Source organism: Oncorhynchus nerka, linkage group LG15 (assembly GCF_034236695.1).
Source record: "Oncorhynchus nerka isolate Pitt River linkage group LG15, Oner_Uvic_2.0, whole genome shotgun sequence".
Classification (NCBI taxonomy): domain Eukaryota; kingdom Metazoa; phylum Chordata; class Actinopteri; order Salmoniformes; family Salmonidae; genus Oncorhynchus; species Oncorhynchus nerka.
Genome location: NC_088410.1, coordinates 4,480,073 through 4,552,161, shown reverse-complemented (window position 1 = coordinate 4,552,161; position 72,089 = coordinate 4,480,073). Strand labels below are relative to the sequence as shown.

Here is a 72,089-nt window from a genome sequence, read left to right as displayed (position 1 = left end):
TGACATTACTGGGATGGTTCTATACTAGTTCTAATACTAGTTACCTAATGACATTACTGGGATGGTTCTATACTAGTTACCTAATGACATTACTGGGATGGTTCTATACTAGTTCTAATACTAGTTACCTAATGACATTACTGGGATGGTTCTATACTAGTTACCTAATGACATTACTGGGATGGTTCTATACTAGTTCTAATACTAGTTACCTAATGACATTACTGGGATGGTTCTATACTAGTTCTAATACTAGTTACCTAATGACATTACTGGGATGGTTCTATACTAGTTCTAATACTAGTTACCTAATGACATTACTGGGATGGTTCTATACTAGACATTACTGGGATGGTTCTATACTAGTTACCTAATGACATTACTGGGATGGTTCTATACTAGTTCTAATACTAGTTACCTATACTAGTTACCTAATGACATTACTGATGGATACTAGTTCTATTACTGGGATGGTTACCTAATGACATTACTGGGATGGTTCTATACTAGTTACCTAATGACATTACTGGGATGGTTCTACTAGTTACCTAATGACATTACTGGGGGATGGTTCTATACTAGTTACCTAATGACATTACTGGGATGGTTCTATACTAGTTACCTAATGACATTACTGGGATGGTTCTATACTAGTTACCTAATGACATTACTAGTTACCTAATGACATTACTGGGATGGTTCTCTACTAGTTACCTAATGACATTACTGGGATGGTTCTATACTAGTTACCTAATGACATTACTGGGATGGTTCTATACTAGTTACCTAATGACATTACTGGGATGGTTCTATACTAGTTATACTAGTTACCTAATGACATTACTGGGATGGTTCTATACTAGTTACCTAATGACATTACTGGGATGGTTCTTACTAGTTACCTAATGACATTACTGGGATGGTTCTATACTAGTTACCTAATGACATTACTGGGATGGTTCTATACTAGTTACCTAATGACATTACTGGGATGGTTCTATACTAGTTACCTAATGACATTTGGGATGGTTCTATACTAATGACATTACTGGGATGGTTCTATACTAGTTACCTAATGACATTACTGGGATGGTTCTATACTAGTTACCTAATGACATTACTGGGATGGTTCTATAGTTCTAATAGTTACCTAATGACATTACTGGGATGGTTCTATACTAGTTACCTAATGACATTACTGGGATGGTTCTATACTAGTTCTAATACTAGTTTACCTAATGACATTACTGGGATGGTTCTATACTAGTTACCTAATGACATTACTAGTTCTAATACTAGTTACCTAATGACATTACTGGGATGGTTCTATACTAGTTCTAATACTAGTTACCTAATGACATTACTGGGATGGGTCTATACTAGTTCTAATACTAGTTACCTAATGACATTACTGGGATGGTTCTATACTAGTTATATTACTAGTTACCTAATTACATTACTGGGATGGTTCTATACTAGTTACCTAATGACATTACTGGGATGGTTCTATACTAGTTACCTAATGACATTACTGGGATGGTTCTATACTAGTTACCTAATGACATTACTGGGATGGATAACAGTTCTATATACTAGTTACCTAATGACATTACTGGGATGGTTCTATACTAGTTACCTAATGACATTACTGGGATGGTTCTATACTAGTTACCTAATAACATTACTGGGATGGTTCTATACTAGTTACCTAATGACATTACTGGGATGGTTCTATACTAGTTACCTAATAACATTACTGGGATGGTTCTATACTAGTTACCTAATGACATTACTGGGATGGTTCTATACTAGTTACCTAATAACATTACTGGGATGGCCCCTTGGTTCTATGGCTATGAAGATGTTGTGTATGGATTGTAGAAGTGTTATGCTCAACTCTTCTGCATGACAATCATTATTGGTTATACATAAAAGACCATGTAGTGAATATTACAATACAATCCTAGTAACAGCCGTGTGCACTTTTGTTTTCTTCTGTAGGATTTGAGTTTTGAAGAGAGCCGCAGACCCGCCCAGGGGCACAGGATGCAGAGAGAATTGGACAGGAAGACGTATCCAACAAAGCAGGATCAGTGAGTTTGTCTCACCTGGTGCTTCGGTTGTTATTTTATGTTTTTAGAAGCTTTAAAAAAAATTGTCTAATTGACTCAATAACCAAGTTTAGATTTCCTAATGAGCCAGAAATGTCATAGTTATTTCTGGTTCTTTATCAAAGTTAGATGGCTAGCCCTCTGTAATGAATTTCCTCCTCTTCTTCCGAAGAGGAGAGGCGAAACGGATCAGAGGACCAATATGCGGCGTGGTAAGTGTCCATGGTTCTTTTTTAATACGTTAAGATACACATGAACAACTGACTACACATGAACAACTGACTACAACAAACAAGAAATGTGAAACTCAAAACAGTCCTATCTGGTGCAAACACAGAGACAGGAATAATCACCCACAAACACAGTGAAACCCAGGCTACCTAAGTAAGATTCTCAATCAGAGACAACTAATGACACCTGCCTCTGATTGAGAACCATACTAGGCCGAAACATAGAAATACTCAAATCATAGAAAAACAAACATAGACTGCCCACCCAACTCACGCCCTGACCATACTAACTAATACAAAACACAGGAAATAAAGGTCAGAACGTGACAGTACCCCCCCCCCCCAAAGGTGCGGACTCCGGCCGCAAAACCTTGACCTATAGGGGAGGGTCTGGGTGGGCTTCTGTCCGCGGTGGCGGTTCTGGCGCGGGACGCGGACCCCACTTCAACATTGTCTTAGTCCGCCTTATTGTGCGCCTCCGTGGCTTTCTCACCATGGCCACCCCTCTCAATGACCCCACTGGACAGAGGGGCAGCTCGGGACAGAGGGGCAGAAGCTCTGGACAGAGGGGCAGGGGCTCGGGACAGAGGGGCAGGGGCTCGGGACAGAGGGGCAGGGGCTCGGGACAGAGGGGCAGGGGCTCGGGACAGAGGGGCAGGGCTCTGGCGCCTCTGGGCTGAGGGGCTCCGGCAGCGGCGCCGGACAGGCGGGAGGCTCCGGCAGCGGCGCCGGACAGGCGGGAGGCTCCGGCAGCGGCGCCGGACAGGCGGGAGGCTCCGGCAGCGGCGCCGGACAGGCGGGACCACCTGCAGGGAGGAGACAGAGAGACAGCCTGGTGCGTGGGGCTGCCACAGGAACCACCAGGCTGGGGAGACCTTCAGGAGGCTTGGTGTTAGGAGGAGCCTGAAAGACCGGGCTGTGGGGGAGCACTGGAGCTCTGGTGCGCAACCTTGGCACCACTTCCCCAGGCTGGACAACTACTCTAGCCCGGACCCTCCAGAGTGCAGGCACAGGTTGAACCGGGCTGTGGGTAAGCACGGGAGATCTAGTGCTTACTACACGCACCTCTTCCTTTGGCTCCACTCCCACATTTGCCCGGCACGAGCGGAGCACCAAAACTGCGTACCGGCGACCAGACCCGCTGAGCAGGCACCATACGCCCTGGCTCAATGCCCACACTCGCATGGCACTCTCGGGGGGCTGCCCTATAGCGCACCGGGCTATGGGCACGCACTGGCGACACCGTGCGCTTAACCGCATAACACGGTGCCTGACCAGTAATGCGCTGCTTATCATAAGCACGAGGAGTGAGCTCAGGTCTGCTACCTGGCTTAGTACCACACCTCGTGTGCCCCCCCCAAAAAAAATTGGGGCTGCCTCTCGTACCTGTCGCACTGCCGTGCTGGCTCCTCATATTGCCGCTGCTCAGCTTTCGCTGCCTCCAGCTCTGCTTTGGGGCGGCGATTTTCCCCAGCCTGTGCCCAGGGTCCCTCTCTGTTCAGTATCTGCTCCCATGTCCAGGAGTCCTGTGATGCTGGCCGCTGTTGTTGCTGCTGCTGCTGCTGTCGTCGCTGCTGTTTACCACGCCGCTTGGTCCGAGTTGGTTGGTGGGTGATTCTGTAATGAATTTCCTCCTCTTCTTCCGAAGAGGAGAGGCGAAACGGATCAGAGGACCAATATGCGGCGTGGTAAGTGTCCATGGTTCTTTTTTAATACGTTAAGATACACATGAACAACTGACTACAACAAACAAGAAATGTGAAAACTCAAAACAGTCCTATCTGGTGCAAACACAGAGACAGGAATAATCACCCACAAACACACAGTGAAACCCAGGCTACCTAAGTATGATTCTCAATCAGAGACAACTAATGACACCTGCCTCTGATTGAGAACCATACTAGGCCGAAACATAGAAATACTCAAATCATAGAAAAACAAACATAGACTGCCCACCCAACTCACACCCTGACCATACTAACTAATTACAAAACACAGGAAATAAAGGTCAGAACGTGACACCCTCTCAATGTGAATATGTACATTATGAATAAATACTGTTGGAATAGTTTTTTTATTTTTTTTTAAATGTACATGAAGATGTGACCAAATATTCCCTTAAATCCACACTCTGTAAGATACATATGCAACTCAAATGTAAACAATAGATGATTTGTAGTGCTTTGAGGAATGAGGTCCACTCAGTCACACAGACACACACATAGAAAACCCAGAGCCAGAGTTTGTAAAGGACCATTGAATCACAGAGAGAGTACAAATTGAAACTGTCACACAGATAAACCCATAGAAAACCCAGAGCCAGAGTTTGTAAAGGACCATTGAATTAAAACTGCCTATTAAAATGCCATACTTAATTTTTCAATTCATGTCTTTAGATTAAAAGACTTAACACATGTATTGTTGAATAGGCGTTTTTAAAAGGCCCAGTACAGAGTCAGAAACGTGTGTGTTTATAAATATGTCCACACTGAGGTTGGAATAATACTGTGGAAATGATGACCATGTCCTTGCAGTGTAAGAGCTGTTTCAAAAGACCACCTGAAATTTCAGCCTGTTTTGGAAGGATGATGATATCATCATCAGGCAGGTAATTAGTTATCAAATCAATATGAAAAACCTCTCTGTCAAGAAGAGCTAGTTCAGTTGTTCCCTCCCCACTCAGTCCCATCAAAATGTTTGCTTGAGAAATTGCTCTTTGCTAAGAAGTTATTTTGGTTTTTTTGACCATTTGAAATTGAAAAACCTTACAGTAAGTAAGGTACCTAAATATTACAGTAAGGTACCTAAATATTACAGTAAGGTACCTAAATATTACAGTAAGGGACCTAAATATTATAGTAAGGTACCTAAATATTACAGTAAGGTACCTAAACATTACAGTAAGGTACCTAAAAACATAAAAGTATTACAGTAAGGACCTAAATATTACAGTAAGGTACCTAAACATTACAGTAAGGTACCTAAACATTACAGTAAGGTACCCTAAGGGACCTAAATATTACAGTAAGGTACCTAAATATTACAGTAAGGGACCTAAATATTACAGTAAGGTACCTAATTATTACCCAGAAATGATTTGATATCGAGATGTTTTTAAAAACAGGCTGCATTGGACCTTTAAAGCTAGAATCTTTAGTTTGACCGAAAATTATAGTTTAAACTATAATCTGTTTTGAGGCTCATACAATGTGTGTTTACATTGTTTACAAAACATTGGTGCAAATCAAGCGTGTATTTTGGAATCTGAGTATGACAGTTGAACGAAGCTCATGAGGCATTTTATGAGTTATGTTCATCAAGAATCAATGAGTATGTATCATTAATTTAGAGGTTTAAAAAAAGTAGGCAGCAACTAAGGATTCTAGCATCGAACCAAGTTGATTTTACGTGACATGAACAAAAACACAAAATTCTCAGTCAAAAACGTAAGTCAGAACACAGCTTCTTCATTCTCTCATGTGCTTTCAGGCACCATAACCGGGTAAAACTCTTTCCACACCGGGAACAGTGGTATGGCTTCTCTCCCGTGTGTGTCCTCTCGTGCTCTTTTAGGCTCCTAACTGGGTAAAACTCTTTCCACAATGAGAGCACATTGGTTTTTCGCCTGTGTGTATTTTTTCATGCGCTTTCAAATGACAACGCTGAATAAATCTCTTTCCACACTGAGAGCATTTGAAAGGCCTCTCTACAGAGTGGGTTTTCTCATGTTTTTTCAGGTCCCATGGTGATAAAAACACGTTTTCACACTGGGAGCATTGATACGGCTTCTCTACAGCGTGTGATCTTTTATGCCTTTTTAAGTTCCCTAAATGGGTAAAACTCTTTCCACACAGGGAGCAATAGTAAGGCTTCACTCCTGTGTGTGTCCTCTCGTGCTCTTTCAGTTGCCCTGGCCAGCTAAAACTCTTTCCACACTGGGAACAGAGGTATGGCTTCTCCCCTGTGTGTGTTCTCTTATGTGACTTCAGGGCTCCTGATGAAACATATCTATTTTCACACTCTGAGCAGTGGTAGGGCTTCTCCCCTGTATGTGTCATTTCATGCATTTTCAGTTTCCTTAACTGGATAAAACCTTTTCCACATTGGGAGCAGTAATAAGACTTCTCCCCTGTGTGCGTTCTCTTGTGTTCTTTCAGGTGGCTTAACCGGATAAAACTCTTTCCACACTGGGAGCAGTGATGAGGTTTTTCCCCTGTGTGTGTCCTCACATGTTCTTTTAGGTTCCAAAACCTTGTAAAACTCTTTCCACACTGGGAACATTGGTAGGGCTTTTCTCCTGTGTGTGTAATATCATGGTTTTTAAGGCTCCCTAACTTGGTCAAACTCTTTCCACACTGGGAAGAGTGGCGTCGTCTTGCTGATTTGGACGTCTCTGGTTCTTCTGAAAGACGCTTTTCGCTGTCAGAGTGAGAGTCTTGTCTCTCTCCTGCCAAAGACAAATAAATAGAGCATTTAGTTAAATACTAAACTGAAGACCCTAAAACAAACCTGAATGATACCTAGGGTTTAATCCAGACTTTGTCTCTCAAAATTAGTTCAGTTTGAAGAACATTCTAGAACATCCTGGTTGGGTTCTGGAATGCGTGGCTATATTTGAAATGAACGGACTTCTTTTCAAAATAATTGTCAACACATAGCCCAATGTTAAGGTGTGAGAGGTTCACTGTAGCTCCGCGTAATCTGTCCATTCACAATTCACCTGTGGGAAGGAACATGGCTGCTCTCAACACCAGACAACAGAAAGAGTTGGCCACGACTTTTCCAAGAGACTGTGCGTGAGGAAATTACCTCTGCCCTCCACTTGCAATTAAGACCGATAAATTAATCTCTTGCAGTGATCCACTTCTAAAGTGGACACCTACTAAGTCTCGCAATGAACTCAAAATGGCATTGGTCCTCGAGGGCTGATGGATAACATGAATAAAGGCAAATCAGCTGGATCGGACGGTATTCCTACTGAGGTCTATTTAAAAATGTTGGTATCAATATTTAGACTTTGGTACTTTCTTTGCTTTCAGGCCCCTGGGGAAAGGGTGTTATGGGGGGGTCTCTGGTAATTTTTGGGGAGGGTGTAAGGGGCTGATAAGCTGGGGGGCTAGGTGGGGAGGGAAACATGGTTTCTGGCTGTGGAGGGAGGATGAGGGCGGGTGGGGGTGGGGACTGTGGTGGAGGGAGGATGAGGCGGGTGGAGACCGAGGGGGCTGTGGAGGGAGGCTGAGGGCGGGTGGGGACCGAGGGGGCTGTGGAGGGAGGATGAGGGCGGGTGGGGACTGTGGAGGGAGGATGAGGGCGGGTGGGGGCTGTGGAGGGAGGATGAGGGCGGGTGGGGGCTGTGGAGGGAGGATGAGGGCGGGTGGGGGCTGTGGGAGGGAGGATGAGGGGCGGGTGGGGGCTGTGGAGGGAGGATGAGGGCGGGTGGGGGGCTGTGGAGGGAGGATGAGGCGGGGTGGGGACTGAGGGGGTAATGGGTTGGTGGGGAAGGAAACATGGTTTCTGGCTGTGGAGGGAGGATGAGGGCGGGTGGGGGGGTAATGGGTTGGTCTTTTTATGCAACTCTTTAATTGTTCTTTTGTTTTCTGTAAAAACTCAGTCAGATTGTCTGTTTGTAACAAAATAAAAAGTTTGGTCGCAAAAAAATAAAATAAACATAATCATAATAATATTAATAATGTGGAGTTTCAACTCTAATCTTCTCATGGAATGTCATGATGTCATAATCAGAGCTCTCTAATAATAGATAGTGTCATGATGTCATAATCAGAGCTCTCTAATACTAGATAGTGTCATGATGTCATAATCAGAGCTCTATAATAATAGATAGTGTCATGATGTCATAATCAGAGCTCTGTAATAATAGATAGTGTCATGATGTCATAATCAGAGCTCTGTAATAATAGATAATGTCATGATGTCATAATCAGAGCTCTCTAATACTAGATAGTGTCATGATGTCATAATCAGAGCTCTGTAATAATAGATAGTGTCATGATGTCATAATCAGAGCTCTGTAATAATAGATAGTGTCATGATGTCATAATCAGAGCTCTGTAATAATAATAATAGATAATGTTAGATGATGTCATGAATAATCAGAGCTCTCTAATAATAGATAATGTCATGATGTCATAATCAGAGCTCTCTAATAATAGATAATGTCATGATGTCATAATCAGAGCTCTCTAATAATAGATAATGTCATGATGTCATAATCAGAGCTCTCTAATAATAGATAATGTCATGATGTCATAATCAGAGCTCTCTAATAATAGATAGTGTCATGATGTCATAATCAGAGCTCTAATAATAGATAATGTCATGATGTCATAATCAGAGCTCTCTAATAATAGATAATGTCATGATGTCATAATCAGAGCTCTCTAATAATAGATAGTGTCATGATGTCATAATCAGAGCTCTCTAATAATAGATAGTGTCATGATGTCATAATCAGAGCTGTATAATAATAGATAATGTCATGATGTCATAATCAGAGCTCTCTAATAATAGATAATGTCATGATGTCATAATCAGAGCTCTCTAATAATAGATAGTGTCATGATGTCATAATCAGAGCTCTCTAATAATAGATAATGTCATGATGTCATAATCAGAGCTCTCTAATAATAGATAATGTCATGATGTCATAATCAGAGCTCTCTAATAATAGATAATGTCATGATGTCATAATCAGAGCTCTCTAATAATAGATAATGTCATGATGTCATAATCAGAGCTCTCTAATAATAGATAATGTCATGATGTCATAATCAGAGCTCTCTAATAATAGATAATGTCATGATGTCATAATCAGAGCTCTCTAATAATAGATAATGTCATGTCTCCAGGCTGAGCAGAGCTCTCTAATAATAGATAATGTCATGATGTCATAATCAGAGCTCTCTAATAATAGATAATGTCATGATGTCATAATCAGAGCTCTCTAATAATAGATAATGTCATGATGTCATAATCAGAGCTCTCTAATAATAGATAATGTCATGTTCATAGGCTGAGCAGAGCTCTCTAATAATAGATCATGTCATGATGTCATAATCAGAGCTCTCTAATAATAGATAATGTCATGATGTCATAATCAGAGCTCTCTAATAATAGATAATGTCATGATGTCATAATCAGAGCTCTCTAATAATAGATAATGTCATGATGTCATAATCAGAGCTCTCTAATAATAGATGTCATGATGTCATAATCAGAGCTCTCTAATAATAGATAATGTCATGAGGTCATAATCAGAGCTCTCTAATAATAGATAATGTCATGATGTCATAATCAGAGCTCTCTAATAATAGATAATGTCATGATGTCATAATCAGAGCTCTCTAATAATAGATAATGTCATGATGTCATAATCAGAGCTCTCTAATAATAGATAATGTCATGATGTCATAATCAGAGCTCTCTAATAATAGATCATGTCATGTCTCCAGGCTGAGCAGAGCTCTATAATAATAAATAATGTCATGTTTATAGGCTGAGCAGAGCTCTGTAATAATAGATAATGTCATGTCTCCAGGCTGAGCAGAGCTCTGTAATACTAGATAATGTCATGTTTATAGGCTGAGCAGAGCTCTATAATACTAGATAATGTCATGTCTCCAGGCTGAGCAGAGCTCTCTAATAATAGATAATGTCATGTTTACAGGCTGAGCAGAGCTCTATAATAATAGATAATGTCATGTCTCCAGGCTGAGCAGAGCTCTATAATAATAGATAATGTCATGTTTATAGGCTGAGCAGAGCTCTGTAATAATAGATAATGTCATGTCTCCAGGCTGAGCAGAGCTCTATAATAATAGATAATGTCATGTCTCCAGGCTGAGCAGAGGTCTATAATAATAGATAATGTCATGTCTCCAGGCTGAGCAGAGCTCTATAATAATAAATAATGTCATGTTTATAGGCTGAGCAGAGCTCTGTAATAATAGATAATGTCATGTCTCCAGGCTGAGCAGAGCTCTATAATACTAGATAATGTCATGTCTCCAGGCTGAGCAGAGCTCTGTAATACTAGATAATGTCATGTTTACAGGCTGAGCAGAGCTCTATAATAATAGATAATGTCATGTTTATAGGCTGAGCAGAGCTCTATAATACTAGATAATGTCATGTCTCCAGGGTGAGCAGAGCTCTATAATAATAGATAATGTCATGTCTTTAGGCTGATCTGAGCTCCATGATAATAGATAATGTGGACTAATGTCATTGGATGCATTCGATCCATTGTTTCCGTTTTGTTAGTGGCCCACTGTATAATGGGTTACACGTCTTACATTGTAGCTTTAATAATTCCCACAGTAGAGAACGTATTGAAGTATCGAACTTCAGTGGAATGCCACTTTATAACCACACATTGATTTGCGCCCTGTTGTTAAGATAGTACTCACTGGTGTTAATCAGATCTCCATTCTTCTCTTCTTCCTCCTCTATAACTGTGACAGTAATCTCATCCTCCTCTTTCACTTTTTCAACTGCATCCTCCTCTTCTTTCACTCTGAACGCGCCTTCCTCTTCTTCCACAGTAACATCCACCTCCTCTTTCACTGAAACGTCTTCCTCTTTCACTGAAACAGCCTCACCCTCTACTTCCTTTTTAACCGTGATAGCCTCCTCTTCCTTCTCCTCTTTCACTGGACCTTCTTTCTCCGTCCAGCAGTCCTCCTCTTCTTTAGCAGGTGGGGAGTAGGATAGTGAACTCATGGTCGGGAACGTTAGACTATCCTAGTGCTAACTAAAACAGCTAGCTAGCTGACAACGTAAATATTAAAGTAACTAGTAAACAGTGTGTTTAAAACACCGAGGTTAATATACACACAAATTGTCTAAATATTACCGGTTTTATGTTTGCTAGCGAACAACCGATGTGGTTTAATCAGTAGCTTGTCGTCCTTGTTGAAGAAGTGTCCCGTCCCGTCCACTAGATTATACGTCACGCAACGAGCATCAGCTGAAAGACTCCCATCGCCATCTGTTGACTGGAGTGGGTACCGCAGTTAATAAAGGAAAATATTCACCACATTGTTTATACTGGCTAAAATATCAAACGAACTGATATGTTTTCTCTTACTTCCTACAGGTAATACTTTCCTTCACACGTATATAGAAGCTGAATATAAAATACATATCAACTGAACACAAATATAAACACAAAGTGTAAAGTGTTGGTTCCGTGTTTCATGAGCTGAAAATAAAAGATATCAGAAATGTTCCATAGACACAAAAAGCTGAACATTTCTCCTTTGTTAACAAAACGAAGGAGCTGATTGTGGACTTCAGGAGACAGCAGAGGGAGCACGCCTCCATCCTCATCGACGGGACAGGAGACAGCAGAGGGAGCACGCCTCCATCCACATCGACAGGAGACAGCAGAGGGAGCACGCCTCCATCCACATCGACAGGAGACAGCAGAGGGAGCACGCCTCCATCCTCATCGACAGGAGACAGCAGAGGGAGCACGCCTCCATCCTCATCGACGGGACAGGAGACAGCAGAGGGAACACGCCTCCATCCTCATCGACAGGAGACAGCAGAGGGAGCACGCCTCCATCCTCATCGATGGGACAGGAGACAGCAGAGGGAGCACGCCTCCATCCACATCGACAGGAGACAGCAGAGGGAGCACGCCTCCATCCTCATCGACGGGACAGGAGACAGCAGAGGGAGCACGCCTCCATCCACATCGACAGGACAGGAGACAGCAGAGGGAGCACGCCTCCATCCTCATCGACGGGACAGGAGACAGCAGAGGGAACACGCCTCCATCCTCATCGACAGGAACAGCGCACACCTCCATCCACATCGACAGGACAGGAGACAGCAGAGGGAGCACGCCTCCATCCACATCGACAGGACAGGAGACAGCAGGGAGCACGCCCCATCCACATCGACAGGAGACAGCAGAGGGAGCACGCCTCCATCCACATCGACAGGAGACAGCAGAGGAGCACGCCTCCATCCACATCGACAGGACAGGAGACAACAGAGGGGCACGCCTCCATCCCATCGACAGGACAGGAGACAGCAGAGGAGCACGCCCCATCCACCTCGACAGGACAGGAGACAGCAGAGGGAGCACGCCTCCATCCACATCGACAGGAGACAGCAGGGAGCACGCCTCCATCCACATCGACAGGAGACAGCAGAGGAGCACGCCTCCATCCACATCGACAGGACAGGAGACAGCAGAGGAGCACGCCTCCATCCACATCGACAGGACAGGAGACAGCAGGAGCACGCCTCCATCCCATCGACAGGAGACAGCAGAGGAGCACGCCTCCATCCACATCGACAGGACAGGAGACAGCAGAGGGAGCACGCCTCCATCCACATCAACAGGACAGGAGACAGCAGAGGGAGCACGCCTCCATCCACATCGACAGGACAGGAGACAGCAGAGGGAGCACGCCTCCATCCACATCGACAGGACAGGAGACAGCAGAGGGAGCACGCCTCCATCCACATCGACAGGAGACAGCAGAGGGAGCAGGCCTCCATCCACATCGACAGGACAGGAGACAGCAGAGGGAGCCTCCATCCACATCGACAGGAGACAGCAGAGGGAGCAGGCCTCCATCCACATCGACAGGACAGGGGCCAGCAGGGGGAGCACGCTGTTTGGGGTTTTAGGCTCCATCCACATCGACAGGAGACAGCAGAGGGAGCACGCCTCCATCCACATCGACAGGACAGGAGACAGCAGAGGGAGCACGCCTCCATCCACATCGACAGGACAGGAGACAGCAGAGGGAACACGCCTCCATCCACATCGATAGGACAGGAGACAGCAGAGGGAGCACGCCTCCATCCACATCGACAGGAGACAGCAGAGGGAGCACGCCTCCATCCACATCGACAGGAGACAGCAGAGGGAGCACGCCTCCATCCACATCGACAGGACAGGAGACAGCAGAGGGAGCACGCCTCCATCCACATCGACAGGAGACAGCAGAGGGAGCACGCCTCCATCCTCATCGACAGGAGACAGCAGAGGGAGCACGCCTCCATCCTCATCGACGGGACAGGAGACAGCAGAGGGAACACGCCTCCATCCTCATCGACAGGAGACAGCAGAGGGAGCACGCCTCCATCCTCATCGATGGGACAGGAGACAGCAGAGGGAGCACGCCTCCATCCACATCGACAGGAGACAGCAGAGGGAGCACGCCTCCATCCTCATCGACGGGACAGGAGACAGCAGAGGGAGCACGCCTCCATCCACATCGACAGGACAGGAGACAGCAGAGGGAGCACGCCTCCATCCTCATCGACGGGACAGGAGACAGCAGAGGGAACACGCCTCCATCCTCATCGACAGGATACAGCAGAGGGAGCACACCTCCATCCACATCGACAGGACAGGAGACAGCAGAGGGAGCACGCCTCCATCCACATCGACAGGACAGGAGACAGCAGAGGGAGCACGCCTCCATCCACATCGACAGGAGACAGCAGAGGGAGCACGCCTCCATCCACATCGACAGGAGACAGCAGAGGGAGCACGCCTCCATCCACATCGACAGGACAGGAGACAACAGAGGGAGCACGCCTCCATCCACATCGACAGGACAGGAGACAGCAGAGGGAGCACGCCCCCATCCACATCGACAGGACAGGAGACAGCAGAGGGAGCACGCCTCCATCCACATCGACAGGAGACAGCAGAGGGAGCACGCCTCCATCCACATCGACAGGAGACAGCAGAGGGAGCACGCCTCCATCCACATCGACAGGACAGGAGACAGCAGAGGGAGCACGCCTCCATCCACATCGACAGGACAGGAGACAGCAGAGGGAGCACGCCTCCATCCACATCGACAGGAGACAGCAGAGGGAGCACGCCTCCATCCACATCGACAGGACAGGAGACAGCAGAGGGAGCACGCCTCCATCCACATCAACAGGACAGGAGACAGCAGAGGGAGCACGCCTCCATCCACATCGACAGGACAGGAGACAGCAGAGGGAGCACGCCTCCATCCACATCGACAGGACAGGAGACAGCAGAGGGAGCACGCCTCCATCCACATCTACAGGAGACAGCAGAGGGAGCAGGCCTCCATCCACATCGACAGGACAGGAGACAGCAGAGGGAGCACGCCTCCATCCACATCGACAGGAGACAGCAGAGGGAGCAGGCCTCCATCCACATCGACAGGACAGGAGACAGCAGAGGGAGCACGCCTCCATCCACATCGACAGGAGACAGCAGAGGGAGCACGCCTCCATCCACATCGACAGGACAGGAGACAGCAGAGGGAGCACGCCTCCATCCACATCGACAGGACAGGAGACAGCAGAGGGAACACGCCTCCATCCACATCGATAGGACAGGAGACAGCAGAGGGAGCACGCCTCCATCCACATCGACAGGAGACAGCAGAGGGGCACGCCTCCATCCACATCGACAGGAGACAGCAGAGGGAGCACGCCTCCATCCACATCGACAGGACAGGAGACAGCAGAGGAGCACGCCTCCATCCACATCGACAGGACAGGAGACAGCAGAGGGAGCACGCCTCCATCCACATCGACAGGAGACAGCAGAGGGGCACGCCTCCATCCACATCGACAGGAGACAGCAGAGGAGCACGCCTCCATCCCACATCGACAGGACAGGAGACAGCAGAGGGAACACGCCTCCATCCACATCGACGGGACAGGAGACAGCAGAGGGCACGCCTCCATCCACATCGACAGGAGACAGCAGAGGAGCACGCCTCCATCCACATCGACAGGAGACAGCAGAGGGAGCACGCCTCCATCCACATCGACAGGAGACAGCAGAGGGAGCACGCCTCCATCCACATCGACAGGAGACAGCAGAGGGAGCACGCCTCCATCCACATCGACAGGAGACAGCAGAGGGAGCACGCCTCCATCCACATCGACAGGACAGGAGACAGCAGAGGGAACACGCCTCCATCCACATCGACAGGAGACAGCAGAGGGAGCACGCCTCCATCCACATCGACAGGAGACAGCAGAGGGAACACGCCTCCATCCACATCGACAGGAGACAGCAGAGGGAACACGCCTCCATCCACATCGACAGGAGACAGCAGAGGGAGCACGCCTCCATCCACATCGACAGGACGGGAGACAGCAGAGGGAACACGCCTCCATCCACATCAACAGGACAGGAGACAGCAGAGGGAACACGCCTCCATCCACATCAACAGGACAGGAGACAGCAGAGGGAACACGCCTCCATCCACATCGACAGGAGACAGCAGAGGGAACACGCCTCCATCCACATCGACAGGACAGGAGACAGCAGAGGGAACACGCCCCCATCCACATCGACAGGAGACAGCAGAGGGAGCACGCCTCCATCCACATCGACAGGACAGGAGACAGCAGAGGGAGCACGCCTCCATCCACATCGACAGGAGACAGCAGAGGGAACACGCCTCCATCCACATCGACAGGAGACAGCAGAGGGAACACGCCTCCATCCACATCGACAGGAGACAGCAGAGGGAGCACGCCTCCATCCACATCAACAGGAGACAGCAGAGGGAGCACGCCTCCATCCACATCGACAGGAGACAGCAGAGGGAGCACGCCTCCATCCACATCGACAGGACAGGAGACAGCAGAGGGAACACGCCTCCATCCACATCAACAGGAGACAGCAGAGGGAGCACGCCCCCATCCACATCAACAGGAGACAGCAGAGGGAGCACGCCTCCATCCACATCGACAGGACAGGAGACAGCAGAGGGAGCACGCCTCCATCCACACCGACGGGACAGGAGACAGCAGAGGGAACACGCCTCCATCCACATCGACGGGACAGGAGACAGCAGAGGGAGCACGCCTCCATCCACATCGACGGGACAGGAGACAGCAGAGGGAGCACGCCCCCATCCACATCGACAGGAGACAGCAGAGGGAGCACGCCCCCATCCACATCGACAGGAGACAGCAGAGGGAGCACGCCTCCATCCACATCAACAGGAGACAGCAGAGGCAGCACGCCTCCATCCACATCGACAGGACAGGAGACAGCAGAGGGAGCACGCCTCCATCCACATCAACAGGACAGGAGACAGCAGAGGGAGCACGCCTCCATCCACATCGACAGGACAGGAGACAGCAGAGGGAACACGCCTCCATCCACATCGACAGGAGACAGCAGAGGGAACACGCCTCCATCCACATCGACAGGACAGGAGACAGCAGAGGGAGCACGCCTCCATCCACATCGACAGGACAGGAGACAGCAGAGGGAGCACGCCTCCATCCACATCGACAGGAGACAGCAGAGGGAGCACGCCCCCATCCACATCGACAGGACAGGAGACAGCAGAGGGAACACGCCTCCATCCACATCGACAGGAGACAGCAGAGGGAACACGCCCCCATCCACACCGACGGGACTACAGTGGAGAAGGCGGAAAAGTTCAAGTTCCTCGGCGTACACATCTCTGACAATCTGAAATGGTCCACCCACACAGACAGCGTGGCTGAAAAAGTTTGGCCCCCAAGACCATCACAAACTTCTACAGATGCATCATCTACAGATATCCCTCTAGTTGGGGGACTGTGCTTTGGCAAAGTGGGTGGGGTTATATCCTTCCTGTTTGGCCCTGTCCGGGGGTGTCCTCGGATGGGGCCACAGTGTCTCCTGACCCATCCTGTCTCAGCCTCCAGTATTTATGCTGCAGTAGTTTGTGTCGGGGGGCTAGGGTCAGTTTGTTATATCTGGAGTACTTCTCCTGTCCTATTCGGTGTCCTGTGTGAATCTAAGTGTGCGTTCTCTAATTCTCTCCTTCTCTCTTTCTTTCTCTCTCTCGGAGGACCTGAGCCCTAGGACCATGCCCCAGGACTACCTGACATGATGACTCCTTGCTGTCCCCAGTCCACCTGGCCGTGCTGCTGCTCCAGTTTCAACTGACCTGCCTTATTATTATTCGACCATGCTGGTCATTTATGAACATTTGAACATCTTGGCCATGTTCTGTTATAATCTCCACCCGGCACAGCCAGAAGAGGACTGGCCACCCCACATATGCTCTCTCTAATTCTCTCTTTCTTTCTCTCTCTCGGAGGACCTGAGCCCTAGGACCATGCCCCAGGACTACCTGACATGATGACTCCTTGCTGTCCCCAGTCCACCTGACCGTGCTGCTGCTCCAGTTTCAACTGTTCTGCCTTATTATTATTCGACCATGCTGGTCATTTATGAACATTTCAGCCGCTGAAACAAGGCCCCAACAGCCATCTGTACACGTTCTGCCACCAGCCGCTGAAACAAGGCCCCAACAGCCATCTGTACAGGTTCTGCCACCAGCTGCTGAAACAAGGCCCCAACAGCCATCTGTACACGTTCTGCCACCAGCCGCTGAAACAAGGCACCAACAGCCCCAACACACATACCGGCATTCCTGGAGTGACAGGAAAATACCTACTGCCGAGCCAAAGTGTTTTCCCTGTACCTGGCACAGGGCATTGGAGGGAGCTCCTCTGCCTTTTAATGCGACTGAAAAGGTAGAGATGGATGGTGGAGAAGGAGGAGGAGTGACTCTACAGGTCCACACAAAGAAATAAATAGGAGCTGAAAAATCTATTTCCATTGATAGAAGGTGTTTGGACTGTTGTTTGGTTTGCATTTATTCCCCCAAAGGTACTGTCCATTCTGTTACATGCTTCTCTCCAGTGTGTACTGTCCATTCTGTTACATGCTTCTCTCCAGTGTGTACTGTCCATTCTGTTACATGCTTCTCTCCAGTGTGTACTGTCCATTCTGTTACATGCTTCTCTCCAGTGTGTACTGTCCATTCTGTTACATGCTTCTCTCCAGTGTGTACTGTCCATTCTGTTACATGCTTCTCTCCAGTGTGTACTGTCCATTCTGTTACATGCTTCTCTCCAGTGTGTACTGTCCATTCTGTTACATGCTTCTCTCCAGTGTGTACTGTCCATTCTGTTACATGCTTCTCTCCAGTGTGTACTGTCCATTCTGTTACATGCTTCTCTCCAGTGTGTACTGTCCATTCTGTTACATGCTTCTCTCCAGTGTGTACTGTCCATTCTGTTACATGACTGAAATTGTCATTATTACAAATACATAAAAAAAAAGTTATTTTATTTTTTAATCGGGCGATTAATTGGCATCGGCTATTTTGGTCCTCCAATAATCGGTATCGGTATCGGCGGTGAAAAATCATAATCGGTCGACCTCTAGTTCACGCAACTATTAGCGTCGTAGCTCTCAGGACTTTGACTGTGGGAAATCAACTCAGTTGTGAACATTTCATGGGCCTCTCAGATCCATAGGCTGAACAATGTTCTATTATGGGCCTCTCAGATCCATAGGCTGAACAATGTTCTATCATGGGCCTCTCAGATCCATAGGCTGAACAATGTTCTATCATGGACCTCTCAGATCCATAGGCTGAACAATGTTCTATCATGGGCCTCTCAGATCCATAGGCTGAACAATGTTCTATCATGGGCCTCTCAGATCCATAGGCTGAACAATGTTCTATCATGGGCCTCTCAGATCCATAGGCTGAACAATGTTCTATCATGGGCCTCTCAGATCCATAGGCTGAACAATGTTCTATCATGGGCCCTCTCAGATCCATAGGCTGAACAATGTTCTATCATGGGCCTCTCAGATCCATAGGCTGAACAATGTTCTATCATGGACCTCTCAGATCCATAGGCTGAACAATGTTCTATCATGGGCCTCTCAGATCCATAGGCTGAACAATGTTCTATCATGGGCCTCTCAGATCCATAGGCTGTACAATGTTCTATCATGGGCCTCTCAGATCCATAGGCTGTACAATGTTCTATTATGGGCCTCTCAGATCCATAGGCTGAACAATGTTCTATCATGGACCTCTCAGATCCATAGGCTGAACAATGTTCTATCATGGGCCTCTCAGATCCATAGGCTGAACAATGTTCTCTCATGGGCCTCTCAGATCCATAGGCTGAACAATGTTCTATCATGGGCCTCTCAGATCCATAGGCTGAACAATGTTCTATCATGGGCCTCTCAGATCCATAGGCTGAACAATGTTCTCTCATGGGCCTCTCAGATCCATAGGCTGAACAATGTTCTATCATGGACCTCTCAGATCCATAGGCTGAACAATGTTCTATGAAGTCTAATACATCCACAGTGCGATGTCATCTGATTACATTTTTGGGGAGTAAATTAACAAATTATTGTCTTTTGTTGTATTTATACAACATTCCAAACATAATCTGGTCCAAATCTGGAGTGATTCCACTATGCATTGTTCAGCCTATATGAATCTGTTTGCTTCTGTTTCAAATGCGGGACTTTTATTTTGAAGGCAAACCGCAAATTCTACTATTGAGCAAAGCGCTGTGACATTGATCAACCAATGGTGTGTTAGTTACCACAGACACACAGACATTGGCTTGACACCACCTCATTATCATATTGGTGTGTTAGTTACCACAGACAGACAGACAGACATTGGCTTGACACCACCTCATTACCTCATTATCATATTGGAGGAAGAAACACAGACGTTAATAAATATATCAGATGAATAACATTTATTGGAGATTGAAGAATTAGATAATAGATAATTACGGTGGGTTTTGTCCTCGTGATTCACAATTGATTATTTTGATTCACCAGAATCCTAACTAATACAAATGGCGAAGTGAATCATTTGTTTGCAAAAAAACAAAACAAAAAGAAAACAGTTTAAATGAATTGTCCAAAAAAAGTGAATAAACTTTGCATGGCCTTAACCTGCAAGTGTCGGTGGAAAGTTTTTGGGACATGACGAAAACATGATTAAATGCTAACAGCTAAACAGTTAACTAGCATGAATAAATGCTAACAGCTAAACGGTTAACTAGCATGAATAAATGCTAACAGCTAAACAGTTAACTAGCATGAATAAATGCTAACAGCTAAACAGTTAACTAGCATGAATAAATGCTAACAGCTAAACAGTTAGCATGAATAAATGCTAACAGCTAAACAGTTAACTAGCATGAATAAATGCTAACAGCTAAACAGTTAACTAGCATGAATAAATGCTAACAGCTAAACAACTAGCATGAATAAATGCTAACAGCTAAACAGTTAACTAGCATGAATAAATGCTAACAGCTAAACAACTAGCATGAATAAATGCTAACAGCTAAACAGTTAACTAGCATGAATAAATGCTAACAGCACTTGAGGCCCACTCCACAGTGCTACTGTCTCTCTCCACTTGAGGCCCAATCCACAGTGCTACTGTCTCTCTCCCCTTGAGGTCCACTCCACAGTGCTACTGTCTCTCTCCCCTTGAGGCCCACTCCACAGTGCTACTGTCTCTCTCCACTTGAGGCCCACCCCACAGTGCTACTGTCTCTCTCCCCTTGAGGCCCACTCCACAGTGCTACTGTCTCTCTCCCCTTGAGGCCCACTCCACAGTGCTACTGTCTCTCTCCCCTTGAGGCCCACCCCACAGTGCTACTGTCTCTCTCCCCTTGAGGCCCACTCCACAGTGCTACTGTCTCTCTCCCCTTGAGGCCCACTCCACAGTGCTACTGTCTCTCTCCCCTTGAGGCCCACTCCACAGTGCTACTGTCTCTCTCCCCTTGAGGCCCACTCCACAGTGCTACTGTCTCTCTCCCCTTGAGGCCCACTCCACAGTGCTACTGTCTCTCTCCCCTTGAGGCCCACTCCACAGTGCTACTGTCTCTCTCCCCTTGAGGCCCACTCCACAGTGCTACTGTCTCTCTCCCCTTGAGGCCCACTCCACAGTGCTACTGTCTCTCTCCCCTTGAGGCCCACTCCACAGTGCTACTGTCTCTCTCCCCTTGAGGCCCACTCCACAGTGCTACTGTCACTCTCCCCTTGAGGCCCACTCCACAGTGCTACTGTCTCTCTCCCCTTGAGGCCCACTCCACAGTGCTACTGTCTCTCTCCCCTTGAGGCCCACTCCACAGTGCTACTGTCTCTCTCCCCTTGAGGCCCACTCCACAGTGCTACTGTCTCTCTCCCCTTGAGGCCCACTCCACAGTGCTACTGCAGGTGATGCGGTCACACAACATTAAAACATTCTGATCCTGGTTGATATGGTGATTTGTATGTGATTAATAAAATATTTACAAACTATGCCTAAATAAATGGCTAACAGAAATTTACAAACTATGGCTAAATAAATGGCTAACAGAAGTTCAATTCATTTCCATTGACTTTTTGAAAACACTTTTTTGGAAAACACAACAACAAAAAATTCATGACTTTTCCCAGATTTTCATGACCGATCCAACCCAGGAAAACACATTCTCAGTCCCCCACCCCCAAAAAGTGTGGGAGCACTGTGTTATGAGATGTGAAAAATCTCTTTCCACACTGGGAGCAGTGGTACGGCATCTTCCCTGTGTGTGTTCCGTCGTGGTCTTGCAGGTTCCCTAACTACGTATAAATCTCTTTCCACACTGGGAGCAGTGGTACGGCATCTTCCCGGTGTGTGTTCCGTCGTGGTCTTGCAGGTTCCCTAACTATTGTTAATGGATGCATTTTCTAACCGTTTCTTTTCACACTGGGAGCATTGGAAATGCCGATCTCCTGTGTGTACTCTTGTGTGTTTTTAGTGTGCTTAACCTGGTAAAAACCCTTTCCACACTGAGAGCATTGGAAATGCCGATCTCCTGTGTGTACTCTTGTGTGTTTTTAGTGTGCTTAACCTGGTAAAAACCCTTTCCACACTGAGAGCATTGGAAATGCTGATCTCCTGTGTGTACTCTTGTGTGTTTTTAGTGTGCTTAACCTGGTAAAACCCTTTCCACACTGAGAGCATTGGAACGGTTTTTCTCCTGTGTGTGTTGTCATGTGATCTTTCAGATGTGATGACTGGATGAATCTCTTTCCACACTGAGAGCATTGGAACGGCCTCTGCCTCTCTACTAAGTGGGTTCTTTCATGTGATTTCAGGTCCCTTAATGCGGAAAAGGTATTTTGACACTGGGAGCAGCGATATGGCTTCTCTCCAGTGTGTGTCCTCTCATGCGTTTTCATGGACCCTAACTGGATAAAAGTCTTTCCGCACAGGGAGCAGTGGAAATGATTCTCTCTTGTATGTGTCCTTTCGTGTTTTTTCAGGGCCCCTAACTGGGTAAAACTCTTTCTACACAAGGAGCAGTGGAAAGGCTTCTCTCCAGTGTGTATTTGCTCATGCGTTTTCAGGGACCCTAACCGGGTAAAACTCTTTCCACACAGGGTGCAGTGAAAATGCTTCTCTCCTGTGTGCGTCCTCTCATGTATTTTCAGGGCAGCTAACTGGGTAAAACTCTTTCCACACAGGGAGCAGTGGAAAGGCTTCTCTCCTGTGTGTATTCGCTCATGCATTTTCAGATTCCCTAACTGAGTAAAACTCTTTCCACACTGTGAGCAGTGGTAAGGCTTTTCTCCTGTATGTACTCTTTGATGAACTTTTAGACTCCTTAAATTAATAAAACTCTTTCCACAATGGGAGCAGTGGTGTGGTCTCACTGGTTTGGCCATCTTTGGGTCTGGTTGCCCTGAAGTACTCTTTCCTCTGTCTGAGTGAGAGTCTGGTCTCGCTCCTGCCAAAGACAAAAAAAAGTATTTAGTTGAATACTAAACATGGATGTTTTTTTGACTATACAGTGTTTTTTTTTACCATCACAAGCTTATCTTTGGGGTTCTGAGGGATATACTACGACACTAGAGAGAACTAGTCAGGGTTTTCTAAAGCTAGCCAGCTTCAGTTAGCTTCACATTCCAGCTCAGGCTTCATCCCATATTATAAAGGTGAATATTGATCCTGCAGCTGCACAAAGACCAGAACACAAACAACTTTTAATGAAAGCTGGTTAACATTTGCTGTACTCCTATTGTTGTTAATTAGTTCAACTTGTCTTTCTAAAGCCTAAAGACCGTTTCTAATCTCCCTAATCTTTCTAATCTACTCTTGTATTAGAAAGGTACCGGTGGTGAAACCCCCAAAAAACAGAATCACCTGGATGAAGGAAGGACAACAATATGACACCCCGGCCCGAACTGCCACGAGTATTCGGCCAGTAGTCATCTTCTTGTCCTTCATTTGTTTGCCCAGATCTTCTATCCTTGATATCCTTCAACCCTGATTTTCTTCTTCTCTCTCTCTGCATCAACAACCTGATCTTCTTCTTCTTCTCTCTCTCTCTGCATCAACAACCTGATCTTCTTCTCTCTCTCTCTGCATCAACAACCTGATCTTCTTCTTCTCTCTCTCTGCATCAACAACCTGATCTTCTTCTTCTCTCTCTGCATCAACAACCTGATTTTCTTCTTCTTCTTCTCTCTCTGCATCAACAACCTGATTTTCTTCTTCTTCTTCTCTCTCTGCATCAACAACCTGATCTTCTTCTTCTTCTCTCTCTGCATCAACAACCTGATCTTCTTCTCTCTCTCTGCATCAACAACCTGAACTTCTTCTTCTTCTTCTCTCTCTGCATCAACAACCTGATCTTCTTCTTCTCTCTCTGCATCAACAACCTGATCTTCTTCTTCTTCTTCTCTCTCTGCATCAACAACCTGATCTTCTTCTTCTCTCTCTGCATCAACAACCTGATCTTCTTCTCTCTCTCCGCATCAACCACCTGATCTTCTTCTTCTCTCTCTCTGCATCAACAACCTGATCTTCTTCTTCTCTCTCTGCATCAACAACCTGATCTTCTTCTTCTTCTTCTCTCTCTGCATCAACAACCTGATCTTCTTCTTCTCTCTCTGCATCAACAACCTGATCTTCTTCTTCTCTCTCTGCATCAACAACCTGATCTTCTTCTTCTCTCTCTGCATCAACAACCTGATTTTCTTCTTCTTCTCTCTCTGCATCAACAACCTGATCTTCTTCTTCTTCTCTCTCTCTGCATCAACAACCTGATTTTCTTCTTCTTCTCTCTCTGCATCAACAACCTGATTTTCTTCTTCTTCTTCTCTCTCTGCATCAACAACCTGATTTTCTTCTTCTTCTCTCTCTCTGCATCAACAACCTGATCTTCTTCTTCTTCTTCTCTCTCTGCATCAACAACCTGATCTTCTTCTTCTCTCTCTGCATCAACAACCTGCTTTTCTTCTTCTTCTCTCTCTGCATCAACAACCTGATCTTCTTCTTCTTCTCTCTCTCTGCATCAACAACCTGATCTTCTTCTTCTTCTCTCTCTCTGCATCAACAACCTGATCTTCTTCTTCTTCTCTCTCTCTGCATCAACAACTACCTGTCTACTTCTAACGTGCTGCAGAGAGTACAGAGGTTTCTAGTTGTTCTTAATGATTTAATCTTGGTAAAGGCCACTATGAATAGTATGCATAACTGTACTTTAATCTGAAGTAAAGACATTCATGCTCAGGTTTATATCAACACACAATCTCCATGTGTTTCAATGCAAACTGGGCTTAATAGGAACGGCAATGATTTATTTATTTTCCATTCTGTATAGAGGGGTTTTGTGCTACTGTACCCTTAATAGGAGCATACTGGGCTTAATAGGAGTAACCTGGGCTTAATAGGAGCATACTGGGCTTAATAGGAGCATACTGGGCTTAATAGGAGCATACTGGGCTTAATAGGAGCATACTGGGCTTAATAGGAGCATACTGGGCATAATAGGAGTAACCTGGGCTTAATAGGAGCATACTGGGCTTAATAGGAGCATACTGGGCTTAATAGGAGCATACTGGGCTTAATAGGAGCATTCTGGTCTTAATAGGAGCATACTGGGCTTAATAGGAGTAACCTGGGCTTAATAGGAGCATACTGGGCTTAATAGGAGCATACTGGGCTTAATAGGAGTAACCTGGGCTTAATAGGAGCATACTGGGCTTAATAGGAGCAACCTGGGCTTAATAGGAGCATACTGGGCTTAATAGGAGCAACCTGGGCTTAATAGGAGCATTCTGGTCTTAATAGGAGCATACTGGGCTTAATAGGAGTAACCTGGGCTTAATAGGAGCATACTGGGCTTAATAGGAGCATACTGGGCTTAATAGGAGCAACCTGGGCTTAATAGGAGCATACTGGGCTTAATAGGAGCAACCTGGGCTTAATAGGAGCAACCTGGGCTTAATAGGAGCATACTGGCCTTAATAGGAGCATACTGGGCTTAATAGGAGCATACTGGGCTTAATAGGAGCATACTGGGCTTAATAGGAGCATACTGGGCTTAATAGGAGCATACTGGCCTTAATAGGAGCATACTGGGCTTAATAGGAGCATACTGGGCTTAATTGGAACAGCAAGGATTTATGGTATAAAAAAAATACAGAATAGCAAAAATGTACTTCAAATATTTGGAAACCATTGGTCTGGGGTATAAATATACACGATATATTACAACATTATGTACATTATATACACTATATATTACAACATGTACATTATATACACTATATATTACAACATTATGTACATTATATACACTATATATTACAACATTATGTACATTATATACACTATATATTACAACATTATGCACATTATATACACTATATATTACAACATTATGTACATTATATACACTATATATTACAACATTATGTACATTATATACACTATATATTACAACATTATGTACATTATATAAACTATATATTACAACATGTACATTATATACACTATATATTACAACATTATGTACATTATATACACTATATATTACAACATTATGTACATTATATACACTATATATTACAACATTATGTACATTATATACACTATATATTACAACATTATGTACATTATATACACTATATATTACAACATTATGTACATTATATACACTATATATTACAACATTATGTACATTATATACACTATATATTACAACATTATGTACATTATATACACTATATATTACAACATTATATACACTATATATTACAACATTATGTACATTATATACACTATATATTACAACATTATGCACATTATATACACTATATATTACAACATTATGTACATTATATACACTATATATTACAACATTATGTACATTATATACACTATATATTACAACATTATGTACATTATATACACTATATATTACAACATTATGTACATTATATACACTATATATTACAACATTATGTACATTATATACACTAAATATTACAACATGTACATTATATACACTATATATTACAACATTATGTACATTATATACACTATATATTACAACATGTACATTATATACATTATATATTACAACATTATGTACATTATATACACTATATATTACAACATTATGTACATTATATACACTATATATTACAACATTATGTACATTATATACACTATATATTACAACATTATGTACATTATATACACTATATATTACAACATTATGTACATTATATACACTAAATATTACAACATTATGCACATTATATACACTATATATTACAACATTATGTACATTATATACACTATATATTACAACATTATGTACATTATATACACTATATATTACAACATTATGTACATTATATACACTATATATTACAACATTATGTACATTATATACACTATATATTACAACATTATGTACATTATATACACTATATATTACAACATTATGTACATTATATACACTATATATTACAACATTATGTACATTATATACACTATATATTACAACATTATGTACATTATATACACTATATATTACAACATTATGTACATTATATACATATATTACAACATTATGTACATTATATACACTATATATTACAACATTATGTACATTATATACACTATATATTACAACATTATGTACATTATATACACTATATATTACAACATTATGTACATTATATACACTATATATTACAACATTATGTACATTATATACACTATATATTACAACATTATGTACATTATATACACTATATATTACAACATTATGCAAAGTTAGTATTGATCATATTGAACAATATTGATTTATTTTGATTTCCATTTTGTATAGCTTTGTTGCTACTGGAGGACCAAGTCTCTGAATGTCCTTGACATGTCCCTGCCAGAGCCCAGACTTGAGCCCGATCTAACATCTCTGAAAAGACATGAAAATAACTGTGCAGCAACGCTGCCCCATCCAACCTGACAGAGCTTGTGAGGATCTGCAGAGAAGAGAGAAGAATGGGAGAAACTCTCCAAATAAAAGGTGTGCCAAGCTTGTAGCGTCAAACCCAAGAAGACTCGAGGCTGTAATCGCTGCCAAAAGGTGCTTCAACAAAGTACTGAGTAAAAGATCTGAATCCTTATGTAATGTGATATTTCCTGTTTTATTTATTTATTTATATACATTACCTCAAATTAAAATAAAACAGTTTTTGCTTTGTCATTATTGGGTATTGTGATGTCATTATTGGGTATTGTGATGTCATTATTGGGTATTGTGTGTAGATTAAAGGAAAAAAATCATTTAAGCAATTTTATAACAAGGATGTAAGAGTTAGTTGAACTAAGTTAATTCAGCATGTATCAGTTATATTCTCCAATAAGCAATAGCTAGGCCTATATATTATTAATTAAAAAAGTAAAAAAATGCATGTACCAATGGCAGATTGCCCTTGAACAATTTCTACAGTCCTGAATAACCTATTGAAGTATATAGCACTTCAGTAGAACACCTATTTAAAACAACATGTTACTTCACAAGTGCAACGTTTGTGTCCCTGTTTTTAAGACAATACTCACGGTTGCTAATCCGATCTTCAGTCTCCTCTCCCTCTCCTTCCTCCTCCTCTTTCACCCCCAAAATGTCTTCCTCCTCTTTCCTCCTCTTAACGCTTACAAGCATACCCATAACATGATGCAGCCACCACAATGATTGAAAATATGGAAAGTGGAACTCAGATTTACCTCGAACATAACACTTTGTATTCAGGACAAAAAGTGAATTGCTTTGCCACATGTTTTGCAGTGTTACTTTAGTGGCTTGTTGCAAATAGGATGCGTGTTTTCGAATATTTATAAATATTTAAAATATTTGTATTCTGTACAGACTTCCTAGGAAGGATACCTGTATCTTTGTAGTGACTGGGTGTATTGATACACTGAGTTAGGAAGGACGCCTGTATCTATGTAGTGACTGGGTGTATTGATACACTGAGTCAAGAAGGACCCCTGTATCTTTGTAGTGACTGGGTGTATTGATCCACTGAGTTAGGAAGGAGGCCTGTATCTATGTAGTGACTGGGTGTATTGATACACTGAGTTAGGAAGGACGCCTGTATCTTTGTAATGACTGGGTGTATTGATACACTACCTACTGTGTCAGGAAGGACGCCTGTATCTTTGTAATGACTGGGTGTATTGATACACTATCTACTGAGTCAGGAAGGACGCCTGTATCTTTGTAGTGACTGGGTGTATTGATACACCTGTATCTCTGTAGTGACTGGTTGTATTGATACACTGAGTTAGGAAGGACCCCTGTATCTTTGTAGTGACTGGGTGTATTGATACACTGAGTTAGGAAGGACGCCTGTATCTATGTAGTGACTGGGTGTATTGATACACTGAGTTAGGATGGAAGCCTTTATCTCTGTAGTGACTGGGTGTATTGATACACTGAGTTAGGAAGGACGCCTGTATCTTTGTAGTGACTGGGTGTATTGATACACTATCTACTGAGTTAGGAAGGACGCCTGTATCTTTGTAGTGACTGGGTGTATTGACACACTATCTACTGAGTTAGGAAGGACGCCTGTATCTTTGTAGTGACTGGGTGTATTGATACACTGAGTTAGGAAGGACCCCTGTATCTATGTAGTGACTGGGTGTATTGATCCACTGAGTTAGGAAGGAGGCCTGTATCTATGTAGTGACTGGGTGTATTGATCCACTGAGTTAGGAAGGAGGCCTGTATCTTTGTAGTGACTGGGTGTATTGATCCACTGAGTTAGGAAGGAGGCCTGTATCTTTGTAGTGACTGGGTGTATTGATCCACTGAGTTAGGAAGGACGCCTGTATCTTTGTAGTGACTGGGTGTATTGATACACTGAGTTAGGAAGGACACCTGTATCTTTGTAGTGACTGGGTGTATTGATACACTGAGGTAGGAAGGAAGCCTGTATCCATGTAGTAACTGGGTGTATTGATACACTATCTACTGAGTTAGGAAGGAAGCCTGTATCTATGTAGTGACTGGTTGTATTGATACACTATCTACTGAGTTAGGAAGGACGCCTGTATCTATGTAGTGACTGGTTGTATTGATACACTGAGTCAGGAAGGACCCCTGTATCTATGTAGTGACTGGGTGTATTGATACACTGAGGTAGGAAGGAAGCCTGTATCTATGTAGTGACTGGGTGTATTGATCCACTGAGTTAGGAAGGACGCCTGTATCTCTGTAGTGACTGGGTGTATTGATACACTGAGTCAGGAAGGAAGCCTGTATCTTTGTAGTGACTGGGTGTATTGATACACTGAGTTAGGAAGGACGCCTGTATCTCTGTAGTGACTGGGTGTATTGATACACTATCTACTGAGTTAGGAAGGACGCCTGTATCTTTGTAGTGACTGGGTGTATTGATACACTATCAACTGAGTCAGGAAGGACGCCTGTGTCTTTGTAGTGACTGGGTGTATTGATACACTGAGTTAGGAAGGACCCCTGTATCTATGTAGTGACTGGGTGTATTGATACACTGAGTTAGGAAGGAGGCCTGTATCTATGTAGTGACTGGGTGTATTGATCCACTGAGTTAGGAAGGAGGCCTGTATCTATGTAGTGACTGGGTGTATTGATCCACTGAGTTAGGAAGGACCCCTGTATCTATGTAGTGACTGGGTGTATTGATCCACTGAGTTAGGAAGGACGCCTGTATCTATGTAGTGACTGGGTGTATTGATACACTGAGTTAGGAAGGACGCCTGTATCTATGTAGTGACTGGGTGTATTGATACACTGAGTTAGGAAGGACGCCTGTATCTATGTAGTGACTGGGTGTATTGATACACTGAGTTAGGAAGGACCCCTCATCTTCAGATGTTTTTTTGTTTGCCTCTCTACCAATAGGTGTCCTTCTTTGTTTGCCTCTCTACCAATAGGTGTCCTTCTTTGTTTGCCTCTCTACCAATAGGTGTCCTTCTTTGTTTGCCTCTCTACCAATAGGTGTCCTTCTTTGTGAGGTATTGGTTGAATCTGTGATGTAAATTCACTCCTTGACTGAGAGACCTTACAGATAATTGTATGTGTGGGGTACGGTGATGAGGTAGTCATTCAAAACTCATGTTAAACACTATTATTGCACACAGTGAGTCCATGCAATTTATTATGTGACATGTTAAGCAAATGATTACTCCTGAACTTACATAACAAAGGGGTTGAATACTTATTGACTCAAGACATTTCAGATTTCTTTATTTTTAAATTTTTGTTAAATGTTTTATTATTATTATTATAAACATACAATATACTTGCAGTGAAGCCGCTCAACAACACCAGTCATCCAACAGACTCCCATTCAACAACTACATCATACCAGTCATCCAACAGACTCCCATTCAACAACTACATCATACCAGTCATCCACCAGACTCCCATTCAACAACTACATCATACCAGTCATCCAACAGACTCCCATTCAACAACTACATCATACCAGTCATCCAACAGACTCCCATCCAACAACTACATCATACCAGTCATCCAACAGACTCCCATCCAACAACTACATCATACCAGTCATCCAACAGACTCCCATTCAACAACTACATCAGACCAGTCATCCAACAGACTCCCATCCAACAACTACATCATACCAGTCATCCAACAGACTCCCATCCAACAACTACATCATACCAGTCATCCAACAGACTCCCATCCAACAACTACATCATACCAGTCATCCAACAGACTCCCATCCAACAACTACATCATACCAGTCATCCAACAGACTCCCATTCAACAACTACATCATACCAGTCATCCAACAGACTCCCATTCAACAACTACATCAGACCAGTCATCCAACAGACTCCCATTCAACAACTACATCAGACCAGTCATCCAACAGACTCCCATTCAACAACTACATCAGACCAGTCATCCAACAACTACATCATACCAGTCATCCACCAGACTCCCATTCAACAACTACATCATACCAGTCATCCACCAGACTCCCATTCAACAACTACATCATACCAGTCATCCAACAAACTCCCATTCAACAACTACATCATACCAGTCATCCAACAGACTCCCATTCAACAACTACATCATACCAGTCATCCAACAGACTCCCATTCAACAACTACATCATACCAGTCATCCAACAGACTCCCATCCAACAACTACATCATACCAGTCATCCAACAGACTCCCATTCAACAACTACATCAGACCAGTCATCCAACAGACTCCCATCCAACAACTACATCATACCAGTCATCCAACAGACTCCCATCCAACAACTACATCATACCAGTCATCCAACAGACTCCCATCCAACAACTACATCATACCAGTCATCCAACAGACTCCCATCCAACAACTACATCATACCAGTCATCCAACAGACTCCCATCCAACAACTACATCAGACCAGTCATCCAACAGACTCCCATTCAACAACTACATCAGACCAGTCATCCAACAGACTCCCATCCAACAACTACATCATACCAGTCATCCAACAGACTCCCATCCAACAACTACATCATACCAGTCATCCAACAGACTCCCATCCAACAACTACATCAGACCAGTCATCCAACAGACTCCCATTCAACAACTACATCAGACCAGTCATCCAACAGACTCCCATTCAACAACTACATCAGACCAGTCATCCAACAGACTCCCATTCAACAACTACATCAGACCAGTCATCCAACAGACTCCCATTCAACAACTACATCAGACCAGTCATCCAACAGACTCCCATTCAACAACTACATCAGACCAGTCATCCAACAGACTCCCATTCAACAACTACATCAGACCAGTCATCCAACAGACTCCCATTCAACAACTACATCACACCAGTCATCCAACAGACTCCCATTCAACAACTACATCGTACCAGTCATCCAACAGACTCCCATTCAACAACTACATCGTACCAGTCATCCAACAGACTCCCATCCAACAACTACATCATACCAGTCATCCAACAGACTCCCATCCAACAACTACATCAGACCAGTCATCCAACAGACTCCCATTCAACAACTACATCAGACCAGTCATCCAACAGACTCCCATTCAACAACTACATCAGACCAGTCATCCAACAGACTCCCATTCAACAACTACATCATACCAGTCATCCACCAGACTCCCATTCAACAACTACATCATACCAGTCATCCACCAGACTCCCATTCAACAACTACATCATACCAGTCATCCAACAAACTCCCATTCAACAACTACATCATACCAGTCATCCAACAGACTCCCATTCAACAACTACATCATACCAGTCATCCAACAGACTCCCATTCAACAACTACATCATACCAGTCATCCAACAGACTCCCATCCAACAACTACATCATACCAGTCATCCAACAGACTCCCATTCAACAACTACATCAGACCAGTCATCCAACAGACTCCCATCCAACAACTACATCATACCAGTCATCCAACAGACTCCCATCCAACAACTACATCATACCAGTCATCCAACAGACTCCCATCCAACAACTACATCATACCAGTCATCCAACAGACTCCCATCCAACAACTACATCATACCAGTCATCCAACAGACTCCCATCCAACAACTACATCAGACCAGTCATCCAACAGACTCCCATTCAACAACTACATCAGACCAGTCATCCAACAGACTCCCATCCAACAACTACATCATACCAGTCATCCAACAGACTCCCATCCAACAACTACATCATACCAGTCATCCAACAGACTCCCATCCAACAACTACATCATACCAGTCATCCAACAGACTCCCATCCAACAACTACATCAGACCAGTCATCCAACAGACTCCCATTCAACAACTACATCAGACCAGTCATCCAACAGACTCCCATTCAACAACTACATCAGACCAGTCATCCAACAGACTCCCATTCAACAACTACATCAGACCAGTCATCCAACAGACTCCCATTCAACAACTACATCAGACCAGTCATCCAACAGACTCCCATTCAACAACTACATCAGACCAGTCATCCAACAGACTCCCATTCAACAACTACATCACACCAGTCATCCAACAGACTCCCATCCAACAACTACATCATCCACCAGTCATCCAACAGACTCCCATCCAACAACTACATCAGACCAGTCATCCAACAGACTCCCATTCAACAACTACATCAGACCAGTCATCCAACAGACTCCCATTCAACAACTACATCAGACCAGTCATCCAACAGACTCCCATTCAACAACTACATCAGACCAGTCATCCAACAGACTCCCATTCAACAACTACATCAGACCAGTCATCCAACAGACTCCCATTCAACAACTACATCAGACCAGTCATCCAACAGACTCCCATTCAACAACTACATCATACCAGTCATCCAACAGACTCCCATTCAACAACTACATCAGACCAGTCATCCAACAGACTCCCATTCAACAACTACATCAGACCAGTCATCCAACAGACTCCCATTCAACAACTACATCAGACCAGTCATCCAACAGACTCCCATTCAACAACTACATCAGACCAGTCATCCAACAGACTCCCATTCAACAACTACATCAGACCAGTCATCCAACAGACTCCCATTCAACAACTACATCAGACCAGTCATCCAACAGACTCCCATCCAACAACTACATCAGACCAGTCATCCAACAGACTCCCATCCAACAACTACATCACACCAGTCATCCAACAGACTCACCAGTCATCAACAGACATTCAACATCATACCAGTCATCCAACAGACTCCCATCCAACAACTACATCATACCAGTCATCCAACAGACTCCCATCCAACAACTACATCAGACCAGTCATCCAACAGACTCCCATTCAACAACTACATCAGACCAGTCATCCAACAGACTCCCATTCAACAACTACATCAGACCAGTCATCCAACAGACTCCCATTCAACAACTACATCACACCAGTCATCCAACAGACTCCCATTCAACAACTACATCATACCAGTAATCCAACAGACTCCCATTCAACAACTACATCAGACCAGTCATCCAACAGACTCCCATTCAACAACTACATCAGACCAGTCATCCAACAGACTCCCATTCAACAACTACATCAGACCAGTCATCCAACAGACTCCCATTCAACAACTACATCAGACCAGTCATCCAACAGACTCCCATTCAACAACTACATCAGACCAGTCATCCAACAGACTCCCATCCAACAACTACATCACACCAGTCATCCAACAGACTCCCATCCAACAACTACATCACACCAGTCATCCAACAGACTCCCATTCAACAACTACATCATACCAGTCATCCAACAGACTCCCATCCAACAACTACATCACACCAGTCATCCAACAGACTCCCATCCAACAACTACATCACACCAGTCATCCAACAGACTCCCATTCAACAACTACATCAGACCAGTCATCCAACAGACTCCCATTCAACAACTACATCAGACCAGTCATCCAACAGACTCCCATCCAACAACTACATCACACCAGTCATCAACAACTCCCATCCAAGACACCAGTCATCCAACAACTACATCACACCAGTCATCCAACAGACTCCCATTCCAACAACTACATCATACCAGTCATCCAACAGACTCCCATCCAACAACTACATCAGACCAGTCATACATCAGACCAACAGACTCCCATTCAACAACTACATCAGACCAGTCATCCAACAGACTCCCATTCAACAACTACATCAGACCAGTCATCCAACAGACTCCCATTCAACAACTACATCAGACCAGTCATCCAACAGACTCCCATTCAACAACTACATCACACCAGTCATCCAACAGACTCCCATTCAACAACTACATCATACCAGTCATCCAACAGACTCCCATTCAACAACTACATCAGACCAGTCATCCAACAGACTCCCATTCAACAACTACATCAGACCAGTCATCCAACAGACTCCCATTCAACAACTACATCAGACCAGTCATCCAACAGACTCCCATTCAACAACTACATCAGACCAGTCATCCAACAGACTCCCATTCAACAACTACATCAGACCAGTCATCCAACAGACTCCCATTCAACAACTACATCAGACCAGTCATCCAACAGACTCCCATTCAACAACTACATCAGACCAGTCATCCAACAGACTCCCATTCAACAACTACATCAGACCAGTCATCCAACAGACTCCCATCCAACTACATCACACCAGTCATCCAACAGACTCCCATCCAACAACTACATCACACCAGTCATCCAACAGACTCCCATTCAACAACTACATCATACCAGTCATCCAACAGACTCCCATCCAACAACTACATCACACCAGTCATCCAACAGACTCCCATCCAACAACTACATCACACCAGTCATCCAACAGACTCCCATTCAACAACTACATCAGACCAGTCATCCAACAGACTCCCATTCAACAACTACATCAGACCAGTCATCCAACAGACTCCCATCCAACAACTACATCACACCAGTCATCCAACAGACTCCCATCCAACAACTACATCACACCAGTCATCCAACAGACTCCCATTCAACAACTACATCATACCAGTCATCCAACAGACTCCCATCCAACAACTACATCATACCAGTCATCCAACAGACTCCCATCCAACAACTACATCAGACCAGTCATCCAACAGACTCCCATTCAACAACTACATCAGACCAGTCATCCAACAGACTCCCATTCAACAACTACATCAGACCAGTCATCCAACAGACTCCCATTCAACAACTACATCAGACCAGTCATCCAACAGACTCCCATTCAACAACTACATCACACCAGTCATCCAACAGACTCCCATTCAACAACTACATCATACCAGTCATCCAACAGACTCCCATTCAACAACTACATCAGACCAGTCATCCAACAGACTCCCATTCAACAACTACATCAGACCAGTCATCCAACAGACTCCCATTCAACAACTACATCAGACCAGTCATCCAACAGACTCCCATTCAACAACTACATCAGACCAGTCATCCAACAGACTCCCATTCAACAACTACATCAGACCAGTCATCCAACAGACTCCCATTCAACAACTACATCAGACCAGTCATCCAACAGACTCCCATTTAACAACTACATCAGACCAGTCATCCAACAGACTCCCATTCAACAACTACATCAGACCAGTCATCCAACAGACTCCCATTCAACAACTACATCAGACCAGTCATCCAACAGACTCCCATCCAACAACTACATCACACCAGTCATCCAACAGACTCCCATCCAACAACTACATCACACCAGTCATCCAACAGACTCCCATTCAACAACTACATCATACCAGTCATCCAACAGACTCCCATCCAACAACTACATCATACCAGTCATCCAACAGACTCCCATCCAACAACTACATCAGACCAGTCATCCAACAGACTCCCATTCAACAACTACATCAGACCAGTCATCCAACAGACTCCCATTCAACAACTACATCAGACCAGTCATCCAACAGACTCCCATTCAACAACTACATCACACCAGTCATCCAACAGACTCCCATTCAACAACTACATCATACCAGTAATCCAACAGACTCCCATTCAACAACTACATCAGACCAGTCATCCAACAGACTCCCATTCAACAACTACATCAGACCAGTCATCCAACAGACTCCCATTCAACAACTACATCAGACCAGTCATCCAACAGACTCCCATTCAACAACTACATCAGACCAGTCATCCAACAGACTCCCATTCAACAACTACATCAGACCAGTCATCCAACAGACTCCCATCCAACAACTACATCACACCAGTCATCCAACAGACTCCCATCCAACAACTACATCACACCAGTCATCCAACAGACTCCCATTCAACAACTACATCATACCAGTCATCCAACAGACTCCCATCCAACAACTACATCACACCAGTCATCCAACAGACTCCCATCCAACAACTACATCACACCAGTCATCCAACAGACTCCCATTCAACAACTACATCAGACCAGTCATCCAACAGACTCCCATTCAACAACTACATCAGACCAGTCATCCAACAGACTCCCATTCAACAACTACATCAGACCAGTCATCCAACAGACTCCCATTCAACAACTACATCACACCAGTCATCCAACAGACTCCCATTCAACAACTACATCATACCAGTCATCCAACAGACTCCCATTCAACAACTACATCAGACCAGTCATCCAACAGACTCCCATTCAACAACTACATCAGACCAGTCATCCAACAGACTCCCATTCAACAACTACATCAGACCAGTCATCCAACAGACTCCCATTCAACAACTACATCAGACCAGTCATCCAACAGACTCCCATTCAACAACTACATCAGACCAGTCATCCAACAGACTCCCATTCAACAACTACATCAGACCAGTCATCCAACAGACTCCCATTTAACAACTACATCAGACCAGTCATCCAACAGACTCCCATTCAACAACTACATCAGACCAGTCATCCAACAGACTCCCATTCAACAACTACATCAGACCAGTCATCCAACAGACTCCCATTCAACAACTACATCAGACCAGTCATCCAACAGACTCCCATCCAACAACTACATCACACCAGTCATCCAACAGACTCCCATCCAACAACTACATCACACCAGTCATCCAACAGACTCCCATTCAACAACTACATCATACCAGTCATCCAACAGACTCCCATCCAACACCTACATCACACCAGTCATCCAACAGACTCCCATCCAACAACTACATCATACCAGTCATCCAACAGACTCCCATCCAACAACTACATCATACCAGTCATCCAACAGACTCCCATCCAACAACTACATCGTACCAGTCATCCAACAGACTCCCATCCAACAACTACATCGTACCAGTCATCCAACAGACTCCCATCCAACAACTACATCACACCAGTCATCCAACAGACTCCCATCCAACAACTATATCATACCAGTCATCCAACAGACTCCCATCCAACAACTACATCATACCAGTCATCCAACAGACTCCCATCCAACAACTACATCATACCAGTCATCCAACAGACTCCCATCCAACAACTACATCATACCAGTCATCCAACAGACTCCCATCCAACAACTACATCATACCAGTCATCCAACAGACTCCCATTCAACAACTACATCATACCAGTCATCCAACAGACTCCCATCCAACAACTACATCATACCAGTCATCCAACAGACTCCCATCCAACAACTACATCATACCAGTCATCCAACAGACTCCCATCCAACAACTACATCATACCAGTCATCCAACAGACTCCCATCCAACAACTACATCATACCAGTCATCCAACAGACTCCCATTCAACAACTACATCATACCAGTCATCCAACAGACTCCCATTCAACAACTACATCATACCAGTCATCCAACAGACTCCCATTCAACAACTACATCATACCAGTCATCCAACAGACTCCCATTCAACAACTACATCATACCAGTCATCCAACAGACTCCCATTCAACAACTACATCATACCAGTCATCCAACAGACTCCCATTCAACAACTACATCATACCAGTCATCCAACAGACTCCCATCCAACAACTACATCATACCAGTCATCCAACAGACTCCCATTCAGCAACTACATCATACCAGTCATCCAACAGACTCCCATCCAACAACTATATCATACCAGTCATCCAACAGACTCCCATCCAACAACTACATCATACCAGTCATCCAACAGACTCCCATTCAACAACTACATCATACCAGTCATCCAACAGACTCCCATCCAACAACTACATCATACCAGTCATCCAACAGACTCCCATCCAACAACTACATCATACCAGTCATCCAACAGACTCCCATCCAACAACTACATCATACCAGTCATCCAACAGACTCTCATTCAACAACTACATCATACCAGTCATCCAACAGACTCCCATCCAACAACTACATCATACCAGTCATCCAACAGACTCCCATTCAACAACTACATCATACCAGTCATCCAACAGACTCCCATCCAACAACTACATCATACCAGTCATCCAACAGACTCCCATCCAACAACTACATCATACCAGTCATCCAACAGACTCCCATTCAACAACTACATCATACCAGTCATCCAACAGACTCCCATCCAACAACTACATCATACCAGTCATCCAACAGACTCCCATCCAACAACTACATCATACCAGTCATCCAACAGACTCCCATTCAACAACTACATCATACCAGTCATCCAACAGACTCCCATCCAACAACTACATCATACCAGTCATCCAACAGACTCCCATTCAGAGCGACACACATAAGCATCCAGGGTCAATGCCCTGCTCAAGGGCACGAGGTGACCAAGAACTGACGGTCACTCTGACAGAGCTCCAGAGTTCCTCTCTGTGGAGATGGGAGAACCTTCCAAGAAGGACAACCATCTCTGCAGCACTCCACCAATCAGGCATTTTTGTAGTAGAGTGGCCAGACAGAAGCCAATCCTCAGTAAAAGGTACATGACAGCCCACTTGGAGTTTTCCAAAAGGGTCCTTACTCTTTATCTCCTGGTTGGATATCATGTTGTGTTCCATCCATCTATCTTTAGTGATGGTTATAAACACCTGGAGAGATTTCACCAAGCTGTTAAGAGTTGCTGACTAAGACATTTATTATGTCATGTTTATAACCATGTGATGGATGCTGTTATAACACGTTATCCACATATCTTAGTGATGGTTATGAACGCCTGGAGAGATTTCACCAAGCTGTTAAGAGTTGCTGACTAAGACATTTATTATGTCATGTTTATAACCATGTGATGGATGCTGTTATAACACGTTATCCACATATCTTAGTGATGGTTATGAACGCCTGGAGAGATTTCACCAAGCTGTTAAGAGTTGCTGACTAAGACATTTATTATGTCATGTTTATAACCATGTGATGGATGCTGTTATAACACGTTATCCACATATCTTAGTGATGGTTATGAACGCCTGGAGAGATTTCACCAAGCTGTTAAGAGTTGCTGACTAAGACATTTATTATGTCATGTTTATAACCATGTGATGGATGCTGTTATAACACGTTATCCACATATCTTAGTGATGGTTATGAACGCCTGGAGAGATTTCACCAAGCTGTTAAGAGTTGCTGACTAAGACATTTATTATGTCATGTTTATAACCATGTGATGGATGCTGTTATAACACATTATCCACATATCTTAGTGATGGCAGCGTAGCCTAGTGGTTAGAAGATCGAATCCCCGAGCTCACAAGGTAAAAATCTGTCGTTCTGCTCCTGAACAAGGCATTTAACACACTGTTCCCCGGTAGGCCGTCATTGAAAATAAACATTTGTTCTTAACTGACTTGCCTAGTTAAATTAAGGTAACATTTAAAATGTAAAAAATAATAACACCTAAAGGACTCTCACCATGAGAAACACAATTCTCTGCTCTGATGAAACCAAGCTTGAACTCTTTTGGCCTGAATACCAAAAGTCATGTCTGGAGGAAACCTGGCACCATCCCTACGGTGAAGCATGGTGGTGGCAGCATCATGCTGTGGGGATGTTTTTCAGCGGCAGGGACTGTGAGACCAGTCAGGATCGAGGCAAAGACGAACAGAGCAAAGTACAGAGATATCCTTAATGAAAACCTGCTCCAGGACCTCAGACTAGGACCTCAGACTGGGGCAAAGTTTCACCTTCCAGGACAATGACCCTAACCACACAGCCAAGAGAACGCAGGAGTGGCTTCGGGACAAGTCTCTGGATGTCCTTGAGTGGCCCAGCCAGAGCCCGGACTTGAACCCGATCAAACATCTCTGGAGAGCCCTGAAAATAGCTGTGCAGCAATGCTCCCCATCCACACTGACGGAGCTTGAGAGGATCTGCAGAGAAGAATGGGAGAAAATCCCCAAATACAGGTGTGCCAAGCTTGTAGCGTCATACCCAAGAAGACTCGAGGCTGTAATCGCTGCCAGAGATGCTTCGAAACAGCACTGAGTAAAGGGTCTGGATACAGATGCTTCGAAACAGCACTGAGTAAAGGGTCTGGATACAGATGCTTCGAAACAGCACTGAGTAAAGGGTCTGGATACTGATGCTTCGAAACAGCACTGAGTAAAGGGTCTGGATACAGATGCTTCTGAAACAGCACTGAGTAAAGGGTCTGGATACAGATGCTTGAAACAGCACTGAGTAAAGGGTCTGGATACTGATGCTTCGAAACAGCACTGAGTAAAGGGTCTGGATACTGATGCTTCGAAACAGCACTGAGTAAAGGGTCTGGATACTGATGCTTCGAAACAGCACTGAGTAAAGGGTCTGGATACAGATGCTTCGAAACAGCACTGAGTAAAGGGTCTGGATACTGATGCTTCGAAACAGCACTGAGTAAAGGGTCTGGATACAGATGCTTCGAAACAGCACTGAGTAAAGGGTCTGGATACAGATGCTTCGAAACAGCACTGAGTAAAGGGTCTGGATACAGATGCTTCGAAACAGCACTGAGTAAAGGGTCTGGATACTGATGCTTCGAAACAGCACTGAGTAAAGGGTCTGGATACAGATGCTTCGAAACAGCACTGAGTCAAGGGTCTGGATACTGATGCTTCGAAACAGCACTGAGTAAAGGGTCTGAATACTGATGCTTCGAAACAGCACTGAGTAAAGGGTCTGGATACTGATGCTTCGAAACAGCACTGAGTAAAGGGTCTGGATACTGATGCTTCGAAACAGCACTGAGTAAAGGGTCTGGATACAGATGCTTCGAAACAGCACTGAGTAAAGGGTCTGAATACTGATGCTTCGAAACAGCACTGAGTAAAGGGTCTGGATACAGATGCTTCGAAACAGCACTGAGTAAAGGGTCTGGATACAGATGCTTCGAAACAGCACTGAGTAAAGGGTCTGGATACAGATGCTTCGAAACAGCACTGAGTAAAGGGTCTGGATACAGATGCTTCGAAACAGCACTGAGTAAAGGGTCTGGATACTGATGCTTCGAAACAGCACTGAGTAAAGGGTCTGGATACAGATGCTTCGAAACAGCACTGAGTAAAGGGTCTGGATACTGATGCTTCGAAACAGCACTGAGTAAAGGGTCTGGATACAGATGCTTCGAAACAGCACTGAGTAAAGGGTCTGGATACTGATGCTTCGAAACAGCACTGAGTAAAGGGTCTGGATACTGATGCTTCGAAACAGCACTGAGTAAAGGGTCTGGATACAGATGCTTCGAAACAGCACTGAGTAAAGGGTCTGGATACTGATGCTTCGAAACAGCACTGAGTAAAGGGTCTGGATACAGATGCTTGAAACAGCACTGAGTAAAGGGTCTGGATACTGATGCTTGAAACAGCACTGAGTAAAGGGTCTGGATACAGATGCTTCGAAACAGCACTGAGTAAAGGGTCTGGATGAAAAGGGTCTGGATACAGATGCTTCGAAACAGCACTGAGTAAAGGGTCTGGATACAGATGCTTCGAAACAGCACTGAGTAAAGGGTCTGGATACAGATGCTTCGAAACAGCACTGAGTAAAGGGTCTGGATACTGATGCTTCGAAACAGCACTGAGTAAAGGGTCTGGATACAGATGCTTCGAAACAGCACTGAGTAAAGGGTCTGGATACTGATGCTTGAAACAGCACTGAGTAAAGGGTCTGGATACAGATGCTTCGAAACAGCACTGAGTAAAGGGTCTGGATACAGATGCTTCGAAACAGCACTGAGTAAAGGGTCTGGATACAGATGCTTCGAAACAGCACTGAGTAAAGGGTCTGGATACAGATGCTTCGAAACAGCACTGAGTAAAGGGTCTGGATACAGATGCTTGAAACAGCACTGAGTAAAGGGTCTGGATACTGATGCTTCGAAACAGCACTGAGTAAAGGGTCTGGATACTGATGCTTGAAACAGCACTGAGTAAAAGGGTCTGGATACAGATGCTTCGAAACAGCACTGAGTAAAGGGTCTGGATACAGATGCTTCGAAACAGCACTGAGTAAAGGGTCTGGATACAGATGTGAAACAGCACTGAGTAAAGGGTCTGGATACAGATGCTTCGAAACAGCACTGAGTAAAGGGTCTGGATACTGATGCTTCGAAACAGCACTGAGTAAAGGGTCTGGATACAGATGAGTAAAGGGTCTGGAAACAGCACTGAGTAAAGGGTCTGGATACTGATGCTTCGAAACAGCACTGAGTAAAGGGTCTGGATACAGATGCTTCGAAACAGCACTGAGTAAAGGGTCTGGATACTGATGCTTCGAAACAGCACTGAGTAAAGGGTCTGGATACTGATGCTTCGAAACAGCACTGAGTAAAGGGTCTGGATACTGATGCTTCGAAACAGCACTGAGTAAAGGGTCTGGATACTGATGCTTCGAAACAGCACTGAGTAAAGGGTCTGGATACTGATGCTTCGAAACAGCACTGAGTAAAGGGTCTGGATACAGATGCTTCGAAACAGCACTGAGTAAAGGGTCTGGATACAGATGCTTCGAAACAGCACTGAGTAAAGGGTCTGGATACAGATGCTTCGAAACAGCACTGAGTAAAGGGTCTGGATACTGATGCTTCGAAACAGCACTGAGTAAAGGGGGATCTTCGAAACAGCACTGATACAGATGCTTCGAAACAGCACTGAGTAAAGGGTCTGGATACAGATGCTTCGAAACAGCACTGAGTAAAGGAGTCTGGATAAGATGGCACTGAGTAAAGGGTCTGGATACAGATGCTTCGAAACAGCACTGAGTAAAGGGTCTGGATACAGATGCTTCGAAACAGCACTGAGTAAAGGGTCTGGATACAGATGCTTGAAACAGCACTGAGTAAAGGGTCTGGATACAGATGCTGGATACAGATGAAACAGCACTGAGTAAAGGGTCTGGATACAGATGCTTCGAAACAGCACTGAGTAAAGGGTCTGGATACAGATGCTTCGAAACAGCACTGAGTAAAGGGTCTGGATACAGATGCTTCGAAACAGCACTGAGTAAAGGGTCTGGATACTGATGCTTCGAAACAGCACTGAGTAAAGGGTCTGGATACAGATGCTTCGAAACAGCACTGAGTAAAGTGTCTGGATACTGATTCTTCGAAACAGCACTGAGTAAAGGGTCTGGATACAGATGCTTCAAAACAGCACTGAGTAAAAACAGCACTGAGTAAAGGGTCTGGATACAGATGCTTCGAAACAGCACTGAGTAAAGGGTCTGGATACAGATGCCTCGAAACAGCACTGAGTAAAGGGTCTGGATACAGATGCTTCGAAACAGCACTGAGTAAAGGGTCTGGATACAGATGCCTCGAAACAGCACTGAGTAAAGGGTCTGGATACTGATGCTTCGAAACAGCACTGAGTAAAGGGTCTGGATACTGATGCTTCGAAACAGCACTGAGTAAAGGGTCTGGATACTGATGCTTCGAAACAGCACTGAGTAAAGGGTCTGAATACTGATACAGATATCAGTCAAAAATTTGGACACACTCATTCTGAATATTTCAGTTGTTTATTTTTTAATACATTTGCAAAACATTTTACAAAACCAGTTTTTGCGTTTGTCATTTTGAGGTATTGTGTGCAGATTGAGGGGGGGGGGAAACAATTTCATACCGTTTCGAATAAGGCTGTAACCTAACAACATGTGGGGAAAAGTCAAGGGGTCTGAACACTTTCCAAATGCTCTGTATATAAGGAACGTAACAATACATCATGTAGATGTATATAATGAACAGACTAGGTCTATACTGCTCCTACATGGTGTAACAATACATCATGTAGATGTATATAATGAACAGACTAGGTCTATACTGCTCCTACATGGTGTAACAATACATCATGTAGATGTATATAATGAACAGACTAGGTCTATACTGCTCCTACATGGTGTAACATCATGTAGATGTATATAATGAACAGACTAGGTCTATACTGCTCCTACATGGTGTAACATCATGTAGATGTATATAATGAACAGACTAGGTCTATACTGCTCCTACATGGTGTAACAATACATCATGTAGATGTATATAATGAACAGACTAGGTCTATACTGCTCCTACATGGTGTAACAATACATCATGTATATAATGAACAGACTAGGTCTATACTGCTCCTACATGGTGTAACAATACATCATGTAGATGTATATAATGAACAGACTAGGTCTATACTGCTCTTACATGGTGTAACAATACATCATGTAGATGTATATAATGAACAGACTAGGTCTATACTGCTCCTACATGGTGTAACAATACATCATGTATATAATGAACAGACTAGGTCTATACTGCTCCTACATGGTGTAACAATACATCATGTAGATGTATATAATGAACAGACTAGGTCTATACTGCTCCTACATGGTGTAACAATACATCATGTATATAATGAACAGACTAGGTCTATACTGCTCCTACATGGTGTAACAATACATCATGTAGATGTATATAATGAACAGACTAGGTCTATACTGCTCCTACATGGTGTAACAATACATAGATATAGGTGTATAAAATTAACATCCACACAGTTAAAAAAATATCAGTTTACTTTTATTCAGTTAAATGTTGAAATAATCAAATCATTTTTACAAATCAGCACCTGTGTTTTATCTGATGGACATTGAGGTAGTAAATGTTTTATCATGTCAACAACTTATCAATGTTATCAGAACAACGTCATCTAATTATCACACAGCTTAATCTACACAAATGAACTCAATGAAAAACACAACGACTAAATTCAAGAGGTTAAGATCAGAATCAAGAAAAAAACATGAATGATTCATGACATTTTTATTTTATTTTTTAAATAACAATATCCAAATCATATAATGATAAGGGTGTATATTGATCAAAAACAATTCATAATGAAAATCAAATACATGCAAAATATATTCTAATTTTAGATGTGAACATGTTTTGAGAGAAAAAATTAACTAAGAACAAAAGTAAAAGCCTATTTTTTTTCTTACATTACAATTTTATTTAATGTGGCATAAACCAAAGCACAAAAAGTTTGTCAAAACTATATAAGTCAGAACACAGCCACTATTCTCTCATGTGATTTCATGTCCTCTGACTGGGAAAATGTCTTTCCACAATGAGAACACTGGAAAGGATTCTATCCTGTGTGTGTTCCTTCATGCCTTTTCAGGTTCACTAACTGGGTAAAACTCTTTCCACATTGGGAGCATTGGAAAGGCTTCTCTCCTGTGTGCGTCATCTCATGTTTTTTCAGTGTCCCTAAAAGGTAAAACTCTTTCCGCACAAGGAGCAGTGGAAAGGCTTCTCTCCTGTGTGTATTCTCTCATGCATTTTCAAGTTCCCTAACCAGGCAAAACTTTTCCACACTGAGAGCATTGGAAAGGCTTATCTCCTGTGTGTGTCCGCTCATGTGATTTCAGGTCCCTAGCTGGATAAATCTCTTTCCACAGTCTGAACAGTGGTATGGCTTCTCCCCTGTGTGTGTTCTCAAATGCATATTCAGATTCCCTAACCGGGTAAAACTCTTTCCACACTGAGAGCATTGGAAAGGCCTCTCTACAGTGTGTGTTCTCTCGTGTGATTTCAGGTCCCCCGATGAGAAAAATTTACTTTCACATTGGGAGCATTGATACGGCTTCTCTCCAGTGTGTGTTCTTTCATGCACTTTTAAATGCCCTGAGTGTCCAAAACCTTTTCCACACTGGGAGCAGTGATAAGGCTTATTTCCTGTGTGTGTCATCTCATGCATTTTCAGGTTCCCTAAATGGGTAAAACGTTTTCCACAGAAGGAGCAGTGGAAAGGCTTCTCTCCCGTGTGTGTCATCTCATGCGTTTTCAAGTTCCCTAAACGGGTAAAACTTTTCCACAATGAGAGCATTGGAATGGTTGTTCGCCTGTGTGTATTCTCTTGTGTTTTTTCAGATGTGATGACTGCATAAACCTCTTTCCACATTGAGAGCATTGGAAAGGCCTATCTACTAAATGTGTTCTCTCATGTTTTCTCAGGTCCCCTGGTGAGAAAAAACCCTTTTGACACTGGGAGCATTGATACGGCTTCTCTCCAGTGTGGGTTCTTTCATGCACTTTTAAATGCCCTGAGTATCTAAAACCCTTTCCACACTGAGAGCATTGATACGGCTTCTCTCCTGTGTGTATTCTTTCATGCTCTTTCAGATGCGACGACTGGATAAATCTCTTTCCACACTGAGCGCATTGGAAAGGCCTCTCTAAAGACTGTGTGTGTGTTCTCTCATGTGACTTCAGGTCCCCTGGTGAGAAACATTTCTTTTCACACTGGGAGCATTGATATGGCTTCTCTCCAGTGTGTCTTCTTTCATGCACCTTTAGATGCCCTGACTGTCCAAAACCCTTTCCACACTGGGAGCAGTGATAAGGTTTCTCCCCTGTGTGTGTTTTCATGTGTTCTTTCAGGTGCCCTATCCGGATAAATCTCTTTCCACACTGGGAGCAGTGGTGTGGTCTCGCTGGTTTGGACGTCTCTCGGTCAGGTTCTTCTGAAGGACTCGTCCGCTTTCAGAATGAGAGTCTGTTCTCTCTCCTGTCAAAGACAGAGTGTTTGGTTAAACAGAGAGACCTGAATGAAACCTCCACGTGGTAAAACTGTCTACCTATGAGGTTTAATCTAGACTAGATCCCTCAATAAAAGATCAGAGCTTGTCATCACAGAGTGGCTGTAGCGCTTTGAGGACAATAAATACACTATATATGTACACAATACATACAACACATATATAAACACTATTAAACATATTGTTGTTTTACATGTATTAGACCTGATAAATAGACTAGTCAGTATAGGATACATGTATTAGACCTAATAGATAAATAGACTAGTCAGTATAGGATACATGTATTAGACCTAATAGATAAATAGACTAGTCAGTATAGGATACATGTAATAGACTAGTCAGTATAGGATACATGTAATAGACTAGTCAGTATAGGATACATGTATTAGACCTAATAGATAAATAGACTAGTCAGTATAGGATACATGTAATAGACTAGTCAGTATAGGATACATGTAATAGACTAGATACTAATAGATAAATAGACTAGTAGTATAGGATACATGTAATAGACATAGGATACAAATAGACTAGTCAGTATAGGATACATGATAGACATGATAAATAGACTAGTCAGTATAGGATACATGTAATAGACTGTCATAGACTAGTCAGTATAGGATACATGATAGACCTAATGGATAAATAGACTAGTCAGTATAGGATACATGTATTAGACCTAATGGATAAATAGACTAGTCAGTATAGGATACATGTATTAGACCTAATGGATAAATAGACTAGTCAGTATAGGATACATGTATTAGACTAGTCAGTATAGGATACATGTATTAGACTAGTCAGTATAGGATACATGTATTAGACCTAATAGATAAATAGACTAGTCAGTATAGGATACATGTATTAGACCTAATGGATAAATAGACTAGTCAGTATAGGATACATGTAATAGACTAGTCAGTATAGGATACATGTAATAGACTAGTCAGTATAGGATACATGTAATAGACTAGTCAGTATAGGATACATGTATTAGACTAGTCAGTATAGGATACATGTATTAGACTAGTCAGTATAGGATACATGTATTAGACCTAATAGATAAATAGACTAGTCAGTATAGAATACAGGTAATAGACTAGTCAGTATAGGATACATGTAATAGACTAGTCAGTATAAGATACATGATAAATAGACTAGTCAGTATAGGATACATGTAATAGACTAGTCAGTATAGGATACATGTAATAGACTAGTCAGTATAGGATACATGTATTAGACCTAATGGATAAATAGACTAGTCAGTATAAGATACATGATAAATAGACTAGTCAGTATAGGATACATGTAATAGACTAGTCAGTATAAGATACATGTAATAGACTAGTCAGTATAGGATACATGTAATAGACTAGTCAGTATAGGATACAGGTAATAGACTAGTCAGTATAGGATACATGTAATAGACTAGTCAGTATAAGATACATGTAATAGACTAGTCAGTATAGGATACATGTAATAGACCTAATGGATAAATAGACTAGTCAGTATAGGATACATGTATTAGACCTAATGGATAAATAGACTAGTCAGTATAGGATACATGTAATAGACTAGTCAGTATAGGATACATGTATTAGACCTAATGGATAAATAGACTAGTCAGTATAGGATACATGTAATAGACTAGTCAGTATAGGATACATGTATTAGACCTAATGGATAAATAGACTAGTCAGTATAGGATACATGTATTAGACCTAATGGATAAATAGACTAGTCAGTATAGGATACATGTATTAGACCTAATGGATAAATAGACTAGTCAGTATAGGATACATGTAATAGACTAGTCAGTATAGGATACATGTATTAGACCTAATGGATAAATAGACTAGTCAGTATAGGATACATGTAATAGACTAGTCAGTATAGGATACATGTATTAGACTAGTCAGTATAGGATACATGTATTAGACCTAATGGATAAATAGACTAGTCAGTATAGGATACATGTAATAGACTAGTCAGTATAGGATACATGTAATAGACTAGTCAGTATAGGATACATGTAATAGACCTAATGGATAAATAGACTAGTCAGTATAGGATACATGTATTAGACCTAATGGATATATAGACTAGTCAGTATAGGATACATGTATTAGACCTAATGGATAAATAGACTAGTCAGTATAGGATACATGTAATAGACCTAATGGATAAATAGACTAGTCAGTATAGGATACATGTATTAGACCTAATGGATATATAGACTAGTCAGTATAGGATACATGTATTAGACCTAATGGATAAATAGACTAGTCAGTATAGGATACATGTATTAGACCTAATAGATAAATAGACTAGTCAGTATAGGATACATGTAATAGACTAGTCAGTATAGGATACATGTATTAGACCTAATGGATAAATAGACTAGTCAGTATAGGATACATGTATTAGACTAGTCAGTATAGGATACATGTAATAGACCTAATGGATAAATAGACTAGTCAGTATAGGATACATGTAATAGACTAGTCAGTATAGGATACATGTAATAGACTAGTCAGTATAGGATACATGTATTAGACTAGTCAGTATAGGATACATGTAATAGACCTAATGGATAAATAGACTAGTCAGTATAGGATACATGTAATAGACTAGTCAGTATAGGATACATGTATTAGACCTAATAGATAAATAGACTAGTCAGTATAGGATACATGTAATAGACTAGTCAGTATAGGATACATGTATTAGACTAGTCAGTATAGGATACATGTAATAGACCTAATGGATAAATAGACTAGTCAGTATAGGATACATGTATTAGACCTAATGGATAAATAGACTAGTCAGTATAGGATACATGTATTAGACCTAATGGATAAATAGACTAGTCAGTATAGGATACATGTATTAGACCTAATGGATAAATAGACTAGTCAGTATAGGATACATGTATTAGACTAGTCAGTATAGGATACATGTATTAGACTAGTCAGTATAGGATACATGTAATAGACTAGTCAGTATAGGATACATGTAATAGACTAGTCAGTATAAGATACATGTAATAGACTAGTCAGTATAGGATACATGTAATAGACTAGTCAGTATAGGATACATGTAATAGACCTAATGGATAAATAGACTAGTCAGTATAGGATACATGTATTAGACTAGTCAGTATAGGATACATGTATTAGACCTAATAGATAAATAGACTAGTCAGTATAGGATACATGTATTAGACCTAATAGATAAATAGACTAGTCAGTATAGGATACATGTATTAGACCTAATGGATAAATAGACTAGTCAGTATAGGATACATGTATTAGACTAGTCAGTATAGGATACATGTATTAGACCTAATGGATAAATAGACTAGTCAGTATAGGATACATGTAATAGACTAGTCAGTATAGGATACATGTAATAGACTAGTCAGTATAGGATACATGTATTAGACCTAATGGATAAATAGACTAGTCAGTATAGGATACATGTAATAGACCTAATGGATAAATAGACTAGTCAGTATAGGATACATGTAATAGACCTAATAGATAAATAGACTAGTCAGTATAGGATACATGTAATAGACTAGTCAGTATAGGATACATGTAATAGACTAGTCAGTATAGGATACATGTATTAGACCTAATGGATAAATAGACTAGTCAGTATAGGATACATGTATTAGACCTAATAGATAAATAGACTAGTCAGTATAGGATACATGTATTAGACTAGTCAGTATAGGATACATGTAATAGACTAGTCAGTATAGGATACATGTAATAGACTAGTCAGTATAGGATACATGTATTAGACCTAATGGATAAATAGACTAGTCAGTATAGGATACATGTATTAGACCTAATAGATAAATAGACTAGTCAGTATAGGATACATGTATTAGACCTAATAGATAAATAGACTAGTCAGTATAGGATACATGTATTAGACCTAATGGATAAATAGACTAGTCAGTATAGGATACATGTAATAGACTAGTCAGTATAGGATACATGTAATAGACTAGTCAGTATAGGATACATGTATTAGACCTAATGGATAAATAGACTAGTCAGTATAGGATACATGTAATAGACTAGTCAGTATAGGATACATGTAATAGACCTAATGGATAAATAGACTAGTCAGTATAGGATACATGTATTAGACCTAATGGATAAATAGACTAGTCAGTATAGGATACATGTAATAGACTAGTCAGTATAGGATACATGTAATAGACCTAATGGATAAATAGACTAGTCAGTATAGGATACATGTATTAGACCTAATGGATAAATAGACTAGTCAGTATAGGATACATGTAATAGACTAGTCAGTATAGGATACATGTATTAGACCTAATGGATAAATAGACTAGTCAGTATAGGATACATGTATTAGACCTAATAGATAAATAGACTAGTCAGTATAGGATACATGTATTAGACTAGTCAGTATAGGATACATGTAATAGACTAGTCAGTATAGGATACATGTAATAGACTAGTCAGTATAGGATACATGTATTAGACCTAATGGATAAATAGACTAGTCAGTATAGGATACATGTATTAGACCTAATAGATAAATAGACTAGTCAGTATAGGATACATGTATTAGACCTAATAGATAAATAGACTAGTCAGTATAGGATACATGTATTAGACCTAATGGATAAATAGACTAGTCAGTATAGGATACATGTAATAGACTAGTCAGTATAGGATACATGTAATAGACTAGTCAGTATAGGATACATGTATTAGACCTAATGGATAAATAGACTAGTCAGTATAGGATACATGTATTAGACTAGTCAGTATAGGATACATGTAATAGACCTAATGGATAAATAGACTAGTCAGTATAGGATACATGTATTAGACCTAATGGATAAATAGACTAGTCAGTATAGGATACATGTATTAGACCTAATGGATAAATAGACTAGTCAGTATAGGATACATGTATTAGACCTAATGGATAAATAGACTAGTCAGTATAGGATACATGTATTAGACTAGTCAGTATAGGATACATGTATTAGACTAGTCAGTATAGGATACATGTAATAGACTAGTCAGTATAGGATACATGTAATAGACTAGTCAGTATAGGATACATGTAATAGACTAGTCAGTATAGGATACATGTAATAGACTAGTCAGTATAGGATACATGTAATAGACCTAATGGATAAATAGACTAGTCAGTATAGGATACATGTATTAGACTAGTCAGTATAGGATACATGTATTAGACCTAATAGATAAATAGACTAGTCAGTATAGGATACATGTATTAGACCTAATAGATAAATAGACTAGTCAGTATAGGATACATGTATTAGACCTAATGGATAAATAGACTAGTCAGTATAGGATACATGTATTAGACTAGTCAGTATAGGATACATGTATTAGACCTAATGGATAAATAGACTAGTCAGTATAGGATACATGTAATAGACTAGTCAGTATAGGATACATGTAATAGACTAGTCAGTATAGGATACATGTATTAGACCTAATGGATAAATAGACTAGTCAGTATAGGATACATGTAATAGACCTAATGGATAAATAGACTAGTCAGTATAGGATACATGTAATAGACCTAATAGATAAATAGACTAGTCAGTATAGGATACATGTAATAGACTAGTCAGTATAGGATACATGTAATAGACTAGTCAGTATAGGATACATGTATTAGACCTAATGGATAAATAGACTAGTCAGTATAGGATACATGTATAGACCTAATAGATAAATAGACTAGTCAGTATAGGATACATGTATTAGACTAGTCAGTATAGGATACATGTAATAGACTAGTCAGTATAGGATACATGTAATAGACTAGTCAGTATAGGATACATGTATTAGACCTAATGGATAAATAGACTAGTCAGTATAGGATACATGTATTAGACCTAATAGATAAATAGACTAGTCAGTATAGGATACATGTATTAGACCTAATAGATAAATAGACTAGTCAGTATAGGATACATGTATTAGACCTAATGGATAAATAGACTAGTCAGTATAGGATACATGTAATAGACTAGTCAGTATAGGATACATGTAATAGACTAGTCAGTATAGGATACATGTATTAGACCTAATGGATAAATAGACTAGTCAGTATAGGATACATGTAATAGACTAGTCAGTATAGGATACATGTAATAGACCTAATGGATAAATAGACTAGTCAGTATAGGATACATGTATTAGACCTAATGGATAAATAGACTAGTCAGTATAGGATACATGTAATAGACTAGTCAGTATAGGATACATGTAATAGACCTAATGGATAAATAGACTAGTCAGTATAGGATACATGTATTAGACCTAATGGATAAATAGACTAGTCAGTATAGGATACATGTAATAGACTAGTCAGTATAGGATACATGTAATAGACTAGTCAGTATAGGATACATGTATTAGACTAGTCAGTATAGGATACATGTATTAGACCTAATGGATAAATAGACTAGTCAGTATAGAATACATGTATTAGACTAGTCAGTATAGGATACATGTAATAGACTAGTCAGTATAGGATACATGTAATAGACTAGTCAGTATAGGATACATGTATTAGACCTAATGGATAAATAGACTAGTCAGTATAGGATACATGTAATAGACTAGTCAGTATAGGATACATGTATTAGACCTAATAGATAAATAGACTAGTCAGTATAGGATACATGTATTAGACCTAATGGATAAATAGACTAGTCAGTATAGGATACATGTAATAGACTAGTCAGTATAGGATACATGTAATAGACTAGTCAGTATAGGATACATGTAATAGACCTAATGGATAAATAGACTAGTCAGTATAGGATACATGTATTAGACCTAATAGATAAATAGACTAGTCAGTATAGGATACATGTAATAGACTAGTCAGTATAGGATACATGTATTAGACTAGTCAGTATAGGATACATGTAATAGACTAGTCAGTATAGGATACATGTAATAGACTAGTCAGTATAGGATACATGTATTAGACCTAATAGATAAATAGACTAGTCAGTATAGGATACATGTAATAGACTAGTCAGTATAGGATACATGTATTAGACTAGTCAGTATAGGATACATGTAATAGACCTAATGGATAAATAGACTAGTCAGTATAGGATACATGTATTAGACCTAATGGATAAATAGACTAGTCAGTATAGGATACATGTATTAGACCTAATGGATAAATAGACTAGTCAGTATAGGATACATGTATTAGACCTAATGGATAAATAGACTAGTCAGTATAGGATACATGTATTAGACTAGTAATGGATAAATAGACTAGTCAGTATAGGATACATGTAATAGACCTAATGGATAAATAGACTAGTCAGTATAGGATACATGTATTAGACTAGTAGATAAATAGGATACATGTAATAGACCTAATGGATAAATAGACTAGTCAGTATAGGATACATGTATTAGACTAGTCAGTATAGGATACATGTAATAGACTAGTCAGTATAGGATACATGTAATAGACTAGTCAGTATAGGATACATGTAATAGACTAGTCAGTATAGGATACATGTATTAGACTAGTCAGTATAGGATACATGTATTAGACTAGTCAGTATAGGATACATGTATTAGACTAGTCAGTATAGGATACATGTATTAGACTAGTCAGTATAGGATACATGTAATAGACCTAATGGATAAATAGACTAGTCAGTATAGGATACATGTATTAGACCTAATAGATAAATAGACTAGTCAGTATAGGATACATGTATTAGACCTAATAGATAAATAGACTAGTCAGTATAGGATACATGTATTAGACCTAATGGATAAATAGACTAGTCAGTATAGGATACATGTATTAGACTAGTCAGTATAGGATACATGTATTAGACCTAATGGATAAATAGACTAGTCAGTATAGGATACATGTAATAGACTAGTCAGTATAGGATACATGTATTAGACCTAATGGATAAATAGACTAGTCAGTATAGGATACATGTAATAGACTAGTCAGTATAGGATACATGTATTAGACCTAATGGATAAATAGACTAGTCAGTATAGGATACATGTAATAGACCTAATGGATAAATAGACTAGTCAGTATAGGATACATGTAATAGACCTAATAGATAAATAGACTAGTCAGTATAGGATACATGTAATAGACTAGTCAGTATAGGATACATGTAATAGACCTAATGGATAAATAGACTAGTCAGTATAGGATACATGTAATAGACCTAATGGATAAATAGACTAGTCAGTATAGGATACATGTATTAGACCTAATGGATAAATAGACTAGTCAGTATAGGATACATGTAATAGACCTAATGGATAAATAGACTAGTCAGTATAGGATACATGTAATAGACCTAATGGATAAATAGACTAGTCAGTATAGGATACATGTATTAGACCTAATGGATAAATAGACTAGTCAGTATAGGATACATGTAATAGACTAGTCAGTATAGGATACATGTAATAGACCTAATGGATAAATAGACTAGTCAGTATAGGATACATGTAATAGACTAGTCAGTATAGGATACATGTAATAGACCTAATGGATAAATAGACTAGTCAGTATAGGATACATGTAATAGACCTAATGGATAAATAGACTAGTCAGTATAGGATACATGTATTAGACCTAATGGATAAATAGACTAGTCAGTATAGGATACATGTATTAGACCTAATGGATAAATAGACTAGTCAGTATAGGATACATGTATTAGACCTAATGGATAAATAGACTAGTCAGTATAGGATACATGTATTAGACCTAATGGATAAATAGACTAGTCAGTATAGGATACATGTATTAGACCTAATAGATAAATAGACTAGTCAGTATAGGATACATGTATTAGACCTAATGGATAAATAGACTAGTCAGTATAGAATACATGTAATAGACTAGTCAGTATAGGATACATGTATTAGACTAGTCAGTATAGGATACATGTATTAGACTAGTCAGTATAGGATACATGTATTAGACTAGTCAGTATAGGATACATGTAATAGACTAGTCAGTATAGAATACATGTATTAGACCTAATGGATAAATAGACTAGTCAGTATAGGATACATGTATTAGACCTAATGGATAAATAGACTAGTCAGTATAGGATACATGTAATAGACTAGTCAGTATAGGATACATGTATTAGACTAGTCAGTATAGGATACATGTATTAGACTAGTCAGTATAGGATACATGTAATAGACTAGTCAGTATAGGATACATGTATTAGACCTAATGGATAAATAGACTAGTCAGTATAGGATACATGTATTAGACTAGTCAGTATAGGATACATGTAATAGACTAGTCAGTATAGGATACATGTAATAGACTAGTCAGTATAGGATACATGTAATAGACCTAATGGATAAATAGACTAGTCAGTATAGGATACATGTATTAGACCTAATGGATAAATAGACTAGTCAGTATAGGATACATGTATTAGACTAGTCAGTATAGGATACATGTAATAGACTAGTCAGTATAGGATACATGTAATAGACTAGTCAGTATAGGATACATGTAATAGACTAGTCAGTATAGGATACAGGTAATAGACTAGTCAGTATAGGATACATGTATAAAATAAGGCTGTAACGTAACAAAAATGTGGAAAAAGTCAAGGGGTCTGAATACCTTCCGAATCCACTGTGACGCTTTTCTAGGAGCAGGTTTTTTGATATTCTATTGATGATATTAATCAAGAACATGTTTTATTTTTGGATCTACGATTTCACAACTTGTTTTAATCATATTGTGGATTATTTAAACTATATTGAGGGGCTGTGTCATTGTGTACCACTGTCTCTATTTAAACTATATTGAGGGGCTGTGTCATTGTGTACCATCATCTCTATTTAAACTATATTGAGGGGCTGTGTCATTGTGTACCATCATCTCTATTTAAACTATATTGAGGGGCTGTGTCATTGTGTACCATCATCTCTATTTAAACTATATTGAGGGGCTGTGTCATTGTGTACCACTGTCTCTATTTAAACTATATTGAGGGGCTGTGTCATTGTGTACCATCATCTCTATTTAAACTATATCGAGGGGCTGTGTCATTGTGTACCACTGTCTCTATTTAAACTATATTGAGGGGCTGTGTCATTGTGTACCACTGTCTCTATTTAAACTATATCGAGGGGCTGTGTCATTGTGTACCATCATCTCTATTTAAACTATATTGAGGGGCTGTGTCATTGTGTACCACTGTCTCTATTTAAACTATATTGAGGGGCTGTGTCATTGTGTACCATCATCTCTATTTAAACTATATCGAGGGGCTGTGTCATTGTGTACCATCATCTCTATTTAAACTATATTGAGGGGCTGTGTCATTGTGTACCATCATCTCTATTTAAACTATATTGAGGGGCTGTGTCATTGTGTACCATCATCTCTATTTAAACTATATCGAGGGGCTGTGTCATTGTGTACCACTGTCTCTATTTAAACTATATTGAGGGGCTGTGTCATTGTGTACCATCATCTCTATTTAAACTATATTGAGGGGCTGTGTCATTGTGTACCACTGTCTCTATTTAAATTATATTGAGGGGCTGTGTCATTGTGTACCATCATCTCTATTTAAACTATATCGAGGAGCTGTGTCATTGTGTACCACTGTCTCTATTTAAATTATATTGAGGGGCTGTGTCATTGTGTACCACTGTCTCTATTTGCAGTAATTCATAGTCCATTATATTGTGAAAGGTTTGTCTCATTGAGTCATTTTATTTCATTAATTCATATTATTTTAAATCTACTCATATTTCAACATTGGTGCCTTATTCTAATGTATTAGCTACCATGGAGCCTTATTCTATTATAATGTATTAGCTACCATGGAGCCTTATTCTAATGTATTAGCTACCATGGAGCCTTATTATAATGTATTAGCTACCATGGAGCCTTATTATAATGTATTAGCTACCATGGAGCCTTATTCTATTATAATGTATTAGCTACCATGGAGCCTTATTCTAATGTATTAGCTACCATGGAGCCTTATTCTACTGTATTAGCTACCATGGAGCCTTATTCTAATGTATTAGCTACCATGGAGCCTTATTCTATTATAATGTATTAGCTACCATGGAGCCTTATTATAATGTATTAGCTACCATGGAGCCTTATTATAATGTATTAGCTACCATGGAGCCTTATTATATTATAATGTATTAGCTACCATGGTGCCTTATTCTATTATAATGTATTAGCTACCATGGAGCCTTATTATATTATAATGTATTAGCTACCATGGAGCCTTATTATATTATAATGTATTAGCTACCATGGAGCCTTATTCTATTATAATGTATTAGCTACCATGGAGCCTTATTCTATTATAATGTATTAGCTACCATGGAGCCTTATTATATTATAATGTATTAGCTACCATGGAGCCTTATTCTATTATAATGTATTAGCTACCATGGAGCCTTATTATATTATAATGTATTACAGTGAATAAAGACGACCCTCAGACTCCTCTTCCCTTTCCCCCATGTGAACCATACTGAATAAAGACGATCCTCAGACTCCTCTTTTTGCACGTTGCACACCTCAGGCGAGTAATACCCTGTGACTTCTTTAATATTAGACATCGCGCACCAGGTGTTATGGACAAATAGACACACACCCCCACCCGTCGTCTTGCCAGACGTAACGTCTCTGTCCTACCGATACACAGTAAACCCAGCCAGCTCTATATTATCCATGTCCTCGTTGACTCGTTGAAACATAAAATTACAGTTTGTAATGTGCCGTTGGTAGGATATAAGTGCATTTTTTGTTTTCCAACAACGTTGGCCAATAGAAGGGTTGGTAGTGGAGGTTTACTCACTCGCCCGACCTCCGCCCCCTTTTTATCCGTCTTTTCTTTACGCAAATGATGGGGATTTGGGCCTGTTCTCGAGAAAGCAGTATATCTTAGGGCTTATCTTTAGGCCTGGTCGGGTATCTGCAGTATATCCTTCAAATGATGAGGATTTGGGCCTGTTCTCGAGAAAGCAGTATATCTTAGGGCTTATCTTTAGGCCTGGTCGGGTATCTGCAGTATATCCTTCAAATGATGGGGATTTGGGCCTGTTCTCGAGAAAGCAGTATATCTTAGGGCTTATCTTTAGGCCTGGTCGGGTATCTGCAGTATATCCTTTGCCTCGGACTCGTTAAAGAAAAAACATCTTTGTTCAGTTCGAGGTGAGTAATCCCAGTTCTGATGTCCAGAAGTTATTTTTTGGGTCATAAGAAAACGGTAGCAGCAACAACATGTACAAAATAAGTTAAAAGATAACTTTTTTTTTTTTAAATGACAAAATAGCACAGTTGGTTAGGAGCCCGTAAAACGACAGCCAATAACTTATCAATGACCCAGTTAATTTAATACCTACCATTGTATCGCTGAGTTGTCATAATGATGTCATAATGCGTCAGCAAATTTACATTTACATTTAAGTCATTTAGCAGACTTACAAATTGGTGCTTTCACCTTATGACATCCAGTGGAACAGCCACTTTACAATAGTGCATCTAGGTCTTTTAAGGGGGGGGGTGAGAAGGATTACTTTATCCTATCCTAGGTATTCCTTAAAGAGGTGGGGTTTCAGGTGTCTCCGGAAGGTGGTGATTGACTCCGCTGTCCTGGCGTCGTGAGGGAGTTTGTTCCACCATTGGGGGGCCAGAGCAAATGTACATTATCCCACACGGCGTTGGAAGACAATGCAAGTAATTTTATGTCCCTCTAACCAGTGGTGTAAAGTACTTAAGGAAAAATACTTTAAAGTACTACTTAAGTACTTTTTTTTGGGCTATCTGTACTTTACTCATTTATATTGTTGACAACTTTTACTTCACTACATTCCTAAAGATAATAATGTACTTTTTTACAACATACATTTTCCCTTGACACCCAAAAAAATACTCGTTACATTTTGAACGCTTGGCAGGCCAGGAAAGTGGTCCAATTCACACACTTATCAAGAGAACACATCCCTACTGCCTCTGATCTGGAGGACTCACTAAACACATGCTTCGTTTGTAAATTATGTCCGAGTGTTGGAGTGTACCCCCTGACTATCTGTACAATTGTAAAACAAGAAAACAATGCCATCTGCTTTGCTTAAGACTTTTACTGTTGATGGTTATGTATATTTTAGCAATTCAATTTACTTTTGAAACTTAGGAATATTTAGAACCAAGTGGTATTTTACTGGCCGACCATCCTTGATAATGTGTGTAATATCAACAAGAGAGATATATTTTCTTTTCTTGGTGATTTTCAATACTGACTTCAATATTTCAATACCAACAGGCTGCCCATTCAAGACAAAAAACCCTCAAAACTGCAACCAGTGCCTGCAACCTGGTTCAGGATATCAGTATCCCTGGGTTGTCAACGGTCATGGTCACAACATGTTGAAACAACAGTAGCTAGGATGGGGAGAAGTAGAACAACTAAAGGACTGCTCTGTCTTCTTAAACAACACTATCAACAAGCTGCCCATTCAAGAAAAAAACCCTCAAAACTGCAACCAGTGCCTGCAACCTGGTTCAGGATATCAGTATCCCTGGGTTGTCAACGGTCATGGTCACAACATGTTGAAACAACAGTAGCTAGGATGGGGAGAAGTAGAACAAATGATGGACTGCTCTGTCTTCTTAAACAACACTATCAACAAGGCAGGTCCTACAGGCTCTAGTTTTGTCACACAGCTCCTACAGGCCTGAGTTTTGGAACACAATGGACTACTGTAGAGTGTGGTGGTCAGGTCCTACAGGCTCTAGTTTTGTCACACCTGGACTACTGTTCAGTCGTGTGGTCAGGTCCTACAGGCTCTAGTTTTGTCACACCTGGACTACTGTTCAGTCGTGTGGTCAGGTCCTACAGGCTCTAGTTTTGTCACACCTGGACTACTGTTCAGTCGTGTGGTCAGGTCCTACAGGCTCTAGTTTTGTCACACCTGGACTACTGTTCAGTCGTGTGGTCAGGTGCCACAAAGAGGGACTTAGGAAAAATGTAAATAGGCTCAGAACAGAGCAGCACGACTGGCCCTTGGATGTACACAGAGAGCTAACGATGATATGCATGTCAATCTCTCCTGGCTCAAAGTAGAGGAGAGATGCATCACTGCATGTATTTGTGAGAGGTGTTGACAAGCTGAATGCACCGAACTGTCTGCTTGAACTACTGGCACACAGCTCAGACACCCATGTCTACCCCACAAGACATGCCACCAGAGGTCTCTTCACAATCCCCAAGTACAGAACAGACTATGGGAGAAGCACAGTACTACATAGAGAAATGACTACATGGAACTATATTCCACATCAGGTAACTGACGCAAGTACAGTAGAATCAGATTTGGAAAAAAAAACAGACAAAATACACCTTATGGAACAGTGTGGACAATGAAGAACCACATACACACACGCATACATATGAGAAGACGCACACCTACACATGGACTATGTACTGTAGATATGTGGTGGTAGAGTAGTGGCCTGATGGAACACAATGTGTTGTAGATATGTGGTGGTAGAGTAGTGGCCTGATGGAACACACTGTGTTGTAGATATGTGGTAGTAGAGTAGTGGCCTGATGGAACACAATGTGTTGTAGATATGTGGTAGTAGAGTAGTGGCCTGATGGAACACAATGTGTTGTAGATATGTGGTAGTAGTGTAGTGGTCTGAGGGAACACACTTAATGTATTGTAGAGTAGTGGTGGTAGAGTAGTGGCCTGATGGAACACAATGTGTTGTAGATATGTGGTAGTAGAGTAGTGGCCTGATGGAACACAATGTATTGTAGAGTAGTGGTCTGATGGAACACAATATGTTGTAGATATGTGGTAGTAGAGTAGTGGCCTGATGGAACACACGTAATATATTGTAGAGTAGTGGTCTGATGGAACACACTTAATGTATTGTAGAGTAGTGGTCTGATGGAACACACTTAATGTATTGTAGAGTAGTGGTCTGATGGAACACACTCAATGTGTTGTAGATATGTGGTGGTAGAGTAGTGGCCTGATGGAACACAATGTGTTGTAGATATGTGGTAGTAGAGTAGTGGTCTGATGGAACACACTTAATGTATTGTAGAGTAGTGGCCTGATGGAACACAATGTGTTGTAGATATGTGGTAGTAGAGTAGTGGTCTGATGGAACACAATGTGTTGTAGATATGTGGTAGTAGAGTAGTGGTCTGATGGAACACACTTAATATGTTGTAGATATGTGGTAGTAGAGTAGTGGTCTGATGGAACACACTTAATGTATTGTAGATATGTGGTAGTAGAGTAGTGGTCTGATGGAACACACTTAATGTATTGTAGAGTAGTGGTAGTAGAGTAGTGGTCTGATGGAACACACTTAATATGTTGTAGATATGTGGTAGTAGAGTAGTGGTCTGATGGAACACAATGTGTTGTAGATATGTGGTAGTAGTGTAGTGGCCTGATGGAACACAATGTGTTGTAGATATGTGGTAGTAGTGTAGTGGTCTGATGGAACACAATGTGTTGTAGATATGTGGTAGTAGTGTAGTGGTCTGATGGAACACAATGTGTTGTAGATATGTGGTAGTAGAGTAGTGGTCTGAGGGAACACACTTAATGTATTGTAGATATGTGGTAGTAGAGTAGTGGTCTGATGGAACACAATGTGTTGTAGATATGTGGTAGTAGAGTAGTGGTCTGAGGGAACACACTTAATGTATTGTAGAGTAGTGGTCTGATGGAACACATGTGTTGTAATATGTTGTAGATATGTGGTCTAGTAGAGTAGTGGTCTGATGGAACACACTTAATGTATTGATAGTAGTAGTGGTCTGATGGAACACACTTAATGTATTGTAGAGTAGTGGTCTGATGGAACACACTTAATGTATTGTAGATATGTGGTAGTAGTGTAGTGGCCTGATGGAACACAATGTGTTGTAGATATGTGGTAGTAGAGTAGTGGTCTGATGGAACACACTTAATGTATTGTAGATATGTGGTAGTAGTGTAGTGGCCTGATGGAACACAATGTGTTGTAGATATGTGGTAGTAGAGTACTGGTCTGATGGAACACAATATGATGTAGATATGTGGTAGTAGAGTAGTGGCCTGATGGAACACAATATGTTGTAGATATGTGGTAGTAGAGTAGTGGTCTGAGGGAACACACTTAATGTATTGTAGAGTAGTGGTGGTAGAGTAGTGGCCTGATGGAACACAATGTGTTGTAGATATGTGGTAGTAGTGTAGTGGTCTGATGGAAGACACTTAATGTATTGTAGAGTAGTGGTCTGAGGGAACACACTTAATGTATTGTAGAGTAGTGGTCTGAGGGAACACACTTAATGTATTGTAGAGTAGTGGTCTGAGGGAACACACTTAATGTATTGTAGATATGTGGTAGTAGTGTAGTGGCCTGATGGAACACAATGTGTTGTAGATATGTGGTAGTAGTGTAGTGGTCTGATGGAACACAATGTGTTGTAGATATGTGGTAGTAGTGTAGTGGTCTGATGGAACACAATGTGTTGTAGATATGTGGTAGTAGAGTAGTGGTCTGAGGGAACACACTTAATGTATTGTAGATATGTGGTAGTAGAGTAGTGGTCTGATGGAACACAATGTGTTGTAGATATGTGGTAGTAGTGTAGTGGTCTGATGGAACACAATGTGTTGTAGATATGTGGTAGTAGAGTAGTGGTCTGAGGGAACACACTTAATGTATTGTAGAGTAGTGGTGGTAGAGTAGTGGCCTGATGGAACACAATGTGTTGTAGATATGTGGTAGTAGAGTAGTGGTCTGAGGGAACACACTTAATGTATTGTAGAGTAGTGGTCTGATGGAACACACTTAATATGTTGTAGATATGTGGTAGTAGAGTAGTGGTCTGATGGAACACACTTAATGTATTGTAGAGTAGTGGTCTGATGGAACACACTTAATGTATTGTAGAGTAGTGGTCTGATGGAACACACTTAATGTATTGTAGATATGTGGTAGTAGTGTAGTGGCCTGATGGAACACAATGTGTTGTAGATATGTGGTAGTAGAGTAGTGGTCTGATGGAACACACTTAATGTATTGTAGATATGTGGTAGTAGTGTAGTGGCCTGATGGAACACAATGTGTTGTAGATATGTGGTAGTAGAGTACTGGTCTGATGGAACACAATATGATGTAGATATGTGGTAGTAGAGTAGTGGCCTGATGGAACACAATATGTTGTAGATATGTGGTAGTAGAGTAGTGGTCTGAGGGAACACACTTAATGTATTGTAGAGTAGTGGCCTGATGGAACACAATGTGTTGTAGATATGTGGTAGTAGTGTAGTGGTCTGATGGAACACACTTAATGTATTGTAGAGTAGTGGTCTGAGGGAACACACTTAATGTATTGTAGAGTAGTGGTCTGAGGGAACACACTTAATGTATTGTAGAGTAGTGGTCTGAGGGAACACACTTAATGTATTGTAGATATGTGGTAGTAGTGTAGTGGCCTGATGGAACACAATGTGTTGTAGATATGTGGTAGTAGAGTAGTGGTCTGATGGAACACACTTAATATGTTGTAGATATGTGGTAGTAGAGTAGTGGTCTGAGGGAACACACTTAATGTATTGTAGAGTAGTGGTCTGAGGGAACACACTTAATGTATTGTAGAGTAGTGGTCTGAGGGAACACTTAATGTATTGTAGAGTAGTGGTCTGAGGGAACACTTAATGTATTGTAGAGTAGTGGTCTGAGGGAACACTTAATGTATTGTAGAGTAGTGGTCTGAGGGAACACTTAATGTATTGTAGAGTAGTGGTCTGAGGGAACACTTAATGTATTGTAGAGTAGTGGTCTGAGGGAACACACTGTGTTGTAGATATGTGGTAGTAGAGTAGAGGTCTGAGGACACACTTAATGTATTGTAGATATGTGGTAGTAGAGTAGTGGTCTGATGGAACACAATGTGTTGTAGATATGTGGTAGTAGAGTAGTGGTCTGATGGAACACACTTAATGTATTGTAGATATGTGGTAGTAGTGTAGTGGTCTGATGGAACACACTTAATGTATTGTAGAGTAGTGGTCTGATGGAACACACTTAATGTATTGTAGAGTAGTGGTCTGATGGAACACACTTAATGTATTGTAGAGTAGTGGTCTGAGGGAACACTTAATGTATTGTAGATATGTGGTAGTAGTGTAGTGGTCTGATGGAACACACTTAATGTATTGTAGATATGTGGTAGTAGAGTAGTGGTCTGATGGAACACAATGTGTTGTAGATATGTGGTAGTAGAGTAGTGGTCTGATGGAACACACGTAATGTATTGTAGATATGTGGTAGTAGAGTAGTGGCCTGATGGAACACATTAACGTATTGTAGATATGTGGTAGTAGAGTAGTGGTCTGATGGAACACAATATGATGTAGATATGTGGTAGTAGAGTAGTGGTCTGATGGAACACATTAACGTATTGTAGATATGTGGTAGTAGAGTAGTGGCCTGATGGAACACACTTAATTTGTTGTGAAAAGCGTTATGAAATGTAATGTCATGTAATATTTTAAAAAAATCATATATAATATATTACTGCCTTAATGTTGCTGGACCCCAGGAAGAGTAGCTGCTGCCTTGGCAGGAACTAATGGGGATCCATAATAAACCCCAGGAAGAGTAGCTGCTGCCTTGGCGGGAACTAATGGGGAAGAGTAGCTGCTGCCTTAGCACAACCTAAAAAGAGATCCTTAATAAATACAAATGGAACTACCTCCATGTTTTGAGGATATACAGAGTTCATTTACAGTTACATTGTTTACAAACAATGAGAGTAAAACAAGCTTATATTTTGGGTTCGGATAGAGTACAACAGTTGAACTAAATTCAGTGGACATTTATAAGTTATATTCTCCCAGAATCAATGGCGAGGCTCAGAGCCAGATATTAAAACGATATATTAATTCAACAAGGGCAGTTTGTGACCCTGCTTTTAAGACAGTACTCACGGGTGTTAATCAGATCTTCAGCCTCCTCTTCCTCTTCAAAAGGTTCTTTCTCTTCTTTCACTATAACATCCTCCTCCTCTTCCTCCTTTTTCATTCTGAAAGCTTCTACCTCTTCTTCTACTGTGACAGCCTCTATCCCCTCTTCATCTTTCACTCTAATATGTTCTTTCTCTTCTTTCACTATAACATCATCCTCTTCTTTCAATGTGATACTGATAGCCTCTTCTACCTCCTCTTTCATTCTGAAAGCGTCTTCCTCTCCTTTAACTGTAATATCCCCCTCCTCTTCTTTCACGACAATGTTCAGTCCCATAGCTTCTTTCTCCGTCCAGTAGACCTCCTCTTCTTTATCAGGAGGAGAGTAGCTTAGTGAGTTCATGGTCGGAGATGTTAGCTAGTTAGCATTAACGACTAGCCTGGTTCTAAGCTAATTCAGCAATCCAGCTAGCTACTATCTTAACAACGTATATATTTAATTAAATGGGGAAACTAGCTATACGAAATAAGTATGTTTTAAACACAGGGACCAATATACACCGAAACAGTCTTACGAGCTCATACGTTTCGGCTATATTGGCTAACAAGCTAAGGAGGTGTCTGACAAGCTGCTGTTGTTGAAGAAACTTCCCGTTCCGTCCACTAGATTATACGTCACGCTGGTAGCGACGCCCGAAAGACGCTCATCACCATCTGCGGCCTGGAGTGGGGAAGTTGATTGATTAGTGCAGATTTGTAATGAGTATACAATCAAAACATATTTTACATCTGCTACACACAGTGGTGTAAAGTACTTAGGTAAAAATGACTTCAAAGTTCTACTTAAGTCGTTTTTGGGGGGGGGGTATCTGTACTTTACTCTTCTTATTTTTGACAACTTTTACTAAAGAAAATTATGCACGTTTTATTCCATACATTTTCCCTGACACCCAAAAGTACTCATTACATGTTTAAATGCTTAGCAGGACAGGAAAATGGTCTAATTCACACACTTATCAAGAGAACATCCCTGGTCATCCCTACTGCCTCAACAAGCAGACTCACTAAACATAAATGATGTTTGTAAATGATGTCTGAGTGTTTAAGTGTGCCCCTGCATGAAATCATGCCGCCTGGTTTGCTTAATATAAGGAATGTGAAATGCTTTAATACTTTTACTCTTGATACTTGAGAATATTTGATAAATTATTTTTACTTTTGATAGTTAAGTATATTTAAAACCAAACACTTTTAAGACTTTTACTCAAGTAGTATTTTACTCTGTGACTTTCACTTTTTTCTTGAGTAACTTTCTATTAAAGTATCTTTACTTTGACTTAAGTATGATAATTGGGTACTTTTTTCACCACTGATTACACATCTGCATTTAAAGGGAAATGTCACATCTTTTATTTACGTCATATCCGGATGTAACCTAAAAACATTACCCCAGTTTGATATGCTGCTTGTGTATTCATTCCCATATCAGCAAAATAAAACGTCATGTTTTGGTCACAGAGAAACAACCACATGGTTAGCTAGTTGGCTTCAGCAGGTTCTACCATTTCACAATAGTCTGTAATGACTAGTTAACAAAATACGGTTTTGTTGTGAAAGCAAAATAAGTGTATCTAGCCTTTTAGCTCCCTCTGGTTGATGAATGCTAGCTAGCCTTTTAGCTCCCTCTGGTTGATGAATGCTAGCTAGCCTTTTAGCTCCCTCTGGTTGATGAATGCTAGCTAGCCTTTTAGCTCCCTCTGGTTGATGACTGCTAGTTAGCCTTTTAGCTCCCTCTGGTTGATGACTGCTAGCTAGCCTTTTAGCTCCCTCTGGTTGATGACTGCTAGCTAGATAGCCTTTTGCTGCCTTGGCAACAGCTATTGGGGATCCATAATAAATATAAATACCCTTGGTTTTGCTGTTTAAATTTAGCAGTTTTTCTTATTCACAATAAAGAGTACCATAATGATAGTCACTTCATACTTGTGTTGTTTCCAGTATTTTGGAAGGCTAGACCGTCAAGACATTTACTTAACCTTTCTGGCTGTAGTAACTAGTGACATCCTTGTTGTTGTGAAGAAGCTGTCATGTCCACCAGATTATACGTCACACCGGCAGCATTGCCTGAAAGACCGGGTAACGCATTTGAAGAAACTATTAAATTTATTTTTCATTTCTTTCAATAAAGATAAATATTATATTGAGGCGTACAAAGAGGAACATATGTTAATTTATTCGTTTTTACACAATCAGTCAAATAAACAGTTGATTTTAACAATGCTATTCAAATGAGCCGCTAGCTATATACATGGTATTAGAATAGATAGATACCCATATATACAGTACCAGTCAAAAGTTTGGACACATCTACTAATTCAAGGGTTTTTCTTTATTTTTACTATTTTCTACATTGTAGAATAATAATGAAGACATAAAACTACAAAATAACATATATAATAGGGATGCACCGATATTACATTTTTGGCCAATACCGATAACCGATATTAAAAAATGTTTGTGGCTTCTTAAGCATTCTACTACAGTTAAATAGTTGAAACACACACACACATACACATACACATACACACAGACAGACACAGACAGACAGACAGACACAGACACAGACACACACACACACACTGAACCAAAAATTATTTTGTTTGTATTTACGTATGTTCTCATTACCAGTGAAACAAAACCTATTTATTTCACTTATGTGCTGTTTCGTGGTTCATTTGTTCAGTCATTTCATTCTCAACCAGGATTTCACCATACATGTCAAGCAGTGAAGTTTCAGCTCTGTCTGTCCGTGTCCTCTTCCTCCTTGCCCACGGTCACTGTGTCCGTTTTCCATCTTGTCCAGCTCTGTCAGTCCGTGGCCTCTCTTCCTCCTTGCCCACGGTCACTGTGTCCGTTTTCCATCTTGTCCAGCTCTGTCAGTCCGTGGCCTCTCTTCCTCCTTGCCCACGGTCACTGTGTCCGTTTTCCATCTTGTCCAGCTCTGTCAGTCCGTGGCCTCTCTTCCTCCTTGCCCACGGTCACTGTGTCCGTTTTCCATCTTGTCCAGCTCTGTCAGTCCGTGGCCTCTCTTCCTCCTTGCCCACGGTCACTGTGTCCGTTTTCCATCTTGTCCAGCTCTGTCAGTCCGTGGCCTCTCTTCCTCCTTGCCCACGGTCACTGTGTCCGTTTTCCATCTTGTCCAGCTCTGTCAGTCCGTGGCCTCTCTTCCTCCTTGCCCACGGTCACTGTGTCCGTTTTCCATCTTGTCCAGCTCTGTCAGTCCGTGGCCTCTCTTCCTTGTCTGTAACATTTCATGTAAACCCTGTTTCTTGTCTGTATTGAAGTAGCGGGTCCTTGTACCTAGCATCGAGCACGGCGGCGACACAGTAAAGAGGCTCAGAGAGAATGCCTGTTAAAGAAGTAGCGGTCCTTGTACCTAGCATCGAGCACGGCGGCGACACAGTAAAGAGGCTCAGAGAGAATGCCTGTTAAAGAAGTAGCGGGTCTTGTACCTAGTGTAACGGATGTGAAACGGCTAGCTAGTTAGCGGTGGTGCGCGCTAAATAGCGTTTCAATCGGTGACTTCGCTTGCTCTGAGACCTTGAAGCTCTGCAAGGGCCGCGGCTTTTGTACCTAGCATCGAGCACGGCGGCGACACAGTAAAGTGGCTCATAGAGAATACCACCGAATCGCTTGTCGACAGCTTCTAGTTGAGTACTTTTACAAGTTTTAATCCTCTACCTTCTTGCCCTTTGTGCTGTTGTCTGTGCCCAATAATGTTTGTACCATGTCCTGCTGCTGCCATGTTGTGTTGCTACCATGCTGTGTTGTCATGTGTTGCTATTTAGCGCGCACCACCGCTAACTAGCTAGCCGTTTCACATCCATTACACCTAGTAATTTTTTTTTTAAAAAGGTTACATATACATATTTTTTTAAATAAATAAAACCCCACGGTCGGCAGTTTTGTTGAGTGTTTCAATGCCATGACAGAGCGTATCACGTCTGCTGCAGACACAGTTGAGGAGCTTATTTCTCCAAACAGTTGTTAGAATGTTTCAAAGTTTCAAACATGTTCTCAAATGCAATTCAAATGGCAGCATTGGTATGAGAACCAGCACATTCTTGAACATGCAATACGGCTTTTTCCTAAGTACGAAATCCTCGTCGACCAACTGTGCTGTCAGACTCAGCATGCCCATTGCTGGTCCAAATGTCAGTCGTGAAGATAATAACAGTGACACCCATAAGCAAGTAGCTCATGGATGTGAGTTTCAACAACTCAGAGACTCTGTGTAACTCTGGTAGGGCAACTCCACCGGTGCAGATCGGTTGATTTTCAAGGGCAATGAATTCCATTATCTTGGCGATAGTGGATTTCACCTTTGTGTTGCCAGACTGAAATTTTCGTTTTTTTCTGATTTTGTTCTAAGTCGTCGCAGAACACCTGGGGGTGATGCACTTTCAAATGAGTCATTGTGGTATTGAAAAGATTTCCTTTTCTCCTCAGGAAATAATAGCAGCACAAACATTGCATATGGCCTTTTTTGTTATCGTCCTTTGAAACTTTAAAATCGATCCACACAGCAGACATTGTGGGCTAGGTTAGGAATGCTGTGCAAATGAATGAATTAAGAATCCTACAATGTGATTTTCTGGATTTTTTCTCTCATTTTGTCTGTCATAGTTGAAGTGTACCTATGATGAAAATTACAGGCCTCTCTCATCTTTTTAAGTGGGAGAACTTGCGTGTGACCTGACCTCCCTTCACTCAACACATTCCAATCTTAACTGAACCCACCATATATACATTCCTCATAACCATTTAACTTCTGTTGTAGAAACCAGACTATGGCATCCCCTTATGTCTCTCGTAAAACGGACGATTAACAATATTTAAAGTTTACAAATCTAAACCCAT

At 41.6% G+C, this 72,089-nt stretch overlaps 2 protein-coding genes and 1 long non-coding RNA gene across 4 annotated transcripts in view; 1 reads left to right on the top strand and 2 right to left on the bottom strand.

The window, feature by feature from the left end:
* The window catches only part of LOC135560375 (uncharacterized), a 295,196-nt gene extending 277,691 nt beyond the window's left edge, over positions 1-17,505 (top strand). Inside the window, exon 6 of one of the 2 annotated variants that reach the window (XR_010458880.1) lies at positions 17,182-17,505. This is a non-coding gene — a long non-coding RNA (uncharacterized LOC135560375). The remainder of the gene's footprint in view (positions 1-17,181) is intronic. The other variant, XR_010458879.1, reaches the window with a different exon arrangement.
* On the bottom strand, positions 5,356-11,324 carry LOC135560353 (zinc finger protein 184-like). Its single transcript, XM_065002240.1, has 2 exons — positions 10,768-11,324; positions 5,356-6,788 (listed from the first exon to the last, which is right to left on the bottom strand). Exons 1-2 carry the CDS (start codon positions 11,078-11,080, stop codon positions 5,911-5,913), a joined length of 1,191 nt encoding a protein of 396 aa, XP_064858312.1. The 5' UTR covers positions 11,081-11,324; the 3' UTR covers positions 5,356-5,910.
* Positions 17,506-21,547: 4,042 nt separating the features above from the next.
* On the bottom strand, positions 21,548-67,572 carry LOC135560304 (zinc finger protein 625-like). The gene is made up of 2 exons (XM_065002162.1): positions 67,194-67,572; positions 21,548-22,942 (listed from the first exon to the last, which is right to left on the bottom strand). The coding sequence occupies exons 1-2, from the start codon at positions 67,570-67,572 to the stop codon at positions 22,059-22,061; spliced, it is 1,263 nt and encodes a 420-aa protein (XP_064858234.1). The 3' UTR covers positions 21,548-22,058.
* Between the last annotated feature and the right edge of the window lie 4,517 nt (positions 67,573-72,089).

Coding starts and splice junctions, on each gene's coding strand:
- LOC135560353 (XM_065002240.1), bottom strand. CDS start 11,080: ATGAGTTCACTATCCTACTCCCCACCTGCTAAAGAAGAGGAGGACTGC. Junction 6,789..10,767: donor TGGAGATCTGATTAACACCA/GTGAGTACTATC, acceptor TGTCTTTGGCAG/GAGAGAGACAAGACTCTCAC.
- LOC135560304 (XM_065002162.1), bottom strand. CDS start 67,572: ATGAACTCACTAAGCTACTCTCCTCCTGATAAAGAAGAGGAGGTCTAC. Junction 22,943..67,193: donor TGAAGATCTGATTAACACCC/GTGAGTACTGTC, acceptor TGTCTTTGGCAG/GAGCGAGACCAGACTCTCAC.